We start from the raw sequence: 72,089 nt of genomic DNA, 5'->3' as shown, positions 1-72,089 counted from the left end.
CATGTAATTGTCCCCTTCAAAGTTGATATCAGATTTTAGCCCCTGCTAGGGCAGATGGCACACAGACAGCAGAACTGGGGACAGACTGGTAGAGACAGGGAGTCTCAGGTAAGTTTGTTGCACCCCATATACAGTCAGTGTACAGTACCATTGCCACCTACTGTCCGGTATGTATGCAGGTATATGTACTACAACCAGCAATACCAAGAAAGGCTGGTTGTAAAGCACATATACCTGCATACATACTGGACTGATAAGGAACACTGCTTTAACTATTATTAGTAGTAGTATTATAATGATTTGAACAAGTTGGGACAACCCTTCAGTTAACTACTGTACCTATCAATTATCCAGTAGTAGTGATTATGGTTCCTCAATATACATTTAACATATTACAGCGTAGGCTATGTGTTACAGCACTACTTTTGGTGTTTTTTCAGAAATTGCTCTTGAGAAAATGTCATGTAATTGTCCCTTCTAAGTTGATATCAGATTTTAGCCCCTGCTAGGGCAGATGGCACACAGACAGCAGAACTGGGGACAGACTGGTAGAGACAGGGAGTCTCAGGTAAGTTTGTTGCACCCCATATACAGTCAGTGTACAGTACCATTGCCACCTACTGTCCGGTATGTATGCAGGTATATGTACTACAACCAGCAATACCAAGAAAGGCTGGTTGTAAAGCACATATACCTGCATACATACTGGACTGATAAGGAACACTGCTTTAACTATTATTAGTAGTAGTATTATAATGATTTGAACAAGTTGGGACAACCCTTCAGTTAACTACTGTACCTATCAATTATCCAGTAGTAGTGATTATGGTTCCTCAATATACATTTAACATATTACAGCGTAGGCTATGTGTTACAGCACTACTTTTGGTGTTTTTTCAGAAATTGCTCTTGAGAAAATGTCATGTAATTGTCCCTTCTAAGTTGATATCAGATTTTAGCCCCTGCTAGGGCAGATGGCACACAGACAGCAGAACTGGGGACAGACTGGTAGAGACAGGGAGTCTCAGGTAAGTTTGTTGCACCCCATATACAGTCAGTGTACAGTACCATTGCCACCTACTGTCCGGTATGTATGCAGGTATATGTACTACAACCAGCAATACCAAGAAAGGCTGGTTGTAAAGCACATATACCTGCATACATACTGGACTGATAAGGAACACTGCTTTAACTATTATTAGTAGTAGTATTATAATGATTTGAACAAGTTGGGACAACCCTTCAGTTAACTACTGTACCTATCAATTATCCAGTAGTAGTGATTATGGTTCCTCAATATACATTTAACATATTACAGTGTAGGCTATGTGTTACAGCACTACTTTTGGTGTTTTTTCAGGAATTGCTCTTGAGAAAATGTCATGTAATTGTCCCTTCTAAGTTGATATCAGATTTTAGCCCCTGCTAGGGCAGATGGCACACAGACAGCAGAACTGGGGACAGACTGGTAGAGACAGGGAGTCTCAGGTAAGTTTGTTGCACCCCATATACAGTCAGTGTACAGTACCATTGCCACCTACTGTCCGGTATGTATGCAGGTATATGTACTACAACCAGCAATACCAAGAAAGGCTGGTTGTAAAGCACATATACCTGCATACATACTGGACTGATAAGGAACACTGCTTTAACTATTATAAGTAGTAGTATTATAATGATTTGAACAAGTTGGGACAACCCTTCAGTTAACTACTGTACCTATCAATTATCCAGAACTAGTGATTATGGTTCCTCAATATACATTTAACATATTATAGCACTACTTTTGGTGTTTTTTCAGGAATTGCTCTTGAGAAAATGTCATGTAATTGTCCCCTTCAAAGTTGATATCAGATTTTAGCCCCTGCTAGGGCAGATGGCACACAGACAGCAGAACTGGGGACAGACTGGTAGAGACAGGGAGTCTCAGGTAAGTTTGTTGCACCCCATATACAGTCAGTGTACAGTACCATTGCCACCTACTGTCCGGTATGTATGCAGGTATATGTACTACAACCAGCAATACCAAGAAAGGCTGGTTGTAAAGCACATATACCTGCATACATACTGGACTGGATACTGGATATCAGATTTTAGCCCCTGCTAGGGCAGACTGCACACGGACAGCAGAACTGGGGACAGATATGCAGGGACAGACTGGCAGAGTCAGGGAGTCTCAGGTAAGTTTGTTTGCCATCCATATACAGTCAGTGTACAGTACCATTGCCACCTACTGTCCAGTATGTATGCAGGTATATGTACTACAACCAGCAATACCAAGAAAGGCTGGTTGTATGTAGCACATATACCTGCACACATACTGGACTGATAAGGAACACTGCTTTAACTATTATTAGTAGTAGTATTATAATGATTTGAACAAGTTGGGACAACCCTTCAGTTCACTACTGTACCTATCAATTATCCAGTAGTAGTGATTATGGTTCCTCAATATACATTTTACATATTACAGCGTAGGCTATGTGTTACAGCACTACTTTTGGTGTTTTTTCAGGAATTGCTCTTGAGAAAATGTCATGTAATTGTCCCCTTCTAAGTTGATATCAGATTTTAGCCCCTGCTAGGGCAGACGGCACACAGACAGCAGAACTGGGGACAGATATGCAGGGACAGACTGGCAGAGACAGGGAGTCTCAGGTAAGTTTGTTGCACCCCATATACAGTCAGTGTACAGTACCATTGCCACCTACTGTCCAGTATGTATGCAGGTATATGTACTACAACCAGCAATACCAAGATTGGCTGGTTGTAAGCACATATACCTGCACACATACTGGACTGATAAGGAACACTGCTTTAACTATTATTAGTAGTAGTATTATAATGATTTGAACAAGTTGGGACAACCCTTCAGTTAACCTTTCTGATCTCCCCATCCCGGATCCGGGATCGTGAATACAGACTCAAGCTCATTACCATAACGCAATGTTAACTATTCATGAAAATCGCAAATGAAATGAACTAAATATGCCATCTCTGAAGCTTAGCCTTTTGTAAACAACACTGTCAACTCAGATTTTCAAAATATGCTTCTCAACCATAGGAAAACAATAATTTGTGTAAAAGTAGCTAGCTAGCGTAGCATTTAGCGTTAGCATTAGCATCCAGCACGCAACATTTCAACAAAAACATAAAAGCCTTCAAATAAAATAATTTACCTTTGAAGAACTTCAGATGTTTTCAATGAGGAGACTCTCAGTTAGATAGCAGATGCTCAGTTTTTCCAAAAATATTCTTTGTGTATTAGAAATAGCTCCGTTTTGTACATCACATTTGGCTACCAAAAAAACCCGAAAATTCAGTCCTCAAAACGCAAACTTTTTTCCAAATTAACTCCATAATATCGACTGAAAACATGGCAAACGTTGTTTAGAATCAATCCTCAAGGTGTTTTTCACATATCTCTTCGATGATATATCGTTCGTGGAAGCATGGTTTCCCCTCTCAATCAAATGGAAAAATACTTGCACATGGCTTTGCGCACCAGTTTCGACGCAGGACACCAGGCGGACACTTGGAAAATGTAGTCTCTTATGGTCAATCTTCCAATGATATGCCTACAAATACGTCACAATGCTGCCGACATCTTGGGGAAACGGCAGAAGGTCTAAGCTTATTCCTGTCGCATTCACAGCCATATAAGGAGACATTAGAAAACAGAGCTTCAGAAATTCTGCTCATTTCCTGTTTGACGTATCATCTTGGTTTCGCCTGTAGAATGAGTTCTGGGGCACTTACAGACAAAATCTTTGCTTTCCAAAACTGTCAAGAATATGCATAGTCGAGCATCTTTTCGTGACAAAATATCGCGCTTAAAACGGGAACGTTTTTTATCCAAAAATGAAATAGCGCCCCTAGAGATGCAACTGGTTTTAACTACTGTACCTATCAATTATCCAGTAGTAGTGATTATGGTTCCTCAATATACATTTAACATATTTCAGCACTACTTTTGGTGTTTTTTCAGGAATTGCTCTTGAGAAAATGTCATGTAATTGTCCCCTTCAAAGTTGATATCCGATTTTAGCCCCTGCCAGGGCAGATGGCACACAGACAGCAGAACTGGGGACAGATATGCAGGGACAGACTGGCAGAGTCAGGGAGTCTCAGGTAAGTTTGTTTGCCATCCATATACAGTACCATTGCCACCTACTGTCCAGTATGTATACAGGTATATGTACTACAACCAGCAATACCAAGAAAGGCTGGTTGTAAGCACATATACCTGCACACATACTGGACTGATAAGGAACACTGCTTTTAACTATTATTAGTAGTAGTATTATAATGATTTGAACAAGTTGGGACAACCCTTCAGTTAACTACTGTACCTATCAATTATCCAGTAGTAGTGATTATGGTTCCTCAATATACATTTAACATATTACAGCGTAGGCTATGTGTTACAGCACTACTTTTGGTGTTTTTTCAGGAATTGCTCTTGAGAAAATGTCATGTAATTGTCCCCTTCAAAGTTGATATCAGATTTTAGCCCCTGCTAGGGCAGATGGCACACAGACAGCAGAACTGGGGACAGATATGCAGGGACAGACTGGCAGAGACAGGGAGTCTCAGGTAAGTTTGTTGCACCCCATATAGAGTCAGTGTACAGTACCATTGCCACCTACTGTCCAGTATGTATGCAGGTATATGTACTACAACCAGCAATACCAAGAAAGGCTGGTTGTATGTAGCACATATACCTGCATACATACTGGACTGATAAGGAACACTGCTTTAACTATTATTAGTAGTAGTATTATAATGATTTGAACAAGTTGGGACAACCCTTCAGTTAACTACTGTACCTATCAATTATCCAGAACTAGTGATTATGGTTCCTCAATATACATTTAACATATTATAACACTACTTTTGGTGTTTTTTCAGGAATTGCTCTTGAGAAAATGTCATGTAATTGTCCCCTCCAAAGTTGATATCCGATTTTAGCCCCTGCTAGGGCAGATGGCACACAGACAGCAGAACTGGGGACAGATATGCAGGGACAGGGAGTCTCAGGTAAGTTTGTTGCACCCCATATACAGTTAGTTTACAGTACCATTGCCACCTACTGTCCAGTATGTATGCAGGTATATGTACTACAACCAGCAATACCAAGAAAGGCTGGTTGTATGTAGCACATATACCTGCACACAGACTGGACTGATAAGGAACACTGCTTTTAACTATTATTAGTAGTAGTATTATAATGATTTGAACAAGTTGGGACAACCCTTCAGTTAACTACTGTACCTATCAATTATCCAGAACTAGTGATTATGGTTCCTCAATATACATTTAACATATTATAGCACTACTTTTGGTGTTTTTTCAGGAATTGCTCTTGAGAAAATGTCATGTAATTGTCCCCTTCAAAGTTGATATCAGATTTTAGCCCCTGCTAGGGCAGATGGCACACAGACAGCAGAACTGGGGACAGACTGGTAGAGACAGGGAGTCTCAGGTAAGTTTGTTGCACCCCATATACAGTCAGTGTACAGTACCATTGCCACCTACTGTCCGGTATGTATGCAGGTATATGTACTACAACCAGCAATACCAAGAAAGGCTGGTTGTAAAGCACATATACCTGCATACATACTGGACTGGATACTGGATATCAGATTTTAGCCCCTGCTAGGGCAGACTGCACACAGACAGCAGAACTGGGGACAGATATGCAGGGACAGACTGGCAGAGTCAGGGAGTCTCAGGTAAGTTTGTTTGCCATCCATATACAGTCAGTGTACAGTACCATTGCCACCTACTGTCCAGTATGTATGCAGGTATATGTACTACAACCAGCAATACCAAGAAAGGCTGGTTGTATGTAGCACATATACCTGCATACATACTGGACTGATAAGGAACACTGCTTTAACTATTATTAGTAGTAGTATTATAATGATTTGAACAAGTTGGGACAACCCTTCAGTTAACTACTGTACCTATCAATTATCCAGTAGTAGTGATTATGGTTCCTCAATATACATTTAACATATTACAGCGTAGGCTATGTGTTACAGCACTACTTTTGGTGTTTTTTCAGGAATTGCTCTTGAGAAAATGTCATGTAATTGTCCCTTCTAAGTTGATATCAGATTTTAGCCCCTGCTAGGGCAGACTGCACACAGACAGAACTGGGGACAGATATGCAGGGACAGACTGGCAGAGACAGGGAGTCTCAGGTAAGTTTGTTGCACCCCATATACAGTCAGTGTACAGTACCATTGCCACCTACTGTCCAGTATGTATGCAGGTATATGTACTACAACCAGCAATACCAAGAAAGGCTGGTTGTATGTAGCACATATACCTGCACACATACTGGACTGATAAGGAGCACTGCTTTTAACTATTATTAGTAGTAGTATTATAATGATTTGAACAAGTTGGGACAACCCTTCAGTTAACTACTGTACCTATCAATTATCCAGAACTAGTGATTATGGTTCCTCAATATACATTTAACATATTATAGCACTACTTTTGGTGTTTTTTCAGGAATTGCTCTTGAGAAAATGTCATGTAATTGTCCCCTTCAAAGTTGATATCAGATTTTAGCCCCTGCTAGGGCAGATGGCACACAGACAGCAGAACTGGGGACAGACTGGTAGAGACAGGGAGTCTCAGGTAAGTTTGTTGCACCCCATATACAGTCAGTGTACAGTACCATTGCCACCTACTGTCCGGTATGTATGCAGGTATATGTACTACAACCAGCAATACCAAGAAAGGCTGGTTGTAAAGCACATATACCTGCATACATACTGGACTGGATACTGGATATCAGATTTTAGCCCCTGCTAGGGCAGACTGCACACGGACAGCAGAACTGGGGACAGATATGCAGGGACAGACTGGCAGAGTCAGGGAGTCTCAGGTAAGTTTGTTTGCCATCCATATACAGTCAGTGTACAGTACCATTGCCACCTACTGTCCAGTATGTATGCAGGTATATGTACTACAACCAGCAATACCAAGAAAGGCTGGTTGTATGTAGCACATATACCTGCATACATACTGGACTGATAAGGAACACTGCTTTAACTATTATTAGTAGTAGTATTATAATGATTTGAACAAGTTGGGACAACCCTTCAGTTAACTACTGTACCTATCAATTATCCAGTAGTAGTGATTATGGTTCCTCAATATACATTTAACATATTACAGCGTAGGCTATGTGTTACAGCACTACTTTTGGTGTTTTTTCAGGAATTGCTCTTGAGAAAATGTCATGTAATTGTCCCTTCTAAGTTGATATCAGATTTTAGCCCCTGCTAGGGCAGACTGCACACAGACAGAACTGGGGACAGATATGCAGGGACAGACTGGCAGAGACAGGGAGTCTCAGGTAAGTTTGTTGCACCCCATATACAGTCAGTGTACAGTACCATTGCCACCTACTGTCCAGTATGTATGCAGGTATATGTACTACAACCAGCAATACCAAGAAAGGCTGGTTGTATGTAGCACATATACCTGCACACATACTGGACTGATAAGGAGCACTGCTTTTAACTATTATTAGTAGTAGTATTATAATGATTTGAACAAGTTGGGACAACCCTTCAGTTAACTACTGTACCTATCAATTATCCAGTAGTAGTGATTATGGTTCCTCAATATACATTTAACATATTACAGCGTAGGCTATGTGTTACAGCACTACTTTTGGTGTTTTTTCAGGAATTGCTCTTGAGAAAATGTCATGTAATTGTCCCTTCTAAGTTGATATCAGATTTTAGCCCCTGCTAGGGCAGATGGCACACAGACAGCAGAACTGGGGACAGATATGCAGGGACAGACTGGCAGAGACAGGGAGTCTCAGGTAAGTTTGTTGCACCCCATATACAGTCAGTGTACAGTACCATTGCCACCTACTGTCCAGTATGTATGCAGGTATATGTACTACAACCAGCAATACCAAGATTGGCTGGTTGTAAGCACATATACCTGCACACATACTGGACTGATAAGGAACACTGCTTTTAACTATTATTAGTAGTAGTATTATAATGATTTGAACAAGTTGGGACAACCCTTCAGTTCACTACTGTACCTATCAATTATCCAGTAGTAGTGATTATGGTTCCTCAATATACATTTAACATATTACAGCGTAGGCTATGTGTTACAGCACTACTTTTGGTGTTTTTTCAGGAATTGCTCTTGAGAAAATGTCATGTAATTGTCCCCTTCAAAGTTGATATCAGATTTTAGCCCCTGCTAGGGCAGATGGCACACAGACAGCAGAACTGGGGACAGATATGCAGGGACAGACTGGCAGAGACAGGGAGTCTCAGGTAAGTTTGTTGCACCCCATATAGAGTCAGTGTACAGTACCATTGCCACCTACTGTCCAGTATGTATGCAGGTATATGTACTACAACCAGCAATACCAAGATTGGCTGGTTGTAAGCACATATACCTGCACACATACTGGACTGATAAGGAACACTGCTTTAACTATTATTAGTAGTAGTATTATAATGATTTGAACAAGTTGGGACAACCCTTCAGTTCACTACTGTACCTATCAATTATCCAGTAGTAGTGATTATGGTTCCTCAATATACATTTTACATATTACAGCGTAGGCTATGTGTTACAGCACTACTTTTGGTGTTTTTTCAGGAATTGCTCTTGAGAAAATGTCATGTAATTGTCCCCTTCTAAGTTGATATCAGATTTTAGCCCCTGCTAGGGCAGATGGCACACAGACAGCAGAACTGGGGACAGATATGCAGGGACAGACTGGCAGAGACAGGGAGTCTCAGGTAAGTTTGTTGCACCCCATATACAGTCAGTGTACAGTACCATTGCCACCTACTGTCCAGTATGTATGCAGGTATATGTACTACAACCAGCAATACCAAGATTGGCTGGTTGTAAGCACATATACCTGCACACATACTGGACTGATAAGGAACACTGCTTTTAACTATTATTAGTAGTAGTATTATAATGATTTGAACAAGTTGGGACAACCCTTCAGTTCACTACTGTACCTATCAATTATCCAGTAGTAGTGATTATGGTTCCTCAATATACATTTAACATATTACAGCTTAGGCTATGTGTTACAGCACTACTTTTGGTGTTTTTTCAGGAATTGCGCTTGAGAAAATGTCATGTAATTGTCCCCTTCAAAGTTGATATCAGATTTTAGCCCCTGCTAGGGCAGACTGCACACAGACAGCAGAACTGGGGACAGATATGCAGGGACAGACTGGCAGAGACAGGGAGTCTCAGGTAAGTTTGTTGCACCCCATATACAGTCAGTGTACAGTACCATTGCCACCTACTGTCCAGTATGTATGCAGGTATATGTACTACAACCAGCAATACCAAGAAAGGCTGGTTGTATGTAGCACATATACCTGCACACATACTGGACTGATAAGGAACACTGCTTTTAACTATTATTAGTAGTAGTAGTATAATGATTTGAACAAGTTGGGACAACCCTTCAGTTCACTACTGTACCTATCAATTATCCAGTAGTAGTGATTATGGTTCCTCAATATACATTTTACATATTACAGCGTAGGCTATGTGTTACAGCACTACTTTTGGTGTTTTTTCAGGAATTGCTCTTGAGAAAATGTCATGTAATTGTCCCTTCTAAGTTGATATCAGATTTTAGCCCCTGCTAGGGCAGATGGCACACAGACAGCAGAACTGGGGACAGATATGCAGGGACAGACTGGCAGAGACAGGGAGTCTCAGGTAAGTTTGTTGCACCCCATATACAGTCAGTGTACAGTACCATTGCCACCTACTGTCCAGTATGTATGCAGGTATATGTACTACAACCAGCAATACCAAGAAAGGCTGGTTGTAAGCACATATACCTGCACACATACTGGACTGATAAGGAACACTGCTTTAACTATTATTAGTAGTAGTATTATAATGATTTGAACAAGTTGGGACAACCCTTCAGTTAACCTTTCTGATCTCCCCATCCCGGATCCGGGATCGTGAATACAGACTCAAGCTCATTACCATAACGCAATGTTAACTATTCATGAAAATCGCAAATGAAATGAACTAAATATGCCATCTCTGAAGCTTAGCCTTTTGTAAACAACACTGTCAACTCAGATTTTCAAAATATGCTTCTCAACCATAGGAAAACAATAATTTGTGTAAAAGTAGCTAGCTAGCGTAGCATTTAGCGTTAGCATTAGCATCCAGCACGCAACATTTCAACAAAAACATAAAAGCCTTCAAATAAAATAATTTACCTTTGAAGAACTTCAGATGTTTTCAATGAGGAGACTCTCAGTTAGATAGCAGATGCTCAGTTTTTCCAAAAATATTCTTTGTGTATTAGAAATAGCTCTGTTTTGTACATCACATTTGGCTACCAAAAAAACCCGAAAATTCAGTCCTCAAAACGCAAACTTTTTTCCAAATTAACTCCATAATATCGACTGAAAACATGGCAAACGTTGTTTAGAATCAATCCTCAAGGTGTTTTTCACATATCTCTTCGATGATATATCGTTCGTGGAAGCATGGTTTCCCCTCTCAATCAAATGGAAAAATACTTGCACATGGCTTTGCGCACCAGTTTCGACGCAGGACACCAGGCGGACACTTGGAAAATGTAGTCTCTTATGGTCAATCTTCCAATGATATGCCTACAAATACGTCACAATGCTGCCGACATCTTGGGGAAACGGCAGAAGGTCTAAGCTTATTCCTGTCGCATTCACAGCCATATAAGGAGACATTAGAAAACAGAGCTTCAGAAATTCTGCTCATTTCCTGTTTGACGTATCATCTTGGTTTCGCCTGTAGAATGAGTTCTGGGGCACTTACAGACAAAATCTTTGCTTTCCAAAACTGTCAAGAATATGCATAGTCGAGCATCTTTTCGTGACAAAATATCGCGCTTAAAACGGGAACGTTTTTTATCCAAAAATGAAATAGCGCCCCTAGAGATGCAACTGGTTTTAACTACTGTACCTATCAATTATCCAGTAGTAGTGATTATGGTTCCTCAATATACATTTAACATATTTCAGCACTACTTTTGGTGTTTTTTCAGGAATTGCTCTTGAGAAAATGTCATGTAATTGTCCCCTTCAAAGTTGATATCCGATTTTAGCCCCTGCCAGGGCAGATGGCACACAGACAGCAGAACTGGGGACAGATATGCAGGGACAGACTGGCAGAGTCAGGGAGTCTCAGGTAAGTTTGTTTGCCATCCATATACAGTCAGTGTACAGTACCATTGCCACCTACTGTCCAGTATGTATGCAGGTATATGTACTACAACCAGCAATACCAAGAAAGGCTGGTTGTAAGCACATATACCTGCACACATACTGGACTGATAAGGAACACTGCTTTTAACTATTATTAGTAGTAGTATTATAATGATTTGAACAAGTTGGGACAACCCTTCAGTTAACTACTGTACCTATCAATTATCCAGTAGTAGTGATTATGGTTCCTCAATATACATTTTACATATTACAGCGTAGGCTATGTGTTACAGCACTACTTTTGGTGTTTTTTCAGGAATTGCTCTTGAGAAAATGTCATGTAATTGTCCCCTTCTAAGTTGATATCAGATTTTAGCCCCTGCTAGGGCAGATGGCACACAGACAGCAGAACTGGGGACAGATATGCAGGGACAGACTGGCAGAGACAGGGAGTCTCAGGTAAGTTTGTTGCACCCCATATACAGTCAGTGTACAGTACCATTGCCACCTACTGTCCAGTATGTATGCAGGTATATGTACTACAACCAGCAATACCAAGATTGGCTGGTTGTAAGCACATATACCTGCACACATACTGGACTGATAAGGAACACTGCTTTTAACTATTATTAGTAGTAGTATTATAATGATTTGAACAAGTTGGGACAACCCTTCAGTTCACTACTGTACCTATCAATTATCCAGTAGTAGTGATTATGGTTCCTCAATATACATTTAACATATTACAGCTTAGGCTATGTGTTACAGCACTACTTTTGGTGTTTTTTCAGGAATTGCGCTTGAGAAAATGTCATGTAATTGTCCCCTTCAAAGTTGATATCAGATTTTAGCCCCTGCTAGGGCAGACTGCACACAGACAGCAGAACTGGGGACAGATATGCAGGGACAGACTGGCAGAGACAGGGAGTCTCAGGTAAGTTTGTTGCACCCCATATACAATCAGTGTACAGTACCATTGCCACCTACTGTCCAGTATGTATGCAGGTATATGTACTACAACCAGCAATACCAAGAAAGGCTGGTTGTAAGCACATATACCTGCACACATACTGGACTGATAAGGAACACTGCTTTAACTATTATTAGTAGTAGTATTATAATGATTTGAACAAGTTGGGACAACCCTTCAGTTAACCTTTCTGATCTCCCCATCCCGGATCTGGGATCGTGAATACAGACTCAAGCTCATTACCATAACGCAATGTTAACTATTCATGAAAATCGCAAATGAAATGAACTAAATATGCCATCTCTGAAGCTTAGCCTTTTGTAAACAACACTGTCAACTCAGATTTTCAAAATATGCTTCTCAACCATAGGAAAACAATAATTTGTGTAAAAGTAGCTAGCTAGCGTAGCATTTAGCGTTAGCATTAGCATCCAGCACGCAACATTTCAACAAAAACATAAAAGCCTTCAAATAAAATAATTTACCTTTGAAGAACTTCAGATGTTTTCAATGAGGAGACTCTCAGTTAGATAGCAGATGCTCAGTTTTTCCAAAAATATTCTTTGTGTATTAGAAATAGCTCCGTTTTGTACATCACATTTGGCTACCAAAAAAACCCGAAAATTCAGTCCTCAAAACGCAAACTTTTTTCCAAATTAACTCCATAATATCGACTGAAAACATGGCAAACGTTGTTTAGAATCAATCCTCAAGGTGTTTTTCACATATCTCTTCGATGATATATCGTTCGTGGAAGCATGGTTTCCCCTCTCAATCAAATGGAAAAATACTTGCACATGGCTTTGCGCACCAGTTTCGACGCAGGACACCAGGCGGACACTTGGAAAATGTAGTCTCTTATGGTCAATCTTCCAATGATATGCCTACAAATACGTCACAATGCTGCCGACATCTTGGGGAAACGGCAGAAGGTCTAAGCTTATTCCTGTCGCATTCACAGCCATATAAGGAGACATTAGAAAACAGAGCTTCAGAAATTCTGCTCATTTCCTGTTTGACGTATCATCTTGGTTTCGCCTGTAGAATGAGTTCTGGGGCACTTACAGACAAAATCTTTGCTTTCCAAAACTGTCAAGAATATGCATAGTCGAGCATCTTTTCGTGACAAAATATCGCGCTTAAAACGGGAACGTTTTTTATCCAAAAATGAAATAGCGCCCCTAGAGATGCAACTGGTTTTAACTACTGTACCTATCAATTATCCAGTAGTAGTGATTATGGTTCCTCAATATACATTTAACATATTTCAGCACTACTTTTGGTGTTTTTTCAGGAATTGCTCTTGAGAAAATGTCATGTAATTGTCCCCTTCAAAGTTGATATCCGATTTTAGCCCCTGCCAGGGCAGATGGCACACAGACAGCAGAACTGGGGACAGATATGCAGGGACAGACTGGCAGAGACAGGGAGTCTCAGGTAAGTTTGTTTGCCATCCATATACAGTCAGTGTACAGTACCATTGCCACCTACTGTCCAGTATGTATGCAGGTATATGTACTACAACCAGCAATAACAAGAAAGGCTGGTTGTATGTAGCACATATACCTGCACACATACTGGACTGATAAGGAGCACTGCTTTTAACTATTATTAGTAGTAGTATTATAATGATTTGAACAAGTTGGGACAACCCTTCAGTTAACTACTGTACCTATCAATTATCCAGTAGTAGTGATTATGGTTCCTCAATATACATTTAACATATTACAGCGTAGGCTATGTGTTACAGCACTACTTTTGGTGTTTTTTCAGGAATTGCTCTTGAGAAAATGTCATGTAATTGTCCCCTTCAAAGTTGATATCCGATTTTAGCCCCTGCTAGGGCAGATGGCACACAGACAGCAGAACTGGGGACAGATATGCAGGGACAGACTGGCAGAGACAGGGAGTCTCAGGTAAGTTTGTTTGCCATCCATATACAGTCAGTGTACAGTACCATTGCCACCTACTGTCCAGTATGTATGCAGGTATATGTACTACAACCAGCAATACCAAGATTGGCTGGTTGTAAGCACATATACCTGCACACATACTGGACTGATAAGGAACACTGCTTTTAACTATTATTAGTAGTAGTATTATAATGATTTGAACAAGTTGGGACAACCCTTCAGTTAACTACTGTACCTATCAATTATCCAGTAGTAGTGATTATGGTTCCTCAATATACATTTAACATATTACAGCGTAGGCTATGTGTTACAGCACTACTTTTGGTGTTTTTTCAGGAATTGCTCTTGAGAAAATGTCATGTAATTGTCACCTTCAAAGTTGATATCCGATTTTAGCCCCTGCTAGGGCAGATGGCACACAGACAGCAGAACTGGGGACAGATATGCAGGGACAGACTGGTAGAGACAGGGAGTCTCAGGTAAGTTTGTTGCACCCCATATACAATCAGTGTACAGTACCATTGCCACCTACTGTCCAGTATGTATGCAGGTATATGTACTACAACCAGCAATACCAAGAAAGGCTGGTTGTAAGCACATATACCTGCACACATACTGGACTGATAAGGAACACTGCTTTAACTATTATTAGTAGTAGTATTATAATGATTTGAACAAGTTGGGACAACCCTTCAGTTAACCTTTCTGATCTCCCCATCCCGGATCCGGGATCACAGACTCAAGCTCATTACCATAACGCAACGTTAACTATTCATGAAAATCGCAAATGAAATGAACTAAATATGCCATCTCTGAAGCTTAGCCTTTTGTAAACAACACTGTCAACTCAGATTTTCAAAATATGCTTCTCAACCATAGGAAAACAATAATTTGTGTAAAAGTAGCTAGCTAGTGTAGCATTTAGCGTTAGCATTAGCATCCAGCACGCAACATTTCAACAAAAACATAAAAGCCTTCAAATAAAATAATTTACCTTTGAAGAACTTCAGATGTTTTCAATGAGGAGACTCTGTTAGATAGCAGATGCTCAGTTTTTCCAAAAAGATTCTTTGTGTATTAGAAATAGCTCCGTTTTGTACATCACATTTGGCTACCAAAAAAACCCGAAAATTCAGTCCTCAAAACGCAAACTTTTTTCCAAATTAACTCCATAATATCGACTGAAAACATGGCAAACGTTGTTTAGAATCAATCCTCAAGGTGTTTTTCACATATCTCTTCGATGATATATCGTTCGTGGAAGCATGGTTTCCCCTCTCAATCAAATGGAAAAATACTTGCGCACCAGTTTCGACGCAGGACACCAGGCGGACACTTGGAAAATGTAGTCTCTTATGGTCAATCTTCCAATGATATGCCTACAAATACGTCACAATGCTGCCGACATCTTGGGGAAACGGCAGAAGGTCTAAGCTTATTCCTGTCGCATTCACAGCCATATAAGGAGACATTAGAAAACAGAGCTTCAGAAATTCTGCTCATTTCCTGTTTGACGTATCATCTTGGTTTCGCCTGTAGAATGAGTTCTGGGGCACTTACAGACAAAATCTTTGCTTTCCAAAACTGTCAAGAATATGCATAGTCGAGCATCTTTTCGTGACAAAATATCGCGCTTAAAACGGGAACGTTTTTTATCCAAAAATGAAATAGCGCCCCTAGAGATGCAACTGGTTTTAACTACTGTACCTATCAATTATCCAGTAGTAGTGATTATGGTTCCTCAATATACATTTAACATATTTCAGCACTACTTTTGGTGTTTTTTCAGGAATTGCTCTTGAGAAAATGTCATGTAATTGTCCCCTTCAAAGTTGATATCCGATTTTAGCCCCTGCCAGGGCAGATGGCACACAGACAGCAGAACTGGGGACAGATATGCAGGGACAGACTGGCAGAGTCAGGGAGTCTCAGGTAAGTTTGTTTGCCATCCATATACAGTCAGTGTACAGTACCATTGCCACCTACTGTCCAGTATGTATGCAGGTATATGTACTACAACCAGCAATAACAAGAAAGGCTGGTTGTAAGTACATATACCTGCACACATACTGGACTGATAAGGAACACTGCTTTAACTATTATAAGTAGTAGTATTATAATGATTTGAACAAGTTGGGACAACCCTTCAGTTATCTACTGTACCTATCAATTATCCAGTAGTAGTGATTATGGTTCCTCAATATACATTTAACATATTACAGCGTAGGCTATGTGTTACAGCACTACTTTTGGTGTTTTTTCAGGAATTGCTCTTGAGAAAATGTCATGTAATTGTCACCTTCAAAGTTGATATCCGATTTTAGCCCCTGCTAGGGCAGATGGCACACAGACAGCAGAACTGGGGACAGATATGCAGGGACAGACTGGTAGAGACAGGGAGTCTCAGGTAAGTTTGTTGCACCCCATATACAATCAGTGTACAGTACCATTGCCACCTACTGTCCAGTATGTATGCAGGTATATGTACTACAACCAGCAATACCAAGAAAGGCTGGTTGTATGTAGCACATATACCTGCACACATACTGGACTGATAAGGAGCACTGCTTTTAACTATTATTAGTAGTAGTATTATAATGATTTGAACAAGTTGGGACAACCCTTCAGTTCACTACTGTACCTATCAATTATCCAGTAGTAGTGATTATGGTTCCTCAATATACATTTTACATATTACAGCGTAGGCTATGTGTTACAGCACTACTTTTGGTGTTTTTTCAGGAATTGCTCTTGAGAAAATGTCATGTAATTGTCCCTTCTAAGTTGATATCAGATTTTAGCCCCTGCTAGGGCAGATGGCACACAGACAGCAGAACTGGGGACAGATATGCAGGGACAGACTGGTAGAGACAGGGAGTCTCAGGTAAGTTTGTTGCACCCCATATACAGTCAGTGTACAGTACCATTGCCACCTACTGTCCAGTATGTATGCAGGTATATGTACTACAACCAGCAATACCAAGAAAGGCTGGTTGTATGTAGCACATATACCTGCGTACATACTGGACTGATAAGGAACACTTCTTTAACTATTATTAGTAGTAGTATTATAATGATTTGAACAAGTTGGGACAACCCTTCAGTTCACTACTGTACCTATCAATTATCCAGTAGTAGTGATTATGGTTCCTCAATATACATTTAACATATTACAGCTTAGGCTATGTGTTACAGCACTACTTTTGGTGTTTTTTTAGGAATTGCGCTTGAGAAAATGTCATGTAATTGTCCCCTTCAAAGTTGATATCAGATTTTAGCCCCTGCTAGGGCAGACTGCACACAGACAGCAGAACTGGGGACAGATATGCAGGGACAGACTGGCAGAGTCAGGGAGTCTCAGGTAAGTTTGTTGCACCCCATATACAGTCAGTGTACAGTACCATTGCCACCTACTGTCCAGTATGTATGCAGGTATATGTACTACAACCAGCAATACCAAGAAAGGCTGGTTGTATGTAGCACATATACCTGCATACATACTGGACTGATAAGGAACACTGCTTTAACTATTATTAGTAGTAGTATTATAATGATTTGAACAAGTTGGGACAACCCTTCAGTTAACTACTGTACCTATCAATTATCCAGTAGTAGTGATTATGGTTCCTCAATATACATTTAACATATTACAGCGTAGGCTATGTGTTACAGCACTACTTTTGGTGTTTTTTCAGGAATTGCTCTTGAGAAAATGTCATGTAATTGTCCCCTTCAAAGTTGATATCAGATTTTAGCCCCTGCTAGGGCAGATGGCACACAGACAGCAGAACTGGGGACAGATATGCAGGGACAGACTGGCAGAGACAGGGAGTCTCAGGTAAGTTTGTTGCACCCCATATACAGTCAGTGTACAGTACCATTGCCACCTACATGTACTACAACCAGCAATACCAAGAAAGGCTGGTTGTATGTAGCACATATACCTGCACACAGACTGGACTGATAAGGAACACTGCTTTTAACTATTATTAGTAGTAGTAGTATAATGATTTGAACAAGTTGGGACAACCCTTCAGTTCACTACTGTACCTATCAATTATCCAGTAGTAGTGATTATGGTTCCTCAATATACATTTAACATATTACCGCTTAGGCTATGTGTTACAGCACTACTTTTGGTGTTTTTTCAGGAATTGCTCTTGAGAAAATGTCATGTATTTGTCCCCTCCAAAGTTGATATCCGATTTTAGCCCCTGCTAGGGCAGATGGCACACAGACAGCAGAACTGGGGACAGATATGCAGGGACAGACTGGCAGAGACAGGGAGTCTCAGGTAAGTTTGTTGCACCCCATATACAGTCAGTGTACAGTACCATTGCCACCTACTGTCCAGTATGTATGCAGGTATATGTACTACAACCAGCAATACCAAGATTGGCTGGTTGTAAGCACATATACCTGCACACATACTGGACTGATAAGGAACACTGCTTTTAACTATTATTAGTAGTAGTATTATAATGATTTGAACAAGTTGGGACAACCCTTCAGTTCACTACTGTACCTATCAATTATCCAGTAGTAGTGATTATGGTTCCTCAATATACATTTAACATATTACCGCTTAGGCTATGTGTTACAGCACTACTTTTGGTGTTTTTTCAGGAATTGCTCTTGAGAAAATGTCATGTAATTGTCCCCTTAAAAGTTGATATCAGATTTTAGCCCCTGCTAGGGCAGATGGCACACATACAGCAGAACTGGGGACAGATATGCAGGGACAGACTGGCAGAGTCAGGGAGTCTCAGGTAAGTTTGTTTGCCATCCATATACAGTCAGTGTACAGTACCATTGCCACCTACTGTCCAGTATGTATGCAGGTATATGTACTACAACCAGCAATACCAAGAAAGGCTGGTTGTATGTAGCACATATACCTGCATACATACTGGACTGATAAGGAACACTGCTTTAACTATTATTAGTAGTAGTATTATAATGATTTGAACAAGTTGGGACAACCCTTCAGTTAACTACTGTACCTATCAATTATCCAGTAGTAGTGATTATGGTTCCTCAATATACATTTAACATATTACAGCGTAGGCTATGTGTTACAGCACTACTTTTGGTGTTTTTTCAGGAATTGCTCTTGAGAAAATGTCATGTAATTGTCCCCTTCAAAGTTGATATCAGATTTTAGCCCCTGCTAGGGCAGATGGCACACAGACAGCAGAACTGGGGACAGATATGCAGGGACAGACTGGCAGAGACAGGGAGTCTCAGGTAAGTTTGTTGCACCCCATATACAGTCAGTGTACAGTACCATTGCCACCTACATGTACTACAACCAGCAATACCAAGAAAGGCTGGTTGTATGTAGCACATATACCTGCACACAGACTGGACTGATAAGGAACACTGCTTTTAACTATTATTAGTAGTAGTAGTATAATGATTTGAACAAGTTGGGACAACCCTTCAGTTCACTACTGTACCTATCAATTATCCAGTAGTAGTGATTATGGTTCCTCAATATACATTTAACATATTACCGCTTAGGCTATGTGTTACAGCACTACTTTTGGTGTTTTTTCAGGAATTGCTCTTGAGAAAATGTCATGTATTTGTCCCCTCCAAAGTTGATATCCGATTTTAGCCCCTGCTAGGGCAGATGGCACACAGACAGCAGAACTGGGGACAGATATGCAGGGACAGACTGGCAGAGACAGGGAGTCTCAGGTAAGTTTGTTGCACCCCATATACAGTCAGTGTACAGTACCATTGCCACCTACTGTCCAGTATGTATGCAGGTATATGTACTACAACCAGCAATACCAAGATTGGCTGGTTGTAAGCACATATACCTGCACACATACTGGACTGATAAGGAACACTGCTTTTAACTATTATTAGTAGTAGTATTATAATGATTTGAACAAGTTGGGACAACCCTTCAGTTCACTACTGTACCTATCAATTATCCAGTAGTAGTGATTATGGTTCCTCAATATACATTTAACATATTACCGCTTAGGCTATGTGTTACAGCACTACTTTTGGTGTTTTTTCAGGAATTGCTCTTGAGAAAATGTCATGTAATTGTCCCCTTAAAAGTTGATATCAGATTTTAGCCCCTGCTAGGGCAGATGGCACACATACAGCAGAACTGGGGACAGATATGCAGGGACAGACTGGCAGAGTCAGGGAGTCTCAGGTAAGTTTGTTTGCCATCCATATACAGTCAGTGTACAGTACCATTGCCACCTACTGTCCAGTATGTATGCAGGTATATGTACTACAACCAGCAATACCAAGAAAGGCTGGTTGTATGTAGCACATATACCTGCATACATACTGGACTGATAAGGAACACTGCTTTAACTATTATTAGTAGTAGTATTATAATGATTTGAACAAGTTGGGACAACCCTTCAGTTAACTACTGTACCTATCAATTATCCAGTAGTAGTGATTATGGTTCCTCAATATACATTTAACATATTACAGCGTAGGCTATGTGTTACAGCACTACTTTTGGTGTTTTTTCAGGAATTGCTCTTGAGAAAATGTCATGTAATTGTCCCCTTCAAAGTTGATATCAGATTTTAGCCCCTGCTAGGGCAGATGGCACACAGACAGCAGAACTGGGGACAGATATGCAGGGACAGACTGGCAGAGACAGGGAGTCTCAGGTAAGTTTGTTGCACCCCATATACAGTCAGTGTACAGTACCATTGCCACCTACATGTACTACAACCAGCAATACCAAGAAAGGCTGGTTGTATGTAGCACATATACCTGCACACAGACTGGACTGATAAGGAACACTGCTTTTAACTATTATTAGTAGTAGTAGTATAATGATTTGAACAAGTTGGGACAACCCTTCAGTTCACTACTGTACCTATCAATTATCCAGTAGTAGTGATTATGGTTCCTCAATATACATTTAACATATTACCGCTTAGGCTATGTGTTACAGCACTACTTTTGGTGTTTTTTCAGGAATTGCTCTTGAGAAAATGTCATGTAATTGTCCCCTTCAAAGTTGATATCCGATTTTAGCCCCTGCTAGGGCAGATGGCACACAGACAGCAGAACTGGGGACAGATATGCAGGGACAGACTGGCAGAGACAGGGAGTCTCAGGTAAGTTTGTTGCACCCCATATACAGTCAGTGTACAGTACCATTGCCACCTACATGTACTACAACCAGCAATACCAAGAAAGGCTGGTTGTATGTAGCACATATACCTGCACACAGACTGGACTGATAAGGAACACTGCTTTTAACTATTATTAGTAGTAGTAGTATAATGATTTGAACAAGTTGGGACAACCCTTCAGTTAACTACTGTACCTATCAATTATCCAGTAGTAGTGATTATGGTTCCTCAATATACATTTAACATATTACAGCGTAGGCTATGTGTTACAGCACTACTTTTTGTGTTTTTTCAGGAATTGCTCTTGAGAAAATGTCATGTAATTGTCCCCTCCAAAGTTGATATCAGATTTTAGCCCCTGCTAGGGCAGATGGCACACAGACAGCAGAACTGGTGACAGATATGCAGGGACAGACTGGCAGAGACAGGGAGTCTCAGGTAAGTTTGTTGCACCCCATATACAGTCAGTGTACAGTACCATTGCCACCTACTGTCCTGTATGTATGCAGGTATATGTACTACAACCAGCAATACCAAGAAAGGCTGGTTGTATGTAGCACATATACCTGCATACATACTGGACTGATAAGGAACACTGCTTTAACTATTATTAGTAGTAGTATTATAATGATTTGAACAAGTTGGGACAACCCTTCAGTTAACTACTGTACCTATCAATTATCCAGTAGTAGTGATTATGGTTCCTCAATATACATTTAACATATTACAGCACTACTTTTGGTGTTTTTTCAGGAATTGCTCTTGAGAAAATGTCATGTAATTGTCCCCTCCAAAGTTGATATCAGATTTTAGCCCCTGCTAGGGCAGATGGCACACAGACAGCAGAACTGGGGACAGACTGGTAGAGACAGGGAGTCTCAGGTAAGTTTGTTGCACCCCATATACAGTACCATTGCCACCTACTGTCCAGTATGTATGCAGGTATATGTACTACAACCAGCAATACCAAGAAAGGCTGGTTGTAAGCACATATACCTGCACACATACTGGACTGATAAGGAACACTGCTTTAACTATTATTAGTAGTAGTATTATAATGATTTGAACAAGTTGGGACAACCCTTCAGTTCACTACTGTACCTATCAATTATCCAGTAGTAGTTATTATGGTTCCTCAATATGCATTTAACATATTACAGCTTAGGCACTACTTTTGGTGTTTTTTCAGGAATTGCTCTTGAGAAAATGTAATGTAATTGTCCCCTCCAAAGTTGATATCAGATTTTAGCCCCTGCTAGGGCAGATGGCACACAGACAGCAGAACTGGGGACAGATATGCAGGGACAGACTGGCAGAGACAGGGAGTCTCAGGTAAGTTTGTTGCACCCCATATACAGTCAGTGTACAGTACCATTGCCACCTACTGTCTAGTATGTATGCAGGTATATGTACTACAACCAGCAATACCAAGAAAGGTTGTATGTAGCACATATACCTGCATACATACTGGACTGATAAGGAACACTGCTTTAACTATTATTAGTAGTAGTATTATAATGATTTGAACAAGTTGGGACAACCCTTCAGTTAACTACTGTACCTATCAATTATCCAGTAGTAGTGATTATGGTTCCTCAATATACATTTAACATATTACAGCGTAGGCTGTGTTACAGCACTACTTTTGGTGTTTTTTCAGGAATTGCTCTTGAGAAAATGTCATGTAATTGTCCCTTCTAAGTTGATATCAGATGTTAGCCCCTGCTAGGGCAGATGGCACACAGACAGCAGAACTGGGGACAGATATGCAGGGACAGGGAGTCCTCAGGTAAGTTTGTTGCACCCCATATACAGTCAGTGTACAGTACCATTGCCACCTACTGTCCAGTATGTATGCAGGTATATGTACTACAACCAGCAATACCAAGAAAGGTTGTATGTAGCACATATACCTGCATACATACTGGACTGATAAGGAACACTGCTTTAACTATTATTAGTAGTAGTATTATAATGATTTGAACAAGTTGGGACAACCCTTCAGTTAACTACTGTACCTATCAATTATCCAGTAGTAGTGATTATGGTCCCTCAATATACATTTAACATATTACAGCGTAGGCTATGTGTTACAGCACTACTTTTGGTGTTTTTTCAGGAATTGCTCTTGAGAAAATGTCATGTAATTGTCCCCTCCAAAGTTGATATCAGATTTTAGCCCCTGCTAGGGCAGATGGCACACAGACAGCAGAACTGGGGACAGACAGGTAAGTTTGTTGCACCCCATATACAGTCAGTGTACAGTACCATTGCCACCTACTGTCCGGTATGTATGCAGGTATATGTACTACAACCAGCAATACCAAGAAAGGCTGGTTGTAAAGCACATATACCTGCATACATACTGGACTGATAAGGAACACTGCTTTAACTATTATTAGTAGTAGTATTATAATGATTTGAACAAGTTGGGACAACCCTTCAGTTAACTACAGTACCTATCAATTATCCAGTAGTAGTGATTATGGTTCCTCAATATATTTTTAACATATTACAGCACTACTTTTGGTGTTTTTTCAGGAATTGCTCTTGAGAAAATGTCATGTAATTGTCCCCTTCAAAGTTGATATCAGATTTTAGCCCCTGCTAGGGCAGATGGCACACAGACAGCAGAACTGGGGACAGATATGCAGGGACAGACTGGTAGAGACAGGGAGTCTCAGGTAAGTTTGTTGCACCCCATATACAGTCAGTGTACAGTACCATTGCCACCTACTGTCCAGTATGTATGCAGGTATATGTACTACAACCAGCAATACCAAGAAAGGCTGGTTGTAAGCACATATACCTGCACACATACTGGACTGATAAGGAACACTGCTTTTAACTATTATTAGTAGTAGTAGTAGTATAATGATTTGAACAAGTTGGGACAACCCTTCAGTTCACTACTGTACCTATCAATTATCCAGTAGTAGTGATTATGGTTCCTCAATATACATTTAACACATTACCGCTTAGGCTATGTGTTACAGCACTACTTTTGGTGTTTTTTCAGGAATTGCTCTTGAGAAAATGTCATGTAATTGTCCCCTTCTAAGTTGATATCAGATTTTAGCCCATGCTAGGGCAGATGGCACACAGAGAGCAGAACTGGGGACAGATATGCAGGGACAGACTGGCAGAGACAGGGAGTCTCAGGTAAGTTTGTTGCACCCCATATACAGTCAGTGTACAGTACCATTGCCACCTACTGTCCAGTATGTATGCAGGTATATGTACTACAACCAGCAATACCAAGAAAGGCTGGTTGTATGTAGCACATATACCTGCATACATACTGGACTGATAAGGAACACTGCTTTAACTATTATTAGTAGTAGTATTATAATGATTTGAACAAGTTGGGACAACCCTTCAGTTCACTACTGTACCTATCAATTATCCAGTAGTAGTGATTATGGTTCCTCAATATGCATTTAACATATTACAGCTTAGGCTATGTGTTACAGCACTACTTTTGGTGTTTTTTCAGGAATTGCTCTTGAGAAAATGTCATGTAATTGTCCCCTTCAAAGTTGATATCAGATTTTAGCCCCTGCTAGGGCAGATGGCACACAGACAGCAGAACTGGGGACAGACTGGTAGAGACAGGGAGTCTCAGGTAAGTTTGTTGCACCCCATATACAGTCAGTGTACAGTACCATTGCCACCTACTGTCCGGTATGTATGCAGGTATATGTACTACAACCAGCAATACCAAGAAAGGCTGGTTGTAAGCACATATACCTGCACACATACTGGACAGTAGGTGGCAATGGTACTGTACACTGACTGTATATGGGGTGCAACAAACTTACCTGAGACTCCCTGTCTCTACCAGTCTGTCCCCAGTTCTGCTGTCTGTGTGCCATCTGCCCTAGCAGGGGCTAAAATCTGATATCAACTTTGGAGGGGACAATTACATTTCATTTTCTCAAGAGCAATTCCTGAAAAAACACCAAAAGTAGTGCTGTAATATGTTAAATGTATATTGAGGAACCATAATCACTACTACTGGATAATTGATAGGTACAGTAGTTAACTGAAGGGTTGTCCCAACTTGTTCAAATCATTATAATACTACTACTAATAATAGTTAAAAGCAGTGTTCCTTATCAGTCCAGTATGTGTGCAGGTATATGTGCTTACAACCAGCCTTTCTTGGTATTGCTGGTTGTAGTACATATACCTGCATACATACCGGACAGTAGGTGGCAATGGTACTGTACACTGACTGTATATGGGGTGCAACAAACTTACCTGAGACTCCCTGTCTCTACCAGTCTGTCCCCAGTTCTGCTGTCTGTGTGCCATCTGCCCTAGCAGGGGCTAAAATCTGATATCAACTTTGAAGGGGACAATTACATGACATTTTCTCAAGAGCAATTCCTGAAAAAACACCAAAAGTAGTGCTGTAACACATAGCCTACGCTGTAATATGTTAAATGTATATTGAGGAACCATAATCACTACTACTGGATAATTGATAGGTACAGTAGTTAACTGATGGGTTGTCCCAACTTGTTCAAATCATTATAATACTACTACTAATAATAGTTAAAGCAGTGTTCCTTATCAGTCCAGTATGTATGCAGGTATATGTGCTACATACAACCAGCCTTTCTTGGTATTGCTGGTTGTAGTACATATACCTGCATACATACTGGACAGTAGGTGGCAATGGTACTGTAAACTAACTGTATATGGGGTGCAACAAACTTACCTGAGACTCCCTGTCTCTGCCAGTCTGTCCCTGCATATCTGTCCCCAGTTCTGCTGTCTGTGTGCCATCTGCCCTAGCAGGGGCTAAAATCGGATATCAACTTTGGAGGGGACAATTACATGACATTTTCTCAAGAGCAATTCCTGAAAAAACACCAAAAGTAGTGCTGTAACACATAGCCTACGCTGTAATATGTTAAATGTATATTGAGGAACCATAATCACTACTACTGGATAATTGATAGGTACAGTAGTTAACTGAAGGGTTGTCCCAACTTGTTCAAATCATTATAATACTACTACTAATAATAGTTAAAGCAGTGTTCCTTATCAGTCCAGTATGTGTGCAGGTATATGTACTTACAACCAGCCTTTCATCATTTATTTCAACGTGTTACAACGTGAAATCGCCTCTATTCCATTCAAACCGTAGAGGACCAAACTACATCTCCCATAATGCAACGCCAGCACAGGTGGCCAGCAAAGCTAATTGTCTACATCCAGAAGGGCTTGCTAGCTAGCAACAGCAGCACTTTTAGCACTCTGTAAACTATATTAATAACAACAATAAAACTCTGAAAGTTACATGTTTCAATAGTCTCACACTCCCTTATAACAATATCTACAGCATTAACCTTGGGATGTTTAATCTATTTCATGTTATGGACTTCTACAAAGGAGTAATCTGCAACACATACCCTTCTCTATGTGTTTTCTCGGACTGAGGAGAACTGGAGCTACACCATGGTGTTAGTCGGTGACACAAGCACCCAGATGAAATCAACCAATAAGAATGCTTGAATGATGAGATCCAACCAATAAGAATGCTTGAACATTAAATACACATTTCTTTAGAGGCAGGTGGAAACATAACCAACCTTGTTAACAGACGATAGCAAAAGTTCAATTTTTGACAACTCCACATAAATTGAATAGGTACTAGTTAGCTAGCTAGCTTGATAGTTAATGTTTGCTTTAGTTTGCGCGCCAGCTCTGCAAATTCAGCAAGTGTGTGTGTGAACGCTTCCAACGTTAACCTCAAGTCAATTAGTTTCATTAGTTAGCTAAACTAATGACCTACAGTGGATCAAACCATTGTGAGGCAAAGGGGTCGCTATCTTTTGAAACTTAAAAACGCGCTATTAGTGTCTATAATCAGCTTAAGTGCTTTCATTGCGTTCATTCATATTATTGAAATGACATAGATATGTTTACAGTGATATATTGGGGGGGAAATCATATTTTTCCCAGGATAGGGGGGTCGTGTCCCCCCTGGGATTTCTGCCTATGCACGTGATATCTCCTCACTCACGTGGTTGATTGAAGCACGAACTGATTTGTGTTGATGGCAATAACCATATAAATTCAAAGATGAAGAAGGAGGGATGACTAGAAACGATTCAGTTGACCGGTTTATGTGTGGATTAATTGTCGGAGTAGAGGAATTTGTGTAATTCAGGTAAAAAAATAACGCAATGTTTATATCACAGGACAAATTAGCTAGCAAGTTAACTAGCTAAATTGCCATACAAGTCTAGCTACCATCGCGTTTTTGTCCATTTGGGATCCTGTGTATGCGGTAGATTTCTTTGCCGTGTTTTCGTCCACTTGGGGAATGGGAGATACGGGTCCGGATTTTTTGTTTGTTTGTTGTTTCCAGTGATGTGTGTCCTCCGAAGTTGGTGTAACTGCTCCAGTGTTTGGGTTAGGGGTTAGGTTTAAGGTTAGGGGGGTCAGGGTTAGGGGGTTAGGGTTCTAGGTTTGAATCGGTTGATCCACTTCCATCTCTGACACGTGGAAACCGGAGGGGGGAAGGGAGGGGGTGTACTCCACTCATATGCGCTTAGGGTTAGGGGGTTTGGGTTAGAGGGTTAGGTTTTGAATATAATTGTGTTTTGTTTCAACTGGTTAGGGTTAGGTTTCTAGTTTTGAGTCTTGATCCAGGGTTAGGGTTTCGAGGGTTAGGGTTTCGAGGGTTAGGGTTTTGAGGGTTAGGGTTTCGAGGGTTAGGATTGCGGGTTAGGGTTTCGAGGGTTAGGGTTACGAGGGTTGGGGTTAGGGTTAGGTTTCTAGTTTTGAGTCTGTTGATCCAGGGTTAGGGTTTCGAGGGTTAGGGTTTCGAGGGTTAGGGTTTCGAGGGTTAGGATTGCGGGTTAGGGTTTCGAGGGTTAGGGTTACGAGGGTTGGGGTTAGGGTTAGGTTTCTAGTTTTGAGTCTGTTGATCCAGGGTTAGGGTTACGAGGGTTAGGGTTACGGTTAGGGTTAGGTTTGTGTTTCGTTTCAACTGGTTAGGGTTAGGGGTTAGAGGGTTTAGGGATAGGGGTTTAGGGATAGGGGTTTAGGGGTTAGGGTTAGGGTGTTGGGGTAGGGGTTAGTTTCTAGTTCTGAGTCGGTTGATCCACTTCCATCTCTGACACGTGGAAGCCTAAGAGGGGGTTAGAGGTTAAGGGTTAGAGGGTTTTAGGGTTAGAGGGTTTTAGGGTTAGAGGGTTTTAGGGATAGGGGGTTAGGGATAGGGGTTTAGGGTTAGGGTTAGAGGGTTTTAGGGTTAGGGTTAGGGATAGGGGGTTAGGGATAGGGGGTTAGGGATAGGGGTTTAGGGATAGGGGTTTAGGGTTAGGGGTTTAGGGTTAGGTTCTAGTTTTGAGTCGGTTGATCCACTTCCATCTCTGACACGTGGAAGCCGAAGGGGGGGAAGGGAGGGGTGTGCACTCCACATCATATACGCGCGGGCCGGAGGGGTCCGGCCAAAGTAGTAGGCCCCACTTGTAGATTAACCCGTTGGTTGGGTTTAAAGACTGTCTGTCTGTAGGGTTAGGGTTAGGTATGGTTTTTAGAATGGTTAAGGTTGAGGTAAGAGTAAGGTATAGTTTTTTAGAATAGTTTTAGAATAGAATAGTTAAGCTTAGGGTTAGGTATAGTTTTTTAGAATGGTTAAGGTATAGGGTTAGGGTTAGGTAGGTCTGTCAACAGGTCCGGTCCTCGGTTGGTTGCCATGTGTCCATGTCGAGTGGTATGGTCATGATGTCTAGGTCTGCTTGTCAACGGAAGTGGAAAGCATAGTGCAACCTAGGAGTTTACTCTCTGTCGGATCCTTCTTTTTTAGCTCCACGTTGTCTATGTATTTACTTCCGTGTTCGTCAGTCTTTTGGCCCTGGATGTTTTCAATCATGTGTGTAATTAGGAGTTATTCCCTTCCAGGATCCTAACTCTGAATTAACACCTGTCTAGTCGAATCCAGCTGGTCTGTATGGGTATACTCGGCGTAGGATCAGGCAAAACCATTGAGTTGCGTACCTTGTGCAGGTCCGGACCTCAGTTGGTTGCCATGTGTCCCTGTCAAGTGGTTAGTGTTTAAACTACAAGTGGTTTGAGCAGACAAAAACCCAGAAGGCGAGCCCTCTCTATGGTTGTCATGCATCCGCCCTTAGAGTTCCGTCCTGTGTTTCGGTAGGTGTATGGAGGGTTTAGGATCAGGCAAATCTTCTCTGGTTTTCGTCTGCCAGTAGTTTGAACAGTTATGTTTAAAACATTGTATTCAGAGTGCAACCAATCATGATTTAGACCTTGTTTATGGAAAAGTGGTTATTTCTGTTAGTTTATTTGCTGCAATTTGCTGAAAATTGTCCACAGTGTCCCTATCATCTAGTTTGAACAGTTACAGTGCCTTGCGAAAGTATTCGGCCCCCTTGAACTTTGCGACCTTTTGCCACATTTCAGGCTTCAAACATAAAGATATATAACTGTATTTTTTTGTGAAGAATCAACAACAAGTGGGACACAATCATGAAGTGGAACGACATTTATTGGATATTTCAAACTTTTTTAACAAATCAAAAACTGAAAAATTGGGCATGCAAACTTATTCAGCCCCTTTACTTTCAGTGCAGCAAACTCTCTCCAGAAGTTCAGTGAGGATCTCTGAATGATCCAATGTTGACCTAAATGACTAAAGATGATAAATACAATCCACCGGTGTGTAATCAAGTCTCCGTATAAATGCACCTGCACTGTGATAGTCTCAGAGGTCCGTTAAAAGCGCAGAGAGCATCATGAAGAACAAGGAACACACCGGGCAGGTCCGAGATACTGTTGTGAAGAAGTTTAAAGCCGGATTTGGATACAAAAAGATTTCCCAAGCTTTAAACATCCCAAGAAGCACTGTGCAAGCGATAATATTGAAATGGAAGGAGTATCAGACCACTGCAAATCTACCAAGACCTGGCCGTCCCTCTAAACTTTCAGCTCATACAAGGAGAAGACTGATCAGAGATGCAGCCAAGAGGCCCATGATCACTCTGGATGAACTGCAGAGATCTACAGCTGAGGTGGGAGACTCTGTCCATACGACAACAATCAGTTGTATATTGCACAAATCTGGCCTTTATGGAAGAGTGGCAAGAAGAAAGCCATTTCTTAAAGATATCCATAAAAAGTGTCGTTTAAAGTTTGCCACAAGCCACCTGGGAGACACACCAAACATGTGGAAGAAGGTGCTCTGGTCAGATGAAACCAAAATTGAACTTTTTGCCAACAATGCAAAACGTTATGTTTGGCGTAAAAGCAACACAGAACACACCATCCCCACTGTCAAACATGGTGGTGGCAGCATCATGGTTTGGGCCTGCTTTTCTTCAGCAGGGACAGGGAAGATGGATAAAATTGATGGGAAGATGGATGGAGCCAAATACAGGACCATTCTGGAAGAAAACCTGATGGAGTCTGCAAAAGACCTGAGACTGGGACGGAGATTTGTCTTCCAACAAGACAATGATCCAAAACATAAAGCAAAATCTACAATGGAATGGTTCAAAAATAAACATATCCAGGTGTTAGAATGGCCAAATCAAAGTCCAGACCTGAATCCAATAGAGAATCTGTGGAAAGAACTGAAAACTGCTGTTCACAAATGCTCTCCATCCAACCTCAATGAGCTCGAGCTGTTTTGCAAGGAGGAATGGGAAAAAATGTCAGTCTCTCGATGTGCAAAACTGATAGAGACATACCCCAAGCGACTTACAGCTGTAATCGCAGCAAAAGGTGGCGCTTACAAAGTATTAACTTAAGTAAGGGGGCTGAATAATTTTGCAAGCCCAATTTTTCAGTTTTTGATTTGTTAAAAAAGTTTGAAATATCCAATAAATGTCGTTCCACTTCATGATTGTGTCCCACTTGTTGTTGATTCTTCACAAAAAAATACAGTTTTATATCTTTATTTTTGAAGCCTGAAATGTGGCAAAAGGTTGCAAAGTTCAAGGGGGCCGAATACTTTCGCAAGGCACTGTACATACTGGACAGTAGGTGGCAATGGTACTGTACACTGACTGTATATGGGGTGCAACAAACTTACCTGAGACTCCCTGTCTCTGCCAGTCTGTCCCTGCATATCTGTCACCAGTTCTGCTGTCTGTGTGCCATCTGCCCTAGCAGGGGCTAAAATCTGATATCAACTTTGGAGGGGACAATTACATGACATTTTCTCAAGAGCAATTCCTGAAAAAACACCAAAAGTAGTGCTGTAATATGTTAAATGTATATTGAGGAACCATAATCACTACTACTGGATAATTGATAGGTACAGTAGTTAACTGAAGGGTTGTCCCAACTTGTTCAAATCATTATAATACTACTACTAATAATAGTTAAAGCAGTGTTCCTTATCAGTCCAGTATGTATGCAGGTATATGTGCTACATACAACCAGCCTTTCTTGGTATTGCTGGTTGTAGTACATATACCTGCATACATACTGGACAGTAGGTGGCAATGGTACTGTACACTGACTGTATATGGGGTGCAACAAACTTACCTGAGACTCCCTGTCTCTGCCAGTCTGTCCCTGCATATCTGTCCCCAGTTCTGCTGTCTGTGTGCCATCTGCCCTAGCAGGGGCTAAAATCTGATATCAACTTTGAAGGGGACAATTACATGACATTTTCTCAAGAGCAATTCCTGAAAAAACACCAAAAGTAGTGCTGTAACACATAGCCTAAGCGGTAATATGTTAAATGTATATTGAGGAACCATAATCACTACTACTGGATAATTGATAGGTACAGTAGTGAACTGAAGGGTTGTCCCAACTTGTTCAAATCATTATACTACTACTACTAATAATAGTTAAAAGCAGTGTTCCTTATCAGTCCAGTATGTGTGCAGGTATATGTGCTTACAACCAGCCTTTCTTGGTATTGCTGGTTGTAGTACATATACCTGCATACATACTGGACAGTAGGTGGCAATGGTACTGTACACTGACTGTATATGGGGTGCAACAAACTTACCTGAGACTCCCTGTCTCTACCAGTCTGTCCCCAGTTCTGCTGTCTGTGTGCCATCTGCCCTAGCAGGGGCTAAAATCTGATATCAACTTTGAAGGGGACAATTACATGACATTTTCTCCTGAAAAAACACCAAAAGTAGTGCTGTAACACATAGCCTACGCTGTAATATGTTAAATGTATATTGAGGAACCATAATCACTACTACTGGATAATTGATAGGTACAGTAGTTAACTGAAGGGTTGTCCCAACTTGTTCAAATCATTATAATACTACTACTAATAATAGTTAAAGCAGTGTTCCTTATCAGTCCAGTATGTATGCAGGTATATGTGCTTTTACAACCAGCCTTTCTTGGTATTGCTGGTTGTAGTACATATACCTGCATACATACCGGACAGTAGGTGGCAATGGTACTGTACACTGACTGTATATGGGGTGCAACAAACTTACCTGAGACTCCCTGTCTCTGCCAGTCTGTCCCTGCATATCTGTCCCCAGTTCTGCTGTCTGTGTGCCATCTGCCCTAGCAGGGGCTAAAATCTGATATCAACTTTGAAGGGGACAATTACATGACATTTTCTCAAGAGCAATTCCTGAAAAAACACCAAAAGTAGTGCTGTAACACATAGCCTAAGCGGTAATATGTTAAATGTATATTGAGGAACCATAATCACTACTACTGGATAATTGATAGGTACAGTAGTGAACTGAAGGGTTGTCCCAACTTGTTCAAATCATTATACTACTACTACTAATAATAGTTAAAAGCAGTGTTCCTTATCAGTCCAGTATGTGTGCAGGTATATGTGCTTACAACCAGCCTTTCTTGGTATTGCTGGTTGTAGTACATATACCTGCATACATACTGGACAGTAGGTGGCAATGGTACTGTACACTGACTGTATATGGGGTGCAACAAACTTACCTGAGACTCCCTGTCTCTACCAGTCTGTCCCCAGTTCTGCTGTCTGTGTGCCATCTGCCCTAGCAGGGGCTAAAATCTGATATCAACTTTGAAGGGGACAATTACATGACATTTTCTCAAGAGCAATTCCTGAAAAAACACCAAAAGTAGTGCTGTAACACATAGCCTAAGCTGTAATATGTTAAATGCATATTGAGGAACCATAATCACTACTACTGGATAATTGATAGGTACAGTAGTGAACTGAAGGGTTGTCCCAACTTGTTCAAATCATTATAATACTACTACTAATAATAGTTAAAGCAGTGTTCCTTATCAGTCCAGTATGTATGCAGGTATATGTGCTACATACAACCAGCCTTTCTTGGTATTGCTGGTTGTAGTACATATACCTGCATACATACTGGACAGTAGGTGGCAATGGTACTGTACACTGACTGTATATGGGGTGCAACAAACTTACCTGAGACTCCCTGTCTCTGCCAGTCTGTCCCTGCATATCTGTCACCAGTTCTGCTGTCTGTGTGCCATCTGCCCTAGCAGGGGCTAAAATCTGATATCAACTTTGGAGGGGACAATTACATGACATTTTCTCAAGAGCAATTCCTGAAAAAACACCAAAAGTAGTGCTGTAATATGTTAAATGTATATTGAGGAACCATAATCACTACTACTGGATAATTGATAGGTACAGTAGTTAACTGAAGGGTTGTCCCAACTTGTTCAAATCATTATAATACTACTACTAATAATAGTTAAAGCAGTGTTCCTTATCAGTCCAGTATGTATGCAGGTATATGTGCTACATACAACCAGCCTTTCTTGGCATTGCTGGTTGTAGTACATATACCTGCATACATACTGGACAGTAGGTGGCAATGGTACTGTACACTGACTGTATATGGGGTGCAACAAACTTACCTGAGACTCCCTGTCTCTGCCAGTCTGTCCCTGCATATCTGTCCCCAGTTCTGCTGTCTGTGTGCCATCTGCCCTAGCAGGGGCTAAAATCTGATATCAACTTTGGAGGGGACAATTACATGACATTTTCTCAAGAGCAATTCCTGAAAAAACACCAAAAGTAGTGCTGTAACACATAGCCTACGCTGTAATATGTTAAATGTATATTGAGGAACCATAATCACTACTACTGGATAATTGATAGGTACAGTAGTTAACTGAAGGGTTGTCCCAACTTGTTCAAATCATTATAATACTACTACTAATAATAGTTAAAGCAGTGTTCCTTATCAGTCCAGTATGTATGCAGGTATATGTGCTACATACAACCAGCCTTTCTTGGAATTGCTGGTTGTAGTACATATACCTGCATACATACTGGAGAGTAGGTGGCAATGGTACTGTAAATTAACTGTATATGGGGTGCAACAAACTTACCTGAGACTCCCTGTCTCTGCCAGTCTGTCCCTGCATATCTGTCCCCAGTTCTGCTGTCTGTGTGCCATCTGCCCTAGCAGGGGCTAAAATCTGATATCAACTTTGAAGGGGACAATTACATGACATTTTCTCAAGAGCAATTCCTGAAAAAACACCAAAAGTAGTGCTGTAACACATAGCCTACGCTGTAATATGTTAAATGTATATTGAGGAACCATAATCACTACTACTGGATAATTGATAGGTACAGTAGTTAACTGAAGGGTTGTCCCAACTTGTTCAAATCATTATAATACTACTACTAATAATAGTTAAAGCAGTGTTCCTTATCAGTCCAGTATGTATGCAGGTATATGTACTTACAACCAGCCTTTCATCATTTATTTCAACGTGTTACAACGTGAAATCGCCTCTATTCCATTCAAACCGTAGAGGACCAAACTACATCTCCCATAATGCAACGCCAGCACAGGTGGCCAGCAAAGCTAATCGTCTACATCCAGAAAGGCTTGCTAGCTAGCAACAGCAGCACTTTTAGCACTCTGTAAACTATATTAATAACAACAATAAAACTCTGAAAGTTACATGTTTCAATAGTCTCACACTCCCTTATAACAATATCTACAGCATTAACCTTGGGATGTTTAATCTATTTCATGTTATGGACTTCTACAAAGGAGTAATCTGCAACACATACCCTTCTCTATGTGTTTTCTCGGACTGAGGAGAACTGGAGCTACACCATGGTGTTAGTCGGTGACACAAGCACCCAGATGAAATCAACCAATAAGAATGCTTGAATGATGAGATCCAACCAATAAGAATGCTTGAACATTAAATACACATTTCTTTAGAGGCAGGTGGAAACATAACCAACCTTGTTAACAGACGATAGCAAAAGTTCAATTTTTGACAACTCCACATAAATTGAATAGGTACTAGTTAGCTAGTTAGCTTGATAGTTAATGTTTGCTTTAGTTTGCGCGCCAGCTCTGCAAATTCAGCAAGTGTGTGTGTGAACGCTTCCAACGTTAACCTCAAGTCAATTAGTTTCATTAGTTAGCTAAACTAATGACCTACAGTGGATCAAACCATTGTGAGGCAAAGGGGTCGCTATCTTTTGAAACTTAAAAACGCGCTATTAGTGTCTATAATCAGCTTAAGTGCTTTCATTGCGTTCATTCATATTATTGAAATGACATAGATATGTTTACAGTGATATATTGGGGGGGAAATCATATTTTTCCCAGGATAGGGGGGTCGTGTCCCCCCTGGGATTTCTGCCTATGCACGTGATATCTCCTCACTCACGTGGTTGATTGAAGCACGAACTGATTTGTGTTGATTGTGTTGATTGTTGTCGTACTGATTGTTGTCGTGTTGATCCAGGGTTAGGGTTTCGAGGGTTAGGGTTTCGAGGGTTAGGGTTTCGAGGGTTAGGGTTTCGAGGGTTAGGGTTTCGAGGGTTAGGGTTTCGAGGGTTAGGGTTTCGAGGGTTAGGGTTACGAGGGTTGGGGTTAGGGTTAGGTTTCTAGTTTTGAGTCTGTTGATCCAGGGTTAGGGTTACGAGGGTTAGGGTTACGGTTAGGGTTAGGTTTTGAATATAATTGTGTTTCGTTTCAACTGGTTAGGGTTAGGGTTAGGGGTTAGGGTTAGAGGGTTTAGGGATAGGGGTTTAGGGATAGGGGTTTAGGGATAGGGGTTAGGGTTAGGGTGTTGGGGTAGGGGTTAGTTTCTAGTTCTGAGTCGGTTGATCCACTTCCATCTCTGACACGTGGAAGCCTAAGAGGGGGTTAGAGGTTAAGGGTTAGAGGGTTTTAGGGATAGGGAGTTAGGGTTAGGGTTAGAGGGTTTTAGGGTTAGAGGGTTTTAGGGTTAGAGGGTTAGGGTTAGGGATAGGGGGTTAGGGATAGGGGTTTAGGGATAGGGGGTTAGGGATAGGGGTTTAGGGTTAGGGGTTTAGGGTTAGGTTCTAGTTTTGAGTCGGTTGATCCACTTCCATCTCTGACACGTGGAAGCCGAAGGGGGGGAAGGGAGGGGGGTGCACTCCACATCATATACGCGCGGGCCGGAGGGGTCCGGCCAAAGTAGTAGGCCCCACTTGTAGATTAACCCGTTGGTTGGGTTTAAAGACTGTCTGTCTGTAGGGTTAGGGTTAGGTATGGTTTTTAGAATGGTTAAGGTTGAGGTAAGAGTAAGGTATAGTTTTTTAGAATAGTTTTAGAATAGAATAGTTAAGCTTAGGGTTAGGTATAGTTTTTTAGAATGGTTAAGGTATAGGGTTAGGGTTAGGTAGGTCTGTCAACAGGTCCGGTCCTCGGTTGGTTGCCATGTGTCCATGTCGAGTGGTATGGTCATGATGTCTAGGTCTGCTTGTCAACGGAAGTGGAAAGCATAGTGCAACCTAGGAGTTTACTCTCTGTCGGATCCTTCTTTTTTAGCTCCACGTTGTCTATGTATTTACTTCCGTGTTCGTCAGTCTTTTGGCCCTGGATGTTTTCAATCATGTGTGTAATTAGGAGTTATTCCCTTCCAGGATCCTAACTCTGAATTAACACCTGTCTAGTCGAATCCAGCTGGTCTGTATGGGTATACTCGGCGTAGGATCAGGCAAAACCATTGAGTTGCGTACCTTGTGCAGGTCCGGACCTCAGTTGGTTGCCATGTGTCCCTGTCAAGTGGTTAGTGTTTAAACTACAAGTGGTTTGAGCAGACAAAAACCCAGAAGGCGAGCCCTCTCTATGGTTGTCATGCATCCGCCCTTAGAGTTCCGTCCTGTGTTTCGGTAGGTGTATGGAGGGTTTAGGATCAGGCAAATCTTCTCTGGTTTTCGTCTGCCAGTAGTTTGAACAGTTATGTTTAAAACATTGTATTCAGAGTGCAACCAATCATGATTTAGACCTTGTTTATGGAAAAGTGGTTATTTCTGTAGTTCAATTGCTGCCACTTGCTGAAAATTGTCCACAGTGTCCCTATCATCTTGTTTGAACAGTTCTGTGAAAAATGTACTTCCAGAGTGCAATCAAACATGATTTAGACCTTGTTTATGGAAAAGTGGTTATTTCTGTTAGTTTATTTGCTGCAATTTGCTGAAAATTGTCCACAGTGTCCCTATCATCTAGTTTGAACAGTTACAGTGCCTTGCGAAAGTATTCGGCCCCCTTGAACTTTGCGACCTTTTGCCACATTTCAGGCTTCAAACATAAAGATATATAACTGTATTTTTTTGTGAAGAATCAACAACAAGTGGGACACAATCATGAAGTGGAACGACATTTATTGGATATTTCAAACTTTTTTAACAAATCAAAAACTGAAAAATTGGGCATGCAAACTTATTCAGCCCCTTTACTTTCAGTGCAGCAAACTCTCTCCAGAAGTTCAGTGAGGATCTCTGAATGATCCAATGTTGACCTAAATGACTAAAGATGATAAATACAATCCACCGGTGTGTAATCAAGTCTCCGTATAAATGCACCTGCACTGTGATAGTCTCAGAGGTCCGTTAAAAGCGCAGAGAGCATCATGAAGAACAAGGAACACACCGGGCAGGTCCGAGATACTGTTGTGAAGAAGTTTAAAGCCGGATTTGGATACAAAAAGATTTCCCAAGCTTTAAACATCCCAAGAAGCACTGTGCAAGCGATAATATTGAAATGGAAGGAGTATCAGACCACTGCAAATCTACCAAGACCTGGCCGTCCCTCTAAACTTTCAGCTCATACAAGGAGAAGACTGATCAGAGATGCAGCCAAGAGGCCCATGATCACTCTGGATGAACTGCAGAGATCTACAGCTGAGGTGGGAGACTCTGTCCATACGACAACAATCAGTTGTATATTGCACAAATCTGGCCTTTATGGAAGAGTGGCAAGAAGAAAGCCATTTCTTAAAGATATCCATAAAAAGTGTCGTTTAAAGTTTGCCACAAGCCACCTGGGAGACACACCAAACATGTGGAAGAAGGTGCTCTGGTCAGATGAAACCAAAATTGAACTTTTTGCCAACAATGCAAAACGTTATGTTTGGCGTAAAAGCAACACAGAACACACCATCCCCACTGTCAAACATGGTGGTGGCAGCATCATGGTTTGGGCCTGCTTTTCTTCAGCAGGGACAGGGAAGATGGATAAAATTGATGGGAAGATGGATGGAGCCAAATACAGGACCATTCTGGAAGAAAACCTGATGGAGTCTGCAAAAGACCTGAGACTGGGACGGAGATTTGTCTTCCAACAAGACAATGATCCAAAACATAAAGCAAAATCTACAATGGAATGGTTCAAAAATAAACATATCCAGGTGTTAGAATGGCCAAATCAAAGTCCAGACCTGAATCCAATAGAGAATCTGTGGAAAGAACTGAAAACTGCTGTTCACAAATGCTCTCCATCCAACCTCAATGAGCTCGAGCTGTTTTGCAAGGAGGAATGGGAAAAAATGTCAGTCTCTCGATGTGCAAAACTGATAGAGACATACCCCAAGCGACTTACAGCTGTAATCGCAGCAAAAGGTGGCGCTTACAAAGTATTAACTTAAGTAAGGGGGCTGAATAATTTTGCAAGCCCAATTTTTCAGTTTTTGATTTGTTAAAAAAGTTTGAAATATCCAATAAATGTCGTTCCACTTCATGATTGTGTCCCACTTGTTGTTGATTCTTCACAAAAAAATACAGTTTTATATCTTTATTTTTGAAGCCTGAAATGTGGCAAAAGGTTGCAAAGTTCAAGGGGGCCGAATACTTTCGCAAGGCACTGTACATACTGGACAGTAGGTGGCAATGGTACTGTACACTGACTGTATATGGGGTGCAACAAACTTACCTGAGACTCCCTGTCTCTGCCAGTCTGTCCCTGCATATCTGTCACCAGTTCTGCTGTCTGTGTGCCATCTGCCCTAGCAGGGGCTAAAATCTGATATCAACTTTGGAGGGGACAATTACATGACATTTTCTCAAGAGCAATTCCTGAAAAAACACCAAAAGTAGTGCTGTAATATGTTAAATGTATATTGAGGAACCATAATCACTACTACTGGATAATTGATAGGTACAGTAGTTAACTGAAGGGTTGTCCCAACTTGTTCAAATCATTATAATACTACTACTAATAATAGTTAAAGCAGTGTTCCTTATCAGTCCAGTATGTGTGCAGGTATATGTGCTACATACAACCAGCCTTTCTTGGTATTGCTGGTTGTAGTACATATACCTGCATACATACTGGACAGTAGGTGGCAATGGTACTGTACACTGACTGTATATGGGGTGCAACAAACTTACCTGAGACTCCCTGTCTCTGCCAGTCTGTCCCTGCATATCTGTCCCCAGTTCTGCTGTCTGTGTGCCATCTGCCCTAGCAGGGGCTAAAATCTGATATCAACTTTGAAGGGGACAATTACATGACATTTTCTCAAGAGCAATTCCTGAAAAAACACCAAAAGTAGTGCTGTAACACATAGCCTACGCTGTAATATGTTAAATGTATATTGAGGAACCATAATCACTACTACTGGATAATTGATAGGTACAGTAGTTAACTGAAGGGTTGTCCCAACTTGTTCAAATCATTATAATACTACTACTAATAATAGTTAAAGCAGTGTTCCTTATCAGTCCAGTATGTATGCAGGTATATGTGCTACATACAACCAGCCTTTCTTGGTATTGCTGGTTGTAGTACATATACCTGCATACATACTGGACAGTAGGTGGCAATGGTACTGTACACTAACTGTATATGGGGTGCAACAAACTTACCTGAGGCTCCCTGTCTCTGCCAGTCTGTCCCTGCATATCTGTCCCCAGTTCTGCTGTCTGTGTGCCATCTGCCCTAGCAGGGGCTAAAATCTGATATCAACTTTGGAGGGGACAATTACATGACATTTTCTCAAGAGCAATTCCTGAAAAAACACCAAAAGTAGTGCTGTAATATGTTAAATGTATATTGAGGAACCATAATCACTACTACTGGATAATTGATAGGTACTGTAGTTAACTGAAGGGTTGTCCCAACTTGTTCAAATCATTATAATACTACTACTAATAATAGTTAAAGCAGTGTTCCTTATCAGTCCAGTATGTCTGCAGGTATATGTGCTACATACAACCAGCCTTTCTTGGTATTGCTGGTTGTAGTACATATACCTGCATACATACTGGACAGTAGGTGGCAATGGTACTGTACACTGACTGTATATGGGGTGCAACAAACTTACCTGAGACTCCCTGTCTCTACCAGTCTGTCCCCAGTTCTGCTGTCTGTGTGCCATCTGCCCTAGCAGGGGCTAAAATCTGATATCAACTTTGAAGGGGACAATTACATGACATTTTCTCAAGAGCAATTCCTGAAAAAACACCAAAAGTAGTGCTGTAACACATAGCCTACGCTGTAAAATGTATATTGAGGAACCATAATCACTACTACTGGATAATTGATAGGTACAGTAGTGAACTGAAGGGTTGTCCCAACTTGTTCAAATCATTATAATACTACTACTAATAATAGTTAAAAGCAGTGTTCCTTATCAGTCCAGTATGTGTGCAGGTATATGTGCTTACAACCAGCCTTTCTTGGTATTGCTGGTTGTAGTACATATACCTGCATACATACTGGACAGTAGGTGGCAATGGTACTGTACACTGACTGTATATGGGGTGCAACAAACTTACCTGAGACTCCCTGTCTCTACCAGTCTGTCCCCAGTTCTGCTGTCTGTGTGCCATCTGCCCTAGCAGGGGCTAAAATCTGATATCAACTTTGAAGGGGACAATTACATGACATTTTCTCAAGAGCAATTCCTGAAAAAACACCAAAAGTAGTGCTGTAACACATAGCCTACGCTGTAAAATGTATATTGAGGAACCATAATCACTACTACTGGATAATTGATAGGTACAGTAGTGAACTGAAGGGTTGTCCCAACTTGTTCAAATCATTATAATACTACTACTAATAATAGTTAAAAGCAGTGTTCCTTATCAGTCCAGTATGTGTGCAGGTATATGTGCTTACAACCAGCCTTTCTTGGTATTGCTGGTTGTAGTACATATACCTGCATACATACTGGACAGTAGGTGGCAATGGTACTGTAAACTGACTGTATATGGGGTGCAACAAACTTACCTGAGGACTCCCTGTCTCTACCAGTCTGTCCCTGCATATCTGTCCCCAGTTCTGCTGTCTGTGTGCCATCTGCCCTAGCAGGGGCTAACATCTGATATCAACTTAGAAGGGACAATTACATGACATTTTCTCAAGAGCAATTCCTGAAAAAACACCAAAAGTAGTGCTGTAATATGTTAAATGTATATTGAGGAACCATAATCACTACTACTGGATAATTGATAGGTACAGTAGTTAACTGAAGGGTTGTCCCAACTTGTTCAAATCATTATAATACTACTACTAATAATAGTTAAAAGCAGTGTTCCTTATCAGTCCAGTATGTGTGCAGGTATATGTGCTTACAACCAGCCTTTCTTGGTATTGCTGGTTGTAGTACATATACCTGCATACATACCGGACAGTAGGTGGCAATGGTACTGTACACTGACTGTATATGGGGTGCAACAAACTTACCTGAGACTCCCTGTCTCTACCAGTCTGTCCCCAGTTCTGCTGTCTGTGTGCCATCTGCCCTAGCAGGGGCTAAAATCTGATATCAACTTTGAAGGGGACAATTACATGACATTTTCTCAAGAGCAATTCCTGAAAAAACACCAAAAGTAGTGCTGTAACACATAGCCTACGCTGTAATATGTTAAATGTATATTGAGGAACCATAATCACTACTACTGGATAATTGATAGGTACAGTAGTTAACTGATGGGTTGTCCCAACTTGTTCAAATCATTATAATACTACTACTAATAATAGTTAAAGCAGTGTTCCTTATCAGTCCAGTATGTATGCAGGTATATGTGCTACATACAACCAGCCTTTCTTGGTATTGCTGGTTGTAGTACATATACCTGCATACATACTGGACAGTAGGTGGCAATGGTACTGTACACTGACTGTATATGGGGTGCAAGAGACTCCCTGTCTCTGCCAGTCTGTCCCTGCATATCTGTCCCCAGTTCTGCTGTCTGTGTGCCTTCTGCCCTAGCAGGGGCTAAAATCGGATATCAACTTTGGAGGGGACAATTACATGACATTTTCTCAAGAGCAATTCCTGAAAAAACACCAAAAGTAGTGCTGTAACACATAGCCTACGCTGTAATATGTTAAATGTATATTGAGGAACCATAATCACTACTACTGGATAATTGATAGGTACAGTAGTTAACTGAAGGGTTGTCCCAACTTGTTCAAATCATTATAATACTACTACTAATAATAGTTAAAGCAGTGTTCCTTATCAGTCCAGTATGTGTGCAGGTATATGTGCTTACAACCAGCCTTTCTTGGTATTGCTGGTTATAGTACATATACCTGCATACATACTGGACAGTAGGTGGCAATGGTACTGTACACTGACTGTATATGGGGTGCAACAAACTTACCTGAGACTCCCTGTCTCTGCCAGTCTGTCCCTGCATATCTGTCACCAGTTCTGCTGTCTGTGTGCCATCTGCCCTAGCAGGGGCTAAAATCTGATATCAACTTTGGAGGGGACAATTACATGACATTTTCTCAAGAGCAATTCCTGAAAAAACACCAAAAGTAGTGCTGTAACACATAGCCTACGCTGTAATATGTTAAATGTATATTGAGGAACCATAATCACTACTACTGGATAATTGATAGGTACAGTAGTTAACTGAAGGGTTGTCCCAACTTGTTCAAATCATTATAATACTACTACTAATAATAGTTAAAGCAGTGTTCCTTATCAGTCCAGTATGTATGCAGGTATATGTGCTACATACAACCAGCCTTTCTTGGAATTGCTGGTTGTAGTACATATACCTGCATACATACTGGACAGTAGGTGGCAATGGTACTGTACACTGACTGTATATGGGGTGCAAGAGACTCCCTGTCTCTGCCAGTCTGTCCCTGCATATCTGTCCCCAGTTCTGCTGTCTGTGTGCCATCTGCCCTAGCAGGGGCTAAAATCTGATATCAACTTAGAAGGGACAATTACATGACATTTTCTCAAGAGCAATTCCTGAAAAAACACCAAAAGTAGTGCTGTAACACATAGCCTACGCTGTAATATGTTAAATGTATATTGAGGAACCATAATCACTACTACTGGATAATTGATATGTACAGTAGTTAACTGAAGGGTTGTCCCAACTTGTTAAAATCATTATAATACTACTACTAATAATAGTTAAAGCAGTGTTCCTTATCAGTCCAGTATGTATGCAGGTATATGTGCTACATACAACCAGCCTTTCTTGGAATTGCTGGTTGTAGTACATATACCTGCATACATACTGGACAGTAGGTGGCAATGGTACTGTACACTGACTGTATATGGGGTGCAAGAGACTCCCTGTCTCTGCCAGTCTGTCCCTGCATATCTGTCCCCAGTTCTGCTGTCTGTGTGCCATCTGCCCTAGCAGGGGCTAAAATCGGATATCAACTTTGGAGGGGACAATTACATGACATTTTCTCAAGAGCAATTCCTGAAAAAACACCAAAAGTAGTGCTGTAACACATAGCCTACGCTGTAATATGTTAAATGTATATTGAGGAACCATAATCACTACTACTGGATAATTGAAAGGTACAGTAGTTAACTGAAGGGTTGTCCCAACTTGTTCAAATCATTATAATACTACTACTAATAATAGTTAAAGCAGTGTTCCTTATCAGTCCAGTATGTGTGCAGGTATATGTGCTTACAACCAGCCTTTCTTGGTATTGCTGGTTGTAGTACATATACCTGCATACATACTGGACAGTAGGTGGCAATGGTACTGTACACTGACTGTATATGGGGTGCAACAAACTTACCTGAGACTCCCTGTCTCTGCCAGTCTGTCCCTGCATATCTGTCACCAGTTCTGCTGTCTGTGTGCCATCTGCCCTAGCAGGGGCTAAAATCTGATATCAACTTTGGAGGGGACAATTACATGACATTTTCTCAAGAGCAATTCCTGAAAAAACACCAAAAGTAGTGCTGTAATATGTTAAATGTATATTGAGGAACCATAATCACTACTACTGGATAATTGATAGGTACAGTAGTTAACTGAAGGGTTGTCCCAACTTGTTCAAATCATTATAATACTACTACTAATAATAGTTAAAGCAGTGTTCCTTATCAGTCCAGTATGTATGCAGGTATATGTGCTACATACAACCAGCCTTTCTTGGTATTGCTGGTTGTAGTACATATACCTGCATACATACTGGACAGTAGGTGGCAATGGTACTGTACACTGACTGTATATGGGGTGCAACAAACTTACCTGAGACTCCCTGTCTCTACCAGTCTGTCCCCAGTTCTGCTGTCTGTGTGCCATCTGCCCTAGCAGGGGCTAAAATCTGATATCAACTTTGAAGGGGACAATTACATGACATTTTCTCAAGAGCAATTCCTGAAAAAACACCAAAAGTAGTGCTGTAACACATAGCCTACGCTGTAATATGTTAAATGTATATTGAGGAACCATAATCACTACTACTGGATAATTGATAGGTACAGTAGTTAACTGAAGGGTTGTCCCAACTTGTTCAAATCATTATAATACTACTACTAATAATAGTTAAAGCAGTGTTCCTTATCAGTCCAGTATGTATGCAGGTATATGTGCTTTACAACCAGCCTTTCTTGGTATTGCTGGTTGTAGTACATATACCTGCATACATACCGGACAGTAGGTGGCAATGGTACTGTACACTGACTGTATATGGGGTGCAACAAACTTACCTGAGACTCCCTGTCTCTACCAGTCTGTCCCCAGTTCTGCTGTCTGTGTGCCATCTGCCCTAGCAGGGGCTAAAATCTGATATCAACTTTGGAGGGGACAATTACATGACATTTTCTCAAGAGCAATTCCTGAAAAAACACCAAAAGTAGTGCTGTAATATGTTAAATGTATATTGAGGAACCATAATCACTACTACTGGATAATTGATAGGTACAGTAGTTAACTGAAGGGTTGTCCCAACTTGTTCAAATCATTATAATACTACTACTAATAATAGTTAAAGCAGTGTTCCTTATCAGTCCAGTATGTGTGCAGGTATATGTGCTTACAACCAGCCTTTCTTGGTATTGCTGGTTGTAGTACATATACCTGCATACATACTGGACAGTAGGTGGCAATGGTACTGTACACTGACTGTATATGGGGTGCAACAAACTTACCTGAGACTCCCTGTCTCTACCAGTCTGTCCCCAGTTCTGCTGTCTGTGTGCCATCTGCCCTAGCAGGGGCTAAAATCTGATATCAACTTTGAAGGGGACAATTACATGACATTTTCTCAAGAGCAATTCCTGAAAAAACACCAAAAGTAGTGCTGTAACACATAGCCTACGCTGTAATATGTTAAATGTATATTGAGGAACCATAATCACTACTACTGGATAATTGATAGGTACAGTAGTTAACTGAAGGGTTGTCCCAACTTGTTCAAATCATTATAATACTACTACTAATAATAGTTAAAGCAGTGTTCCTTATCAGTCCAGTATGTATGCAGGTATATGTGCTTTACAACCAGCCTTTCTTGGTATTGCTGGTTGTAGTACATATACCTGCATACATACCGGACAGTAGGTGGCAATGGTACTGTACACTGACTGTATATGGGGTGCAACAAACTTACCTGAGACTCCCTGTCTCTACCAGTCTGTCCCTGCATATCTGTCCCCAGTTCTGCTGTCTGTGTGCCATCTGCCCTAGCAGGGGCTAAAATCTGATATCAACTTTTAAGGGGACAATTACATTACATTTTTTCAAGAGCAATTCCTGAAAAAACACCAAAAGTAGTGCTGTAACACATAGCCTACGCTGTAATATGTTAAATGTATATTGAGGAACCATAATCACTACTACTGGATAATTGATAGGTACAGTAGTGAACTGAAGGGTTGTCCCAACTTGTTCAAATCATTATAATACTACTACTAATAATAGTTAAAAGCAGTGTTCCTTATCAGTCCAGTCTGTGTGCAGGTATATGTGCTACATACAACCAGCCTTTCTTGGTATTGCTGGTTGTAGTACATGTAGGTGGCAATGGTACTGTACACTGACTGTATATGGGGTGCAACAAACTTACCTGAGACTCCCTGTCTCTGCCAGTCTGTCCCTGCATATCTGTCCCCAGTTCTGCTGTCTGTGTGCCATCTGCCCTAGCAGGGGCTAAAATCTGATATCAACTTTGAAGGGGACAATTACATGACATTTTCTCAAGAGCAATTCCTGAAAAAACACCAAAAGTAGTGCTGTAACACATAGCCTACGCTGTAATATGTTAAATGTATATTGAGGAACCATAATCACTACTACTGGATAATTGATAGGTACAGTAGTTAACTGAAGGGTTGTCCCAACTTGTTCAAATCATTATAATACTACTACTAATAATAGTTAAAGCAGTGTTCCTTATCAGTCCAGTATGTATGCAGGTATATGTGCTACATACAACCAGCCTTTCTTGGTATTGCTGGTTGTAGTACATATACCTGCATACATACTGGACAGTAGGTGGCAATGGTACTGTAAACTGACTGTATATGGGGTGCAACAAACTTACCTGAGGACTCCCTGTCTCTACCAGTCTGTCCCTGCATATCTGTCCCCAGTTCTGCTGTCTGTGTGCCATCTGCCCTAGCAGGGGCTAAAATCTGATATCAACTTTGAAGGGGACAATTACATGACATTTTCTCAAGAGCAATTCCTGAAAAAACACCAAAAGTAGTGCTGTAACACATAGCCTACGCTGTAATATGTTAAATGTATATTGAGGAACCATAATCACTACTACTGGATAATTGATAGGTACAGTAGTTAACTGAAGGGTTGTCCCAACTTGTTCAAATCATTATAATACTACTACTAATAATAGTTAAAGCAGTGTTCCTTATCAGTCCAGTATGTATGCAGGTATATGTGCTTTACAACCAGCCTTTCTTGGTATTGCTGGTTGTAGTACATATACCTGCATACATACCGGACAGTAGGTGGCAATGGTACTGTACACTGACTGTATATGGGGTGCAACAAACTTACCTGAGACTCCCTGTCTCTGCCAGTCTGTCCCTGCATTTCTGTCCCCAGTTCTGCTGTCTGTGTGCCATCTGCCCTAGCAGGGGCTAAAATCTGATATCAACTTTGGAGGGGACAATTACATGACATTTTCTCAAGAGCAATTCCTGAAAAAACACCAAAAGTAGTGCTGTAACACATAGCCTAAGCTGTAATATGTTAAATGCATATTGAGGAACCATAATCACTACTACTGGATAATTGATAGGTACAGTAGTGAACTGAAGGGTTGTCCCAACTTGTTCAAATCATTATAATACTACTACTAATAAAAGTTAAAGCAGTGTTCCTTATCAGTCCAGTATGTATGCAGGTATATGTGCTACATACAACCAGCCTTTCTTGGTATTGCTGGTTGTAGTACATATACCTGCATACATACTGGACAGTAGGTGGCAATGGTACTGTACACTGACTGTATATGGGGTGCAACAAACTTACCTGAGACTCCCCGTCTCTGCCAGTCTGTCCCTGCATATCTGTCCCCAGTTCTGCTGTCTGTGTGCCATCTGCCCTAGCAGGGGCTAAAATCTGATATCAACTTAGAAGGGACAATTACATGACATTTTCTCAAGAGCAATTCCTGAAAAAACACAAAAAGTAGTGCTGTAACACAGCCTACGCTGTAATATGTTAAATGTATATTGAGGAACCATAATCACTACTACTGGATAATTGATAGGTACAGTAGTTAACTGAAGGGTTGTCCCAACTTGTTCAAATCATTATAATACTACTACTAATAATAGTTAAAGCAGTGTTCCTTATCAGTCCAGTATGTATGCAGGTATATGTGCTACATACAACCAGCCTTTCTTGGTATTGCTGGTTGTAGTACATATACCTGCATACATACTGGACAGTAGGTCGCAATGGTACTGTACACTGACTGTATATGGGGTGCAACAAACTTACCTGAGACTCCCTGTCTCTGCCAGTCTGTCCCTGCATATCAGTCACCAGTTCTGCTGTCTGTGTGCCATCTGCCCTAGCAGGGGCTAAAATCTGATATCAACTTTGGAGGGGACAATTACATGACATTTTCTCAAGAGCAATTCCTGAAAAAACACCAAAAGTAGTGCTGTAATATGTTAAATGTATATTGAGGAACCATAATCACTACTACTGGATAATTGATAGGTACAGTAGTTAACTGAAGGGTTGTCCCAACTTGTTCAAATCATTATAATACTACTACTAATAATAGTTAAAGCAGTGTTCCTTATCAGTCCAGTATGTGTGCAGGTATATGTGCTTTACAACCAGCCTTTCTTGGTATTGCTGGTTGTAGTACATATACCTGCATACATACTGGACAGTAGGTGGCAATGGTACTGTACACTGACTGTATATGGGGTGCAACAAACTTACCTGAGACTCCCTGTCTCTACCAGTCTGTCCCTGCATATCTGTCCCCAGTTCTGCTGTCTGTGTGCCATCTGCCCTAGCAGGGGCTAAAATCTGATATCAACTTTTAAGGGGACAATTACATTACATTTTTTCAAGAGCAATTCCTGAAAAAACACCAAAAGTAGTGCTGTAACACATAGCCTACGCTGTAATATGTTAAATGTATATTGAGGAACCATAATCACTACTACTGGATAATTGATAGGTACAGTAGTGAACTGAAGGGTTGTCCCAACTTGTTCAAATCATTATAATACTACTACTAATAATAGTTAAAAGCAGTGTTCCTTATCAGTCCAGTATGTATACAGGTATATGTGCTACATACAACCAGCCTTTCTTGGTATTGCTGGTTGTAGTACATGTAGGTGGCAATGGTACTGTACACTGACTGTATATGGGGTGCAACAAACTTACCTGAGACTCCCTGTCTCTGCCAGTCTGTCCCTGCATATCTGTCCCCAGTTCTGCTGTCTGTGTGCCATCTGCCCTAGCAGGGGCTAAAATCTGATATCAACTTTGGAGGGACAATTACATGACATTTTCTCAAGAGCAATTCCTGAAAAAACACCAAAAGTAGTGCTGTAACACATAGCCTACGCTGTAATATGTTAAATGTATATTGAGGAACCATAATCACTACTACTGGATAATTGATAGGTACAGTAGTTAACTGAAGGGTTGTCCCAACTTGTTCAAATCATTATAATACTACTACTAATAATAGTTAAAGCAGTGTTCCTTATCAGTCCAGTATGTATGCAGGTATATGTGCTTTACAACCAGCCTTTCTTGGTATTGCTGGTTGTAGTACATATACCTGCATACATACCGGACAGTAGGTGGCAATGGTACTGTACACTGACTGTATATGGGGTGCAACAAACTTACCTGAGACTCCCTGTCTCTGCCAGTCTGTCCCTGCATATCTGTCCCCAGTTCTGCTGTCTGTGTGCCATCTGCCCTAGCAGGGGCTAAAATCTGATATCAACTTTGGAGGGGACAATTACATGACATTTTCTCAAGAGCAATTCCTGAAAAAACACCAAAAGTAGTGCTGTAACACATAGCCTAAGCTGTAATATGTTAAATGTATATTGAGGAACCATAATCACTACTACTGGATAATTGATATGTACAGTAGTTAACTGAAGGGTTGTCCCAACTTGTTCAAATCATTATAATACTACTACTAATAATAGTTAAAGCAGTGTTCCTTATCAGTCCAGTATGTATGCAGGTACATGTGCTACATACAACCAGCCTTTCTTGGTATTGCTGGTTGTAGTACATATACCTGCATACATACTGGACAGTAGGTGGCAATGGTACTGTACACTGACTGTATATGGGGTGCAACAAACTTACCTGAGACTCCCTGTCTCTACCAGTCTGTCCCCAGTTCTGCTGTCTGTGTGCCATCTGCCCTAGCAGGGGCTAAAATCTGATATCAACTTTGGAGGGGACAATTACATGACATTTTCTCAAGAGCAATTCCTGAAAAAACACAAAAAGTAGTGCTGTAACACATAGCCTACGCTGTAATATGTTAAATGTATATTGAGGAACCATAATCACTACTACTGGATAATTGATAGGTACAGTAGTTAACTGAAGGGTTGTCCCAACTTGTTCAAATCATTATAATACTACTACTAATAATAGTTAAAGCAGTGTTCCTTATCAGTCCAGTATGTATGCAGGTATATGTGCTACATACAACCAGCCTTTCTTGGTATTGCTGGTTGTAGTACATATACCTGCATACATACTGGAGAGTAGGTGGCAATGGTACTGTAAACTAACTGTATATGGGGTGCAACAAACTTACCTGAGACTCCCTGTCTCTGCCAGTCTGTCCCTGCATATCTGTCCCCAGTTCTGCTGTCTGTGTGCCATCTGCCCTAGCAGGGGCTAAAATCGGATATCAACTTTGGAGGGACAATTACATGACATTTTCTCAAGAGCAATTCCTGAAAAAACACCAAAAGTAGGGCTGTAACACATAGCCTACGCTGTAATATGTTAAATGTATATTGAGGAACCATAATCACTACTACTGGATAATTGATATGTACAGTAGTTAACTGAAGGGTTGTCCCAACTTGTTCAAATCATTATAATACTACTACTAATAATAGTTAAAGCAGTGTTCCTTATCAGTCCAGTATGTATGCAGGTATATGTGCTACATACAACCAGCCTTTCTTGGTATTGCTGGTTGTAGTACATATACCTGCATACATACTGGAGAGTAGGTGGCAATGGTACTGTAAACTAACTGTATATGGGGTGCAACAAACTTACCTGAGACTCCCTGTCTCTGCCAGTCTGTCCCTGCATATCTGTCCCCAGTTCTGCTGTCTGTGTGCCATCTGCCCTAGCAGGGGCTAAAATCGGATATCAACTTTGGAGGGACAATTACATGACATTTTCTCAAGAGCAATTCCTGAAAAAACACCAAAAGTAGGGCTGTAACACATAGCCTACGCTGTAATATGTTAAATGTATATTGAGGAACCATAATCACTACTACTGGATAATTGATATGTACAGTAGTTAACTGAAGGGTTGTCCCAACTTGTTCAAATCATTATAATACTACTACTAATAATAGTTAAAGCAGTGTTCCTTATCAGTCCAGTATGTATGCAGGTATATGTGCTACATACAACCAGCCTTTCTTGGTATTGCTGGTTGTAGTACATATACCTGCATACATACTGGAGAGTAGGTGGCAATGGTACTGTACACTGACTGTATATGGGGTGCAACAAACTTACCTGAGACTCCCTGTCTCTGCCAGTCTGTCCCTGCATATCTGTCCCCAGTTCTGCTGTCTGTGTGCCATCTGCCCTAGCAGGGGCTAAAATCGGATATCAACTTTGGAGGGACAATTACATGACATTTTCTCAAGAGCAATTCCTGAAAAAACACCAAAAGTAGTGCTGTAACACATAGCCTAAGCTGTAATATGTTAAATGCATATTGAGGAACCATAATCACTACTACTGGATAATTGATAGGTACAGTAGTGAACTGAAGGGTTGTCCCAACTTGTTCAAATCATTATAATACTACTACTAATAATAGTTAAAGCAGTGTTCCTTATCAGTCCAGTATGTATGCAGGTATATGTGCTACATACAACCAGCCTTTCTTGGAATTGCTGGTTGTAGTACATATACCTGCATACATACTGGACAGTAGGTGGCAATGGTACTGTACACTGACTGTATATGGGGTGCAACAAACTTACCTGAGACTCCCTGTCTCTGCCAGTCTGTCCCTGCATATCTGTCACCAGTTCTGCTGTCTGTGTGCCATCTGCCCTAGCAGGGGCTAAAATCGGATATCAACTTTGGAGGGACAATTACATGACATTTTCTCAAGAGCAATTCCTGAAAAAACACCAAAAGTAGTGCTGTAATATGTTAAATGTATTTTGAGGAACCATAATCACTACTACTGGATAATTGATAGGTACAGTAGTTAACTGAAGGGTTGTCCCAACTTGTTCAAATCATTATAATACTACTACTAATAATAGTTAAAGCAGTGTTCCTTATCAGTCCAGTATGTATGCAGGTATATGTGCTACATACAACCAGCCTTTCTTGGAATTGCTGGTTGTAGTACATATACCTGCATACATACTGGACAGTAGGTGGCAATGGTACTGTACACTGACTGTATATGGGGTGCAACAAACTTACCTGAGACTCCCTGTCTCTGCCAGTCTGTCCCTGCATATCTGTCCCCAGTTCTGCTGTCTGTGTGCCATCTGCCCTAGCAGGGGCTAAAATCGGATATCAACTTTGGAGGGACAATTACATGACATTTTCTCAAGAGCAATTCCTGAAAAAACACCAAAAGTAGGGCTGTAACACATAGCCTACGCTGTAATATGTTAAATGTATATTGAGGAACCATAATCACTACTACTGGATAATTGATATGTACAGTAGTTAACTGAAGGGTTGTCCCAACTTGTTCAAATCATTATAATACTACTACTAATAATAGTTAAAGCAGTGTTCCTTATCAGTCCAGTATGTATGCAGGTATATGTGCTACATACAACCAGCCTTTCTTGGTATTGCTGGTTGTAGTACATATACCTGCATACATACTGGACAGTAGGTGGCAATGGTACTGTACACTGACTGTATATGGGGTGCAACAAACTTACCTGAGACTCCCTGTCTCTGCCAGTCTGTCCCTGCATATCTGTCCCCAGTTCTGCTGTCTGTGTGCCATCTGCCCTAGCAGGGGCTAAAATCGGATATCAACTTTGGAGGGACAATTACATGACATTTTCTCAAGAGCAATTCCTGAAAAAACACCAAAAGTAGTGCTGTAACACATAGCCTACGCTGTAATATGTTAAATGTATATTGAGGAACCATAATCACTACTACTGGATAATTGATATGTACAGTAGTTAACTGAAGGGTTGTCCCAACTTGTTCAAATCATTATAATACTACTACTAATAATAGTTAAAGCAGTGTTCCTTATCAGTCCAGTATGTATGCAGGTATATGTGCTACATACAACCAGCCTTTCTTGGTATTGCTGGTTGTAGTACATATACCTGCATACATACTGGACAGTAGGTGGCAATGGTACTGTACACTGACTGTATATGGGGTGCAACAAACTTACCTGAGACTCCCTGTCTCTGCCAGTCTGTCCCTGCATATCTGTCACCAGTTCTGCTGTCTGTGTGCCATCTGCCCTAGCAGGGGCTAAAATCTGATATCAACTTTGGAGGGGACAATTACATGACATTTTCTCAAGAGCAATTCCTGAAAAAACACAAAAAGTAGTGCTGTAATATGTTAAATGTATTTTGAGGAACCATAATCACTACTACTGGATAATTGATAGGTACAGTAGTTAACTGAAGGGTTGTCCCAACTTGTTCAAATCATTATAATACTACTACTAATAATAGTTAAAGCAGTGTTCCTTATCAGTCCAGTATGTATGCAGGTATATGTGCTACATACAACCAGCCTTTCTTGGAATTGCTGGTTGTAGTACATATACCTGCATACATACTGGACAGTAGGTGGCAATGGTACTGTACACTGACTGTATATGGGGTGCAACAAACTTACCTGAGACTCCCTGTCTCTGCCAGTCTGTCCCTGCATATCTGTCACCAGTTCTGCTGTCTGTGTGCCATCTGCCCTAGCAGGGGCTAAAATCTGATATTAACTTTGGAGGGGACAATTACATGACATTTTCTCAAGAGCAATTCCTGAAAAAACACCAAAAGTAGTGCTGTAATATGTTAAATGTATTTTGAGGAACCATAATCACTACTACTGGATAATTGATAGGTACAGTAGTTAACTGAAGGGTTGTCCCAACTTGTTCAAATCATTATAATACTACTACTAATAATAGTTAAAGCAGTGTTCCTTATCAGTCCAGTATGTATGCAGGTATATGTGCTACATACAACCAGCCTTTCTTGGAATTGCTGGTTGTAGTACATATACCTGCATACATACTGGACAGTAGGTGGCAATGGTACTGTACACTGACTGTATATGGGGTGCAACAAACTTACCTGAGACTCCCTGTCTCTGCCAGTCTGTCCCTGCATATCTGTCCCCAGTTCTGCTGTCTGTGTGCCATCTGCCCTAGCAGGGGCTAAAATCGGATATCAACTTTGGAGGGACAATTACATGACATTTTCTCAAGAGCAATTCCTGAAAAAACACCAAAAGTAGGGCTGTAACACATAGCCTACGCTGTAATATGTTAAATGTATATTGAGGAACCATAATCACTACTACTGGATAATTGATATGTACAGTAGTTAACTGAAGGGTTGTCCCAACTTGTTCAAATCATTATAATACTACTACTAATAATAGTTAAAGCAGTGTTCCTTATCAGTCCAGTATGTATGCAGGTATATGTGCTACATACAACCAGCCTTTCTTGGTATTGCTGGTTGTAGTACATATACCTGCATACATACTGGACAGTAGGTGGCAATGGTACTGTACACTGACTGTATATGGGGTGCAACAAACTTACCTAAGACTCCCTGTCTCTGCCAGTCTGTCCCTGCATATCTGTCACCAGTTCTGCTGTCTGTGTGCCATCTGCCCTAGCAGGGGCTAAAATCTGATATCAACTTTGGAGGGGACAATTACATGACATTTTCTCAAGAGCAATTCCTGAAAAAACACAAAAAGTAGTGCTGTAACACAGCCTACGCTGTAATATGTTAAATGTATATTGAGGAACCATAATCACTACTACTGGATAATTGATAGGTACAGTAGTTAACTGAAGGGTTGTCCCAACTTGTTCAAATCATTATAATACTACTACTAATAATAGTTAAAGCAGTGTTCCTTATCAGTCCAGTATGTATGCAGGTATATGTGCTACATACAACCAGCCTTTCTTGGTATTGCTGGTTGTAGTACATATACCTGCATACATACTGGAGAGTAGGTGGCAATGGTACTGTAAACTAACTGTATATGGGGTGCAACAAACTTACCTGAGACTCCCTGTCTCTGCCAGTCTGTCCCTGCATATCTGTCCCCAGTTCTGCTGTCTGTGTGCCATCTGCCCTAGCAGGGGCTAAAATCGGATATCAACTTTGGAGGGACAATTACATGACATTTTCTCAAGAGCAATTCCTGAAAAAACACCAAAAGTAGTGCTGTAACACATAGCCTACGCTGTAATATGTTAAATGTATATTGAGGAACCATAATCACTACTACTGGATAATTGATAGGTACAGTAGTTAACTGAAGGGTTGTCCCAACTTGTTCAAATCATTATAATACTACTACTAATAATAGTTAAAGCAGTGTTCCTTATCAGTCCAGTATGTATGCAGGTATATGTGCTACATACAACCAGCCTTTCTTGGTATTGCTGGTTGTAGTACATATACCTGCATACATACTGGAGAGTAGGTGGCAATGGTACTGTAAACTAACTGTATATGGGGTGCAACAAACTTACCTGAGACTCCCTGTCTCTGCCAGTCTGTCCCTGCATATCTGTCCCCAGTTCTGCTGTCTGTGTGCCATCTGCCCTAGCAGGGGCTAAAATCGGATATCAACTTTGGAGGGACAATTACATGACATTTTCTCAAGAGCAATTCCTGAAAAAACACCAAAAGTAGTGCTGTAACACATAGCCTACGCTGTAATATGTTAAATGTATATTGAGGAACCATAATCACTACTACTGGATAATTGATAGGTACAGTAGTTAACTGAAGGGTTGTCCCAACTTGTTCAAATCATTATAATACTACTACTAATAATAGTTAAAGCAGTGTTCCTTATCAGTCCAGTATGTATGCAGGTATATGTGCTACATACAACCAGCCTTTCTTGGAATTGCTGGTTGTAGTACATATACCTGCATACATACTGGACAGTAGGTGGCAATGGTACTGTACACTGACTGTATATGGGGTGCAACAAACTTACCTGAGACTCCCTGTCTCTGCCAGTCTGTCCCTGCATATCTGTCACCAGTTCTGCTGTCTGTGTGCCATCTGCCCTAGCAGGGGCTAAAATCTGATATCAACTTTGGAGGGGACAATTACATGACATTTTCTCAAGAGCAATTCCTGAAAAAACACAAAAAGTAGTGCTGTAACACATAGCCTACGCTGTAATATGTTAAATGTATATTGAGGAACCATAATCACTACTACTGGATAATTGATAGGTACAGTAGTTAACTGAAGGGTTGTCCCAACTTGTTCAAATCATTATAATACTACTACTAATAATAGTTAAAGCAGTGTTCCTTATCAGTCCAGTATGTATGCAGGTATATGTGCTACATACAACCAGCCTTTCTTGGTATTGCTGGTTGTAGTACATATACCTGCAAACATACTGGAGAGTAGGTGGCAATGGTACTGTAAACTAACTGTATATGGGGTGCAACAAACTTACCTGAGACTCCCTGTCTCTGCCAGTCTGTCCCTGCATATCTGTCCCCAGTTCTGCTGTCTGTGTGCCATCTGCCCTAGCAGGAGCTAAAATCTGATATCAACTTTGGAGGGGACAATTACATGACATTTTCTCAAGAGCAATTCCTGAAAAAACACCAAAAGTAGTGCTGTAATATGTTAAATGTATTTTGAGGAACCATAATCACTACTACTGGATAATTGATAGGTACAGTAGTTAACTGAAGGGTTGTCCCAACTTGTTCAAATCATTATAATACTACTACTAATAATAGTTAAAGCAGTGTTCCTTATCAGTCCAGTATGTATGCAGGTATATGTGCTACATACAACCAGCCTTTCTTGGAATTGCTGGTTGTAGTACATATACCTGCATACATACTGGACAGTAGGTGGCAATGGTACTGTACACTGACTGTATATGGGGTGCAACAAACTTACCTGAGACTCCCTGTCTCTGCCAGTCTGTCCCTGCATATCTGTCACCAGTTCTGCTGTCTGTGTGCCATCTGCCCTAGCAGGGGCTAAAATCTGATATTAACTTTGGAGGGGACAATTACATGACATTTTCTCAAGAGCAATTCCTGAAAAAACACCAAAAGTAGTGCTGTAATATGTTAAATGTATTTTGAGGAACCATAATCACTACTACTGGATAATTGATAGGTACAGTAGTTAACTGAAGGGTTGTCCCAACTTGTTCAAATCATTATAATACTACTACTAATAATAGTTAAAGCAGTGTTCCTTATCAGTCCAGTATGTATGCAGGTATATGTGCTACATACAACCAGCCTTTCTTGGAATTGCTGGTTGTAGTACATATACCTGCATACATACTGGACAGTAGGTGGCAATGGTACTGTACACTGACTGTATATGGGGTGCAACAAACTTACCTGAGACTCCCTGTCTCTGCCAGTCTGTCCCTGCATATCTGTCCCCAGTTCTGCTGTCTGTGTGCCATCTGCCCTAGCAGGGGCTAAAATCGGATATCAACTTTGGAGGGACAATTACATGACATTTTCTCAAGAGCAATTCCTGAAAAAACACAAAAAGTAGTGCTGTAACACATAGCCTACGCTGTAATATGTTAAATGTATATTGAGGAACCATAATCACTACTACTGGATAATTGATAGGTACAGTAGTTAACTGAAGGGTTGTCCCAACTTGTTCAAATCATTATAATACTACTACTAATAATAGTTAAAGCAGTGTTCCTTATCAGTCCAGTATGTATGCAGGTATATGTGCTACATACAACCAGCCTTTCTTGGTATTGCTGGTTGTAGTACATATACCTGCAAACATACTGGAGAGTAGGTGGCAATGGTACTGTAAACTAACTGTATATGGGGTGCAACAAACTTACCTGAGACTCCCTGTCTCTGCCAGTCTGTCCCTGCATATCTGTCCCCAGTTCTGCTGTCTGTGTGCCATCTGCCCTAGCAGGAGCTAAAATCTGATATCAACTTTGGAGGGGACAATTACATGACATTTTCTCAAGAGCAATTCCTGAAAAAACACCAAAAGTAGTGCTGTAATATGTTAAATGTATTTTGAGGAACCATAATCACTACTACTGGATAATTGATAGGTACAGTAGTTAACTGAAGGGTTGTCCCAACTTGTTCAAATCATTATAATACTACTACTAATAATAGTTAAAGCAGTGTTCCTTATCAGTCCAGTATGTATGCAGGTATATGTGCTACATACAACCAGCCTTTCTTGGAATTGCTGGTTGTAGTACATATACCTGCATACATACTGGACAGTAGGTGGCAATGGTACTGTACACTGACTGTATATGGGGTGCAACAAACTTACCTGAGACTCCCTGTCTCTGCCAGTCTGTCCCTGCATATCTGTCACCAGTTCTGCTGTCTGTGTGCCATCTGCCCTAGCAGGGGCTAAAATCTGATATTAACTTTGGAGGGGACAATTACATGACATTTTCTCAAGAGCAATTCCTGAAAAAACACCAAAAGTAGTGCTGTAATATGTTAAATGTATTTTGAGGAACCATAATCACTACTACTGGATAATTGATAGGTACAGTAGTTAACTGAAGGGTTGTCCCAACTTGTTCAAATCATTATAATACTACTACTAATAATAGTTAAAGCAGTGTTCCTTATCAGTCCAGTATGTATGCAGGTATATGTGCTACATACAACCAGCCTTTCTTGGAATTGCTGGTTGTAGTACATATACCTGCATACATACTGGACAGTAGGTGGCAATGGTACTGTACACTGACTGTATATGGGGTGCAACAAACTTACCTGAGACTCCCTGTCTCTGCCAGTCTGTCCCTGCATATCTGTCCCCAGTTCTGCTGTCTGTGTGCCATCTGCCCTAGCAGGGGCTAAAATCGGATATCAACTTTGGAGGGACAATTACATGACATTTTCTCAAGAGCAATTCCTGAAAAAACACCAAAAGTAGGGCTGTAACACATAGCCTACGCTGTAATATGTTAAATGTATATTGAGGAACCATAATCACTACTACTGGATAATTGATATGTACAGTAGTTAACTGAAGGGTTGTCCCAACTTGTTCAAATCATTATAATACTACTACTAATAATAGTTAAAGCAGTGTTCCTTATCAGTCCAGTATGTATGCAGGTATATGTGCTACATACAACCAGCCTTTCTTGGTATTGCTGGTTGTAGTACATATACCTGCATACATACTGGACAGTAGGTGGCAATGGTACTGTACACTGACTGTATATGGGGTGCAACAAACTTACCTAAGACTCCCTGTCTCTGCCAGTCTGTCCCTGCATATCTGTCACCAGTTCTGCTGTCTGTGTGCCATCTGCCCTAGCAGGGGCTAAAATCTGATATCAACTTTGGAGGGGACAATTACATGACATTTTCTCAAGAGCAATTCCTGAAAAAACACAAAAAGTAGTGCTGTAACACAGCCTACGCTGTAATATGTTAAATGTATATTGAGGAACCATAATCACTACTACTGGATAATTGATAGGTACAGTAGTTAACTGAAGGGTTGTCCCAACTTGTTCAAATCATTATAATACTACTACTAATAATAGTTAAAGCAGTGTTCCTTATCAGTCCAGTATGTATGCAGGTATATGTGCTACATACAACCAGCCTTTCTTGGTATTGCTGGTTGTAGTACATATACCTGCATACATACTGGAGAGTAGGTGGCAATGGTACTGTAAACTAACTGTATATGGGGTGCAACAAACTTACCTGAGACTCCCTGTCTCTGCCAGTCTGTCCCTGCATATCTGTCCCCAGTTCTGCTGTCTGTGTGCCATCTGCCCTAGCAGGGGCTAAAATCGGATATCAACTTTGGAGGGACAATTACATGACATTTTCTCAAGAGCAATTCCTGAAAAAACACCAAAAGTAGTGCTGTAACACATAGCCTACGCTGTAATATGTTAAATGTATATTGAGGAACCATAATCACTACTACTGGATAATTGATAGGTACAGTAGTTAACTGAAGGGTTGTCCCAACTTGTTCAAATCATTATAATACTACTACTAATAATAGTTAAAGCAGTGTTCCTTATCAGTCCAGTATGTATGCAGGTATATGTGCTACATACAACCAGCCTTTCTTGGTATTGCTGGTTGTAGTACATATACCTGCATACATACTGGAGAGTAGGTGGCAATGGTACTGTAAACTAACTGTATATGGGGTGCAACAAACTTACCTGAGACTCCCTGTCTCTGCCAGTCTGTCCCTGCATATCTGTCCCCAGTTCTGCTGTCTGTGTGCCATCTGCCCTAGCAGGGGCTAAAATCGGATATCAACTTTGGAGGGACAATTACATGACATTTTCTCAAGAGCAATTCCTGAAAAAACACCAAAAGTAGTGCTGTAACACATAGCCTACGCTGTAATATGTTAAATGTATATTGAGGAACCATAATCACTACTACTGGATAATTGATAGGTACAGTAGTTAACTGAAGGGTTGTCCCAACTTGTTCAAATCATTATAATACTACTACTAATAATAGTTAAAGCAGTGTTCCTTATCAGTCCAGTATGTATGCAGGTATATGTGCTACATACAACCAGCCTTTCTTGGAATTGCTGGTTGTAGTACATATACCTGCATACATACTGGACAGTAGGTGGCAATGGTACTGTACACTGACTGTATATGGGGTGCAACAAACTTACCTGAGACTCCCTGTCTCTGCCAGTCTGTCCCTGCATATCTGTCACCAGTTCTGCTGTCTGTGTGCCATCTGCCCTAGCAGGGGCTAAAATCTGATATCAACTTTGGAGGGGACAATTACATGACATTTTCTCAAGAGCAATTCCTGAAAAAACACAAAAAGTAGTGCTGTAACACATAGCCTACGCTGTAATATGTTAAATGTATATTGAGGAACCATAATCACTACTACTGGATAATTGATAGGTACAGTAGTTAACTGAAGGGTTGTCCCAACTTGTTCAAATCATTATAATACTACTACTAATAATAGTTAAAGCAGTGTTCCTTATCAGTCCAGTATGTATGCAGGTATATGTGCTACATACAACCAGCCTTTCTTGGTATTGCTGGTTGTAGTACATATACCTGCAAACATACTGGAGAGTAGGTGGCAATGGTACTGTAAACTAACTGTATATGGGGTGCAACAAACTTACCTGAGACTCCCTGTCTCTGCCAGTCTGTCCCTGCATATCTGTCCCCAGTTCTGCTGTCTGTGTGCCATCTGCCCTAGCAGGAGCTAAAATCTGATATCAACTTTGGAGGGGACAATTACATGACATTTTCTCAAGAGCAATTCCTGAAAAAACACCAAAAGTAGTGCTGTAATATGTTAAATGTATTTTGAGGAACCATAATCACTACTACTGGATAATTGATAGGTACAGTAGTTAACTGAAGGGTTGTCCCAACTTGTTCAAATCATTATAATACTACTACTAATAATAGTTAAAGCAGTGTTCCTTATCAGTCCAGTATGTATGCAGGTATATGTGCTACATACAACCAGCCTTTCTTGGAATTGCTGGTTGTAGTACATATACCTGCATACATACTGGACAGTAGGTGGCAATGGTACTGTACACTGACTGTATATGGGGTGCAACAAACTTACCTGAGACTCCCTGTCTCTGCCAGTCTGTCCCTGCATATCTGTCCCCAGTTCTGCTGTCTGTGTGCCATCTGCCCTAGCAGGGGCTAAAATCGGATATCAACTTTGGAGGGACAATTACATGACATTTTCTCAAGAGCAATTCCTGAAAAAACACCAAAAGTAGGGCTGTAACACATAGCCTACGCTGTAATATGTTAAATGTATATTGAGGAACCATAATCACTACTACTGGATAATTGATATGTACAGTAGTTAACTGAAGGGTTGTCCCAACTTGTTCAAATCATTATAATACTACTACTAATAATAGTTAAAGCAGTGTTCCTTATCAGTCCAGTATGTATGCAGGTATATGTGCTACATACAACCAGCCTTTCTTGGTATTGCTGGTTGTAGTACATATACCTGCATACATACTGGACAGTAGGTGGCAATGGTACTGTACACTGACTGTATATGGGGTGCAACAAACTTACCTGAGACTCCCTGTCTCTGCCAGTCTGTCCCTGCATATCTGTCACCAGTTCTGCTGTCTGTGTGCCATCTGCCCTAGCAGGGGCTAAAATCTGATATCAACTTTGGAGGGGACAATTACATGACATTTTCTCAAGAGCAATTCCTGAAAAAACACCAAAAGTAGTGCTGTAACACAGCCTACGCTGTAATATGTTAAATGTATATTGAGGAACCATAATCACTACTACTGGATAATTGATAGGTACAGTAGTTAACTGAAGGGTTGTCCCAACTTGTTCAAATCATTATAATACTACTACTAATAATAGTTAAAGCAGTGTTCCTTATCAGTCCAGTATGTATGCAGGTATATGTGCTACATACAACCAGCCTTTCTTGGTATTGCTGGTTGTAGTACATATACCTGCAAACATACTGGAGAGTAGGTGGCAATGGTACTGTAAACTAACTGTATATGGGGTGCAACAAACTTACCTGAGACTCCCTGTCTCTGCCAGTCTGTCCCTGCATATCTGTCCCCAGTTCTGCTGTCTGTGTGCCATCTGCCCTAGCAGGGGCTAAAATCGGATATCAACTTTGGAGGGACAATTACATGACATTTTCTCAAGAGCAATTCCTGAAAAAACACCAAAAGTAGTGCTGTAACACATAGCCTACGCTGTAATATGTTAAATGTATATTGAGGAACCATAATCACTACTACTGGATAATTGATATGTACAGTAGTTAACTGAAGGGTTGTCCCAACTTGTTCAAATCATTATAATACTACTACTAATAATAGTTAAAGCAGTGTTCCTTATCAGTCCAGTATGTATGCAGGTATATGTGCTACATACAACCAGCCTTTCTTGGTATTGCTGGTTGTAGTACATATACCTGCATACATACTGGACAGTAGGTGGCAATGGTACTGTACACTGACTGTATATGGGGTGCAACAAACTTACCTGAGACTCCCTGTCTCTGCCAGTCTGTCCCTGCATATCTGTCCCCAGTTCTGCTGTCTGTGTGCCATCTGCCCTAGCAGGGGCTAAAATCTGATATCAACTTTGGAGGGGACAATTACATGACATTTTCTCAAGAGCAATTCCTGAAAAAACACAAAAAGTAGTGCTGTAACACATAGCCTACGCTGTAATATGTTAAATGTATATTGAGGAACCATAATCACTACTACTGGATAATTGATAGGTACAGTAGTTAACTGAAGGGTTGTCCCAACTTGTTCAAATCATTATAATACTACTACTAATAATAGTTAAAGCAGTGTTCCTTATCAGTCCAGTATGTATGCAGGTATATGTGCTACATACAACCAGCCTTTCTTGGTATTGCTGGTTGTAGTACATATACCTGCATACATACTGGAGAGTAGGTGGCAATGGTACTGTAAACTAACTGTATATGGGGTGCAACAAACTTACCTGAGACTCCCTGTCTCTGCCAGTCTGTCCCTGCATATCTGTCCCCAGTTCTGCTGTCTGTGTGCCATCTGCCCTAGCAGGGGCTAAAATCGGATATCAACTTTGGAGGGACAATTACATGACATTTTCTCAAGAGCAATTCCTGAAAAAACACCAAAAGTAGTGCTGTAACACATAGCCTACGCTGTAATATGTTAAATGTATATTGAGGAACCATAATCACTACTACTGGATAATTGATAGGTACAGTAGTTAACTGAAGGGTTGTCCCAACTTGTTCAAATCATTATAATACTACTACTAATAATAGTTAAAAGCAGTGTTCCTTATCAGTCCAGTATGTGTGCAGGTATATGTGCTTACAACCAGCCTTTCTTGGTATTGCTGGTTGTAGTACATATACCTGCATACATACTGGACAGTAGGTGGCAATGGTACTGTACACTGACTGTATATGGGGTGCAACAAACTTATCTGAGACTCCCTGTCTCTACCAGTCTGTCCCCAGTTCTGCTGTCTGTGTGCCATCTGCCCTAGCAGGGGCTAAAATCTGATATCAACTTTGAAGGGGACAATTACATGACATTTTCTCCTGAAAAAACACCAAAAGTAGTGCTGTAACACATAGCCTACGCTGTAATATGTTAAATGTATATTGAGGAACCATAATCACTACTACTGGATAATTGATAGGTACAGTAGTTAACTGAAGGGTTGTCCCAACTTGTTCAAATCATTATAATACTACTACTAATAATAGTTAAAGCAGTGTTCCTTATCAGTCCAGTATGTATGCAGGTATATGTGCTACATACAACCAGCCTTTCTTGGTATTGCTGGTTGTAGTACATATACCTGCATACATACCGGACAGTAGGTGGCAATGGTACTGTACACTGACTGTATATGGGGTGCAACAAACTTACCTGAGACTCCCTGTCTCTACCAGTCTGTCCCCAGTTATGCTGTCTGTGTGCCATCTGCCCTAGCAGGGGCTAAAATCTGATATCAACTTTGAAGGGGACAATTACATGACATTTTCTCAAGAGCAATTCCTGAAAAAACACCAAAAGTAGTGCTGTAACACATAGCCTAAGCTGTAATATGTTAAATGCATATTGAGGAACCATAATCACTACTACTGGATAATTGATAGGTACAGTAGTTAACTGAAGGGTTGTCCCAACTTGTTCAAATCATTATAATACTACTACTAATAATAGTTAAAGCAGTGTTCCTTATCAGTCCAGTATGTATGCAGGTATATGTGCTACATACAACCAGCCTTTCTTGGTATTGCTGGTTGTAGTACATATACCTGCATACATACTGGACAGTAGGTGGCAATGGTACTGTACACTGACTGTATATGGGGTGCAACAAACTTACCTGAGACTCCCTGTCTCTGCCAGTCTGTCCCTGCATATCTGTCCCCAGTTCTGCTGTCTGTGTGCCATCTGCCCTAGCAGGGGCTAAAATCTGATATCAACTTAGAAGGGACAATTACATGACATTTTCTCAAGAGCAATTCCTGAAAAAACACCAAAAGTAGTGCTGTAACACATAGCCTACGCTGTAATATGTTAAATGTATATTGAGGAACCATAATCACTACTACTGGATAATTGATAGGTACAGTAGTTAACTGAAGGGTTGTCCCAACTTGTTCAAATCATTATAATACTACTACTAATAATAGTTAAAGCAGTGTTCCTTATCAGTCCAGTATGTATGCAGGTATATGTACTTACAACCAGCCTTTCATCATTTATTTCAACGTGTTACAACGTGAAATCGCCTCTATTCCATTCAAACCGTAGAGGACCAAACTACATCTCCCATAATGCAACGCCAGCACAGGTGGCCAGCAAAGCTAATCGTCTACATCCAGAAGGGCTTGCTAGCTAGCAACAGCAGCACTTTTAGCACTCTGTAAACTATATTAATAACAACAATAAAACTCTGAAAGTTACATGTTTCAATAGTCTCACACTCCCTTATAACAATATCTACAGCATTAACCTTGGGATGTTTAATCTATTTCATGTTATGGACTTCTACAAAGGAGTAATCTGCAACACATACCCTTCTCTATGTGTTTTCTCGGACTGAGGAGAACTGGAGCTACACCATGGTGTTAGTCGGTGACACAAGCACCCAGATGAAATCAACCAATAAGAATGCTTGAATGATGAGATCCAACCAATAAGAATGCTTGAACATTAAATACACATTTCTTTAGAGGCAGGTGGAAACATAACCAACCTTGTTAACAGACGATAGCAAAAGTTCAATTTTTGACAACTCCACATAAATTGAATAGGTACTAGTTAGCTAGCTAGCTTGATAGTTAATGTTTGCTTTAGTTTGCGCGCCAGCTCTGCAAATTCAGCAAGTGCGTGTGTGAACGCTTCCAACGTTAACCTCAAGTCAATTAGTTTCATTAGTTAGCTAAACTAATGACCTACAGTGGATCAAACCATTGTGAGGCAAAGGGGTCGCTATCTTTTGAAACTTAAAAACGCGCTATTAGTGTCTATAATCAGCTTAAGTGCTTTCATTGCGTTCATTCATATTATTGAAATGACATAGATATGTTTACAGTGATATATTGGGGGGGAAAATCATATTTTTCCCAGGATAGGGGGGTCGTGTCCCCCCTGGGATTTCTGCCTATGCACGTGATATCTCCTCACTCACGTGGTTGATTGAAGCACGAACTGATTTGTGTTGATGGCAATAACCATATAAATTCAAAGATGAAGAAGGAGGGATGACTAGAAACGATTCAGTTGACCGGTTTATGTGTGGATTAATTGTCGGAGTAGAGGAATTTGTGTAATTCAGGTAAAAAAATAACGCAATGTTTATATCACAGGACAAATTAGCTAGCAAGTTAACTAGCTAAATTGCCATACAAGTCTAGCTACCATCGCGTTTTTGTCCATTTGGGATCCTGTGTATGCGGTAGATTTTTTTGCCGTGTTTTCGTCAACTTGGGGAATGGGAGATACGGGTCCGGATTTTTTTTTGTTTGTTGTTTCCAGTGATGTGTGTCCTCCGAAGTTGGTGTAACTGCTCCAGTGTTTGGGTTAGAGGTTAGGGGTTAGGTTTAGGGTTAGGGGGGTCAGGGTTAGGGGGTTAGGGTTCTAGGTTTGAATCGGTTGATCCACTTCCATCTCTGACACGTGGAAACCGGAGGGGGGAAGGGAGGGGGTGTACTCCACTCATATGCGCTTAGGGTTAGGGGGTTTGGGTTAGAGGGTTAGGTTTTGAATATAATTGTGTTTTGTTTCAACTGGTTAGGTTTCTAGTTTTGAGTCTGTTGATCCAGGGTTAGGGTTACGAGGGTTAGGGTTTCGAGGGTTAGGGTTTCGAGGGTTAGGGTTTCGAGGGTTAGGGTTTCGAGGGTTAGGATTGAGGGTTAGGGTTACGAGGGTTGGGGTTAGGGTTAGGTTTCTAGTTTTGAGTCTGATCCAGGGTTAGGGTTACGAGGGTTAGGGTTACGGTTAGGGGGTTAGGGTTAGGTTTTGAATATAATTGTGTTTCGTTTCAACTGGTTAGGGTTAGGGGTTAGGGTTAGGGGGTTTTAGGGTTAGGGGGTTTTAGGGTTAGGGGGTTTAGGGATAGGGGTTTAGGGATAGGGGTTAGGGTTAGGGGGGGTAGGGTTAGGGTGTTGGGGTAGGGGTTAGTTTCTAGTTCTGAGTCGGTTGATCCACTTCCATCTCTGACACGTGGAAGCCTAAGGGGGGGGTTAGAGGGTTAGGGGGTTTTAGGGTTAGAGGGTTTTAGGGTTAGAGGGTTTTAGGGATAGGGGTTTAGGGATAGGGGTTTAGGGATAGGGGGTTAGGGATAGGGGTTTAGGGTTAGGGGTTTAGGGTTAGGTTCTAGTTTTGAGTCGGTTGATCCACTTCCATCTCTGACACGTGGAAGCCGAAGGGGGGGAAGGGAGGGGTGTGCACTCCACATCATATACGCGCGGGCCGGACGGGTCCGGGCGCGGCCGGCCAAAGTAGTAGGCCCCACTTGTAGATTAACCCGTTGGTTGGGTTTAAAGACTGTCTGTCTGTAGGGTTAGGCTTAGGTATGGTTTTTAGAATGGTTAAGGTTGAGGTAAGAGTAAGGTATAGTTTTTTAGAATAGTTTTAGAATAGAATAGTTAAGCTTAGGGTTAGGTATAGTTTTTTAGAATGGTTAAGGTATAGGGTTAGGGTTAGGTAGGTCTGTCAACAGGTCCGGTCCTCGGTTGGTTGCCATGTGTCCATGTCGAGTGGTATGGTCATGATGCCTAGGTCTGCTTGTCAACGGAAGTGGAAAGCATAGTGCAACCTAGGAGTTTACTCTCTGTCGGATCCTTCTTTTTTAGCTCCACGTTGTCTATGTATTTACTTCCGTGTTCGTCAGTCTTTTGGCCCTGGATGATTTCAATCATGTGTGTAATTAGGAGTTATTCCCTTCCAGGATCCTAACTCTGAATTAACACCTGTCTAGTCGAATCCAGCTGGTCTGTATGGGTATACTCGGCGTAGGATCAGGCAAAACCATTGAGTTGCGTACCTTGTGCAGGTCCGGACCTCAGTTGGTTGCCATGTGTCCCTGTCAAGTGGTTAGTGTTTAAACTACAAGTGGTTTGAGCAGACAAAAACCCAGAAGGCGAGCCCTCTCTATGGTTGTCATGCATCCGCCCTTAGAGTTCCGTCCTGTGTTTCGGTAGGTGTATGGAGGGTTTAGGATCAGGCAAATCTTCTCTGGTTTTCGTCTGCCAGTAGTTTGAACAGTTATGTTTAAAACATTGTATTCAGAGTGCAACCAATCATGATTTAGACCTTGTTTATGGAAAAGTGGTTATTTCTGTAGTTCAATGCTGCAACTTGCTGAAAATTGTCCACAGTGTCCCTATCATCTAGTTTGAACAGTTACAGTGCCTTGTGAAAGTATTCGGCCCCCTTGAACTTTGCGACCTTTTGCCACATTTCAGGCTTCAAACATAAAGATATAAAACTGTATTTTTTTGTGAAGAATCAACAACAAGTGGGACACAATGCAAAACGTTATGTTTGGCGTAAAAGCAACACAGAACACACCATCCCCACTGTCAAACATGGTGGTGGCAGCATCATGGTTTGGGCCTGCTTTTCTTCAGCAGGGACAGGGAAGATGGATAAAATTGATGGGAAGATGGATGGAGCCAAATACAGGACCATTCTGGAAGAAAACCTGATGGAGTCTGCAAAAGACCTGAGACTGGGACGGAGATTTGTCTTCCAACAAGACAATGATCCAAAACATAAAGCAAAATCTACAATGGAATGGTTCAAAAATAAACATATCCAGGTGTTAGAATGGCCAAATCAAAGTCCAGACCTGAATCCAATAGAGAATCTGTGGAAAGAACTGAAAACTGCTGTTCACAAATGCTCTCCATCCAACCTCAATGAGCTCGAGCTGTTTTGCAAGGAGGAATGGGAAAAAATGTCAGTCTCTCGATGTGCAAAACTGATAGAGACATACCCCAAGCGACTTACAGCTGTAATCGCAGCAAAAGGTGGCGCTTACAAAGTATTAACTTAAGTAAGGGGGCTGAATAATTTTGCAAGCCCAATTTTTCAGTTTTTGATTTGTTAAAAAAGTTTGAAATATCCAATAAATGTCATTCCACTTCATGATTGTGTCCCACTTGTTGTTGATTCTTCACAAAAAAATACAGTTTTATATCTTTATTTTTGAAGCCTGAAATGTGGCAAAAGGTTGCAAAGTTCAAGGGGGCCGAATACTTTCGCAAGGCACTGTACATACTGGACAGTAGGTGGCAATGGTACTGTACACTGACTGTATATGGGGTGCAACAAACTTACCTGAGACTCCCTGTCTCTGCCAGTCTGTCCCTGCATATCTGTCACCAGTTCTGCTGTCTGTGTGCCATCTGCCCTAGCAGGGGCTAAAATCTGATATCAACTTTGGAGGGGACAATTACATGACATTTTCTCAAGAGCAATTCCTGAAAAAACACCAAAAGTAGTGCTGTAATATGTTAAATGTATATTGAGGAACCATAATCACTACTACTGGATAATTGATAGGTACAGTAGTTAACTGAAGGGTTGTCCCAACTTGTTCAAATCATTATAATACTACTACTAATAATAGTTAAAGCAGTGTTCCTTATCAGTCCAGTATGTATGCAGGTATATGTGCTACATACAACCAGCCTTTCTTGGTATTGCTGGTTGTAGTACATATACCTGCATACATACTGGACAGTAGGTGGCAATGGTACTGTACACTGACTGTATATGGGGTGCAACAAACTTACCTGAGACTCCCTGTCTCTGCCAGTCTGTCCCTGCATATCTGTCCCCAGTTCTGCTGTCTGTGTGCCATCTGCCCTAGCAGGGGCTAAAATCTGATATCAACTTTGAAGGGGACAATTACATGACATTATCTCAAGAGCAATTCCTGAAAAAACACCAAAAGTAGTGCTGTAATATGTTAAATGTATATTGAGGAACCATAATCACTACTACTGGATAATTGATAGGTACAGTAGTTAACTGAAGGGTTGTCCCAACTTGTTCAAATCATTATAATACTACTACTAATAATAGTTAAAGCAGTGTTCCTTATCAGTCCAGTATGTATGCAGGTATATGTGCTACATTACAACCAGCCTTTCTTGGAATTGCTGGTTGTAGTACATATACCTGCATACATACTGGACAGTAGGTGGCAATGGTACTGTACACTGACTGTATATGGGGTGCAAGAGACTCCCTGTCTCTGCCAGTCTGTCACTGCATATCTGTCCCCAGTTCTGCTGTCTGTGTGCCATCTGCCCTAGCAGGGGCTAAAATCTGATATCAACTTAGAAGGGACAATTACATGACATTTTCTCAAGAGCAATTCCTGAAAAAACACCAAAAGTAGTGCTGTAACACATAGCCTACGCTGTAATATGTAAAATGTATATTGAGGAACCATAATCACTACTACTGGATAATTGATAGGTACAGTCAGTAGTGAACTGAAGGGTTGTCCCAACTTGTTCAAATCATTATAATACTACTACTAATAATAGTTAAAGCAGTGTTCCTTATCAGTCCAGTATGTGTGCAGGTATATGTGCTACATACAACCAGCCTTTCTTGGTATTGCTGGTTGTAGTACATTTACCTGCATACATACTGGACAGTAGGTGGCAATGGTACTGTACACTGACTGTATATGGGGTGCAACAAACTTACCTGAGACTCCCTGTCTCTGCCAGTCTGTCCCTGCATATCTGTCCCCAGTTCTGCTGTCTGTGTGCCATCTGCCCTAGCAGGGGCTAAAATCTGATATCAACTTTGAAGGGGACAATTACATGACATTTTCTCAAGAGCAATTCCTGAAAAAACACCAAAAGTAGTGCTGTAACACATAGCCTACGCTGTAATATGTTAAATGTATATTGAGGAACCATAATCACTACTACTGGATAATTGATAGGTACAGTAGTTAAAACCAGTTGCATCTCTAGGGGCGCTATTTCATTTTTGGATAAAAAACGTTCCCGTTTTAAGCGCGATATTTTGTCACGAAAAGATGCTCGACTATGCATATTCTTGACAGTTTTGGAAAGCAAAGATTTTGTCTGTAAGTGCCCCAGAACTCATTCTACAGGCGAAACCAAGATGATACGTCAAACAGGAAATGAGCAGAATTTCTGAAGCTCTGTTTTCTAATGTCTCCTTATATGGCTGTGAATGCGACAGGAATAAGCTTAGACCTTCTGCCGTTTCCCCAAGATGTCGGCAGCATTGTGACGTATTTGTAGGCATATCATTGGAAGATTGACCATAAGAGACTACATTTTCCAAGTGTCCGCCTGGTGTCCTGCGTCGAAACTGGTGCGCAAAGC

The sequence above is a fragment of the Oncorhynchus mykiss genome, chromosome 8 (genome assembly GCF_013265735.2).
Source record: "Oncorhynchus mykiss isolate Arlee chromosome 8, USDA_OmykA_1.1, whole genome shotgun sequence".
Taxonomy (NCBI): Eukaryota; Metazoa; Chordata; class Actinopteri; order Salmoniformes; family Salmonidae; genus Oncorhynchus; species Oncorhynchus mykiss.
This window is presented reverse-complemented; position numbering follows the sequence as displayed.